Raw genomic sequence first — 60,948 nt, forward strand, 5'->3', positions numbered from 1 at the left:
TATGGGCAAGGGTTTTTTGTGCAAAAGCTCGAATTTTAGAACAAAAAGACTCAAATTTTATAACGAGAAGCTGCCGAAGATATAGTGATCTTGCTGGGTTTCATCCAATAACCTGAAAAATGTGGGGTATTCTAGCAATAACCTAAAAAAATCGAGTGATTCAGGTGTCAAATCCGAACGATTTTTTCGAGTTATTTTATTGATAAATAAGATAAAATATCAGATGGGAGTTTGGTAAAGCTTGTTTTAATAAAAAATATGAAATAAAATCAAGCTTTAGTAAATAAGCCCTTAAATTGTTACTCACTTATCATTTATTATTATGCTTGTCCTCCCTGTGTATACTTTCTACTCTGTATAATTGTATAGCGCTGCATATTCATGTAACGCTTTATAAATAAGTTTATATATATATATATATATATATATATATATATATATATATATATATATACATGCATACATAAGGGTTAAAGTGAGAACAAGGCTTTGGGATTTATTTACAGGTATTTTCAAACAGAAAGAAATTGAGTGAATAAATAATTGCCTAATTTCCAGGGGAAGTTTTAAGCTACAGTAATTTTGTACCTGAATTTAATTTTTAATTATTAGCCTTCTTATTCATTCAAGTCTGTACCTGAAAGTGCTCTCCAGTTCTTATGGTCACTAATTGAGTGCAGCTAAAAATTGGAGACTAATTTCAGTTTCCACTATCTATAATATGCTTAAAATGATTTTAAAGTGAACCATCTACTAAACAAATGCAAAGTGTCATTAGATCTTAGAGATATCATTAGAAGAGCACCTGGTAAGGCAAGAGGTCATAAATCCAGATTTTGGAAACCACGCCAAAAACAGCTAAAGTGAGAGCCTTTTAATATCACCAGAAAATGCTTGATTTTGAGATATATGAACATATCTGAGAATACAAAAGGCTATACAAACCTATAAAGCTTTCAGTAAGAATAAACCACAACCTGCCCTCACTGATGATCTCTCAGATTTATCTGCATGGGCCAAGTAAGGATCCTTCGTTCCATCTGAGGACACAGCTAAAGTGCTTCACAATTTTCTTTAGAAGTGTTGGGAAATGTGAAGATGATGATTTATAAGCCCTTTACTAATAGCCACTCTTTGAAGAACAACTATAAGTATGGTTATATTTCCAAACATCACTTTGGCCAACTGTTGCATTGTATCTGCCTGAACATATGTTTAGACCAGGAACAATTGATTGTAAGTACTGGTTATCTCATCATCCCCAGTGACAGCAAATACATCTGTCAAAGTAATAGGAACATACAGTATCTAAAGCAGTTGTATCTTCCAGAGGAAACACCTAGGATCATTCAACAACACACATAGTACTATATTTAAAGTAGTCATAAAAGCATTTGTGTCATTTCTCTTTGTAGCCATCATAATGCCATAAAATGGTAGTTTTACAGACTAAAGCCATTGGTAACCTCTCCTGGCCACCCCATTGCTTGATAGAAAAGTAAAGCCAATGACAAATATTTATGTTCCTATTTGATGTGCTTTTATCTCAGGAGTTTTTAGGTATTTATATTTTTTTTTATAATGTTTTGATATTTTGTTGATGTAGAGCACATACAAAAAAAAGATATTTCTATAGTGTTAGGTGGTCGATTAAATAATAAAAATCCAATCAATTCATTATATAAAAAAAGAAGTATTAAATAATAAAATTCCAATCAATTCATTAAAAAAAAAATGAAGTATTAAATAATAAAAAGCCAATCAATTCATTAAATAAAAAAATGAAGTATTAAATAATAAAAATCCAATCAATTCATTAAATAAAAAAATGAAGTATTAAATAATAAAAAGCCAATCAATTCATTAAGTAAAGAAATGAAGTATTAAATAATAAAAAGCCAATCAATTCATTAAATAAAAAATGAATTATTAAATAATAAAAGTTCAATCAATTCATTAAATAAAAAAAAGAAGTATTAAATAATAAAAATCCAATCAATTCATTAAATAAAAAAAGAAGTATTAAATAATAAAAAGCCAATCAATTCATTAAATAAAAAAAGAAGTATTAAATAATAAAAAGCCAATCAATTCATTAAATAAAAAATGAAGTATTAAATAATAAAAATCCAATCAATTCATTAAATAAAAAAAGAAGTATTAAATAATAAAAAGCCAATCAATTCATTAAATAAAAAAAGAAGTATTAAATAATAAAAAGCCAATCAATTCATTAAATAAAAAATGAAGTATTAAATAATAAAAAGCCAATCAATTCATTAAATAAAAAAATGAAGTATTAAATAATAAAAAGCCAATCAATTCATTAAATAAAAAAATGAAGTATTAAATAATAAAAAGCCAATCAATTCATTAATTAAAAACTTATTTGGTTGAACTGTTGTCTCAGGTAGGAGTGATGGTAGAATACTTTGTGATGAGACACTTTGTCACATAAAATGTAAATAATTCAATTTGAAAGAGTGAGATTATTAAAACAGCATGGTAAATCAGCATATTAACTGTGTCCTAACCAACAGCAACAGCAGAGCAAACAACACAAGTTATTAAAGTGAAGGTGGATGTGGAGGCCCATTTATCAGCATTCTCATTTTAGTGGTTTTAGAGGTTCTTGAAAACACAATTAAACACTCTTTCTCTAAAATCAAGAATGGCTTGTTATTTATTAAAAGACTATAAAAAGTTTGAAAAAAAAAACCACTGAACAATGTGCTAAAAAAACAAAATTTTGAAAACCTCTAAAAATTTGGACAATTATTAGTGAAAAAAAATCTGAAAACCTCTGAATGACTCAAATAAGGTCCAATAGGATCACACTTTATATATCTTGAATTTTTAGAAGGAAAATGAAGTTGGCGAAAAATTCTAAAGTTATTAAATCAGACCCGTGGAGGCCTATTTATCACCAGTCTCATTTTAGTGGTTGTAGAGGTTGCAGGGGTCGCAGTTGTATTGCATAATATATTCTGGAGAAGTTGCGTCTTTTTTTCTCAAGGTTTTTTCATATTTTTGAAGTGAAGTAGCCAGACCCAAAAAGTTGCAGTTTAATAAATTGCCCCCAGCATTAACGCATTTCAATATATATATATATATATATATATATATATATATATATATATATATATATATATATATATATATATATATATATATATATATATCTGTATTATCATTAAATAAAGCAGAACAACTGTGTAGAGTACGCTCTTGGGTAGAGGAGGGGCCACATGACATATCAATCACGTTGGAAAATAGCCAATTTGTGATGAACATAACTGCCCTATCTTGTTTTATGAAAAATGTGGCAAATGCATTCGATTGAAGAGACATTTTTTTCCACCTGTCAAATGCATTGACGTCAATGGGATTTTTAACCAAATGTTTCTCACAAAAAAAACTCCTGGAGAGATAATAATAGTAATGCTATTGGCGTGTTTTGGTGTATCTGCATTTTTTTCTGGCAAAACAAAATGCCACTGGTGTTTTTTCTTGCCTTTTTCCAGTATGGAAGAAAACAGTAGATGTATCTCAGGTCATTTTGCCTGGTCATGTGCTTTTAGAAAGAGCCAGCACTTTAGGATGGAACTGCTTTCTGGCAGGTTGTTGTTTCTCCTACTCAATGTAACTGAATGTGTCTCAGTGGGACATGGATTTTACTATTAAGTGTTGTTGTTAGATCTACCAGGCAGCTGTTATCTTGTGTTAGGGAGCTGCTATCTGGTTATCTTCCCATTGTTCTTTTGTTTGGCTGCTGGGGGGGAAAAGGGGAGGGGTGATATCACTCCAACTTGCAGTACAGCAGTAAAGAGTGATTGAAGTTTATCAGAGCACAAGTTACACTTGGGGCAGCTGGAAAACTGACAATATGTCTAGCCCCATGTCAGATTTCAATATTAAATATAAAAAAAATCTGTTTGCTCTTTTGAGAAACGGATTTCAGTGCAGAATTCTGCTGGAGCAGCACTATTAACTAATGTGTTTGAAAAAAACATGTTTTCCCATGATAGTATCCCTTTAAGTTATCAATCCAAATTACAGAAATATCAATTATCCTGAAGACCCCAGATTCCAAGCATTCTGGATAACAGGAATAAGTATTCCCTTCTATTGCAGACTTTATGGTCTCTAAATACCTTTAACTGGAGGAAATATTAGGGGTACTGGTAGTTGGAACAACTAAGTATTAGCCACACCTTTGTCCTTTCTCCTGCCCTCCGGCTCTTCGTAATATTTGGGAACCAGATGGTTTCAGGTTATATTTATGGCTCAAGTGCTAGAGGCCTGGATCAGACGCATGAAACTGTATTAGAACCAAGCTGGATGGTGGCCCCTTTTTTTTTTGCCTGTTATAGGGCACTAATAATACATCTCTGCAAAACATTTAATTCTTATAAAGTTCTTTAGTTTGAAAAATACTCCCAACTTTACTTCTGGCTATTTGATTCCAGTAACTCTCTATTTTTTTTCAACCCAAACCCACCCCCCTGGGGCCAGACAGTAGATCATGAAACATGTTGAAGTAAATGTGGAAGCTTATAAAGCATAAACACCAATTGCTCTACTAAATATATCCCTGGAGTTACATTATTTTTAAAGCGCAGACAAAAAGTCCATTTACCAGTCATAGCTATTTTTAGGATGACATTTGCTCTCGCTTCTTAATAAATTAATTTATCTTGGCAAAAGTGGGTAGAACTGCGCTCCCTGGCCAATAAGAAGGAAAGCAGAAAGGAGAATTTAGCAGTGTTTGAAATCCAACTCTGAGACAAGCCTCGAATAGTCCTCGCACTGGGCGCAGAACATGGGATATTACTCGCAATGTTTACAAATGACATCGGCGGCAAATCATTTACGAAGAGGAAGCGCTGCTGAGAAAATGAGTGAAAAAAGGACAGTTGTTGAGTTCTAAATTCATTCACTATTCAAGTGTTTGATTCATACAGTGAAACGTCTGATAGACTGAAGTGACCTTGAAAGCTGCAAATGCGACAGAGCTGATAGAGAACTAGTTTATCCTTTGCTGTTGCCATATGGAAATACTAGGAGACACGTGTATAGTTATACTTCCATTGCATGGCTTCCCTAGCTTGTATAGAAGTATTACTGAATCTACAATTCTAACTTTTCTTGTCTTCATAAACCAATTCATCTTCTCCCACTAGAGATAAAGGTTGTGTCACGGTTGGCTCCCTAAATTCAGAACCGATGCCAAGCACCCTGGTCTCTGCTCATGCTTCTGCCTGTAGCAGCCGCCTTTGGCCTCGGGAGGAGCCTCAGCTATTCAGATGCCGCCAGGTCTTATAACGAGGGCACAACTGTAAAGCAAAGTCTTTGGGCAGAAGGTCGCGGTACAAGGCGTTTAGACAGAATCGTAGTCAGAACTGGCCGGGTCAGGGCAGGCAGAGTACAAACGAAGTCAGGCAGGCAAGGGTCAAACCAGGAAGTCAATCAGAAGGGTTAAGCAGAATCAAAGCCGGATATCAGGCAAGGGTCAGGATACAGGGGTCAGAATCGTCAGGAACAGGAAGGGGTCACAACAGGTAATCAAAATCAGGATCAAGATCAGAATAGCAATAGCTAACAGCACCAGGAACAAATCCTATCACGGCCAATGATCACCAGCCCAATTGCGCCTTATTTAGCGTTTGAATTACGCACTGGCGTCATAACGCCAGCACGACTGCGCCTAGAAATTACACAGAGGCGCCCTAAAAAAACGTCGCCTGCTGCCTAACGACCGAGCGATGCAGTGGGCGTCCCCGCCGAGGGGGGGCAGGTGTCCCTGCCGTCCCCCCACTAGACCACCAGGTAAAGTTGTTACAGGTTGCCACCTGGCCAGTATTTGACCGGTCCAGCCGGTAAATCACCAACTAGGGCTGGGGCCGGAATTACACATTTACTGGCAATGTATTAGCTGGTAAATTTGTAATACCCTACAAATCCCTCCCTTCCCTGATCCTCTCGTTGCTAGATAACTTCTTATAAGGAAAGGCCAGCGTATGATTTGCCCCTTTATCCTGCTCACTCCACCACTTCCCCTGTTTACTCCACCTCTTTCCCCACCCCCAATTGAAGTCACTTGCGGTACTGATGTGTGGGTCAAGAAAACTCTGACCTGGACCCGCAAACACACGACCCGATGACATCACAAAAGGGGCAGGCTCCAGACTATAAATCAGGAATTCAGAAGTTGGCAGTCTAAGGTGGCGGACATGGAGAGCAGGCAGAAGAGCTCAACCCGAACCCGCCTGCGACCCACAAGAGGAGCAGCATGTTCGGCCCAAACCCGCCCGACCCGTAGGTAAACCCACAGGTATGGGACCGGCCCGCACATCACTAGCCCACAGCCCCCGACTCGCAACGCGGTATTGTTTCAGTTAAAGTTGGCATTCCTACTAGAGATTAATGATACTTTGGTAATAATGAAATAACTATTACTACTAATAATAATAATCATAATACTCCAACAATTGTCTCAATAAAAATGCACATGCAAGACTTACACATTGTAGATTATAACAAGCCTACATTACACGGCTCGTTCAAACCTTGCTCATTACATGAAAAAACCATACAAACGACCATTACAAATTCTAGCTTTTTAGAGAGAAAAAATGCTACAATTGACATAGCAACCAAATCTACTATTTTAGGATTCTGCTGAATCCCGAATCCTTTGTGAAAGATTCAGCTGAATACCGAACCGAATTTGAACCCAAATTTACATATGTAAATTAGAGGGCAGAGAATCACATGCGCAGAATGCTCATGTTTTGGTACCATACACAGGCCCGGATTTGTGGCGAGGCCACATAGGCTCGGGCCTAGGGCGGCACATTTTTGGGGACGGCATGCCGCCCAGCCGGCTGTGCTCCCCAATGCTTTGGCGCTCGCACGCTGGCGCTTTTGCGCCAGCGTGTGGTAGTGCGGGTGGCGATAGGACCGCGTGGAGCGCACGGCCTAGGGGTGCCCGTCCATACCGTTAAAACACTGGTGGTTAAGCAGTAACTGTTTCATTTAATGCCTTGTGCTTCCTTCCTTTTCTTATTCTCTTTTTTGAGTTTTCTTTTTGAATTTTTATTTACTAATTGCCCTATATACAGTCTACCATGTATATCACTAGACATGGCAATAAGCAATTTACATATACTTGTATTTAGGCTTTCATTTTATTCAATGAGATTTATACGAAAGAATGTGCTATTATTCTCTGCTTTTTTCAAAGAAAAAGAAAAATTATGTTACAAAAAAAAAATAAGAATTTTTTGAATTCCTTGTTAGTGTGATGAAATGTCACGTAATTTTTTTCGATTTGGCCAGGCAGTTGGATTCGGTCAAATCCAAATCATGCAGAAAAAGTCTGAATTCCAAACTGAACCTGGTTCTGGTTCATCCCTTATTACTATGAGAATATAAAGTATACCCAGGAACTTTGTCAAGAAAGACCTAAAATTAGGATTGAACCCAGGTCCCCACTGGACTCCCACCAAAGATTATGGGCAAACGATGGATACCAAGTTGTTAAGCATCTCCGGTAGTGATGGGCGAATTTATTTGCCAGGCCCGAATTTGTAGCAAATTTCCAAGCTTTGCCACTGGCGAATACATTTGCGAAATTGCAGTCAAAATTTTAATGTCGGCATCAAAATTGTTTTGACAATTAAAGGCGCCCATAGATTTTAATGCGTGTCAAGTTGTTGCTGGCGTCGGAGTTGTCACCAGCGTCAAAATTCGTATTTCGCCAAATTTTTGACGGTTCAAGAATGTTGCGGGAAATTCGCGAATTATCACTTATCTCCAGTGATTTTAATCACTTACATGTTTACAGGACTGTGCTCCCCTTCTTCAAAAAGTGCAGCAACCCAGGATACTGTTTGAGGAGCATCATCTGGTTCCAGTGTCCCAGGTATCCCTGCACCACACTCAGCTCACACAGTAACCCAGAAAGTCTTTGCCAATCTCAGTGCTGCACCTGCGCCCAACTTCAATAGGCATAATTCAATTACCATGCATGCTCAATAAAAGCATAGAATTGCAGCTATATTCAGGGTCGGACTGGGGGGCCCCTGCCCCCCGGACCCCCCTGCAGCGCCTGCGTGCGTGGCGCATCTGCGCATGCAAAAGCACAAAGTTTTCTTCCTCGACCTCCAACAAAGGGGGTCGCGGCATTAGAAGCTACATGTGGGTGCGGACATTTTAGTGAGTGGCGGAAATTAGCACAAATCTTGCCTAGAATGCATGAAAAAAAGATTTTTGTTTTTTCTATTGGAAAAAAAATAGGCTAGAAAAATGCCCATTGGCTCCGTTGCATTTGGTGCAACAACAAAAAATGGCCATTGGCTCCAATGCATTGGGCAACATTTTGCAAAATTTCCTGCAGTTTTGCAAATTGTTTGGAAGCTTTGCTCATCACTACAGATTAGTACTGGGTATTAACAATTAGGGGCAGATTTATCAAGGGTTGAATTTTGAAGTAATGGGAGTTCTTTTGAACTCCCATAATTTCGAAATTCGAATAAAAAAAGACTAATCGAAATGTATTATAAAAAAAATCGAAGTTTTTAACTTCGGGTGAATAGGCTGTATTCAAAAAGTTCTAATCGAAGTTTTAGCGCATTTGATCGAATTCGAAATAAAGTATTTGCCTACAAGCAATCACCCAGCACTTCGATTATAGCAGTTTACTTTTCAGGGGCAACTGATGTGTTCACCTTCAGATCTTTTAGACAAAATCCATAGTAAGTTGCAGCACTCCCATGTAGTAATAAAACCGCCTTTATTACAATTAGTGATTTTAGTAACTGCTTGGCCCTAGCACCTCCCCTCCTGGGTCGGGGGATATGCTGTAAAATTTGAAATCGCAATTGGGTAACTGAATGCCCCACATCAATAAAATGACACGCTACTGGATTTTATCTGACTTTTCTCTTTATGTCTGATTTATGTTCTCTATTCTTTCTTTGGCCTGTCCAGTGGTCTGTCCTATATACATTAGTCCACATGGACATTTTATCACATAGACTACTGTACATAAGTTGACGTGTTATAGCCTTTTATCCTAAACGTGGTCCCCTTGTGTATAATATCCCCTTTTATACAGCTGTTACAGTGCCTACAAGAAAGACATAGAAAAGTACCAACATTACAGTATGTAATGTATCCTGACGTAACGTCTTTCCTGCCCCAACATCAGCTCATACTAGTCTCTCCCTCAGGGATTGTGCCCTCTTGAATGATACTAGGGATGGATTTTGAAACACAGGTATCCCTGGACAGGCCACTTTTAAAATGTCCCAATGCCTATTGATAATTTTTCCAAGTTCCTTGGAATATTTTAGTTACTTACGAAGGCCAGTCTTTCACCTTTTTTTGGTTTATTCTTTTCTGTCTGGGACATTACTTCCCCTTTGTATTTCTCCAATGCCTTTCTAAGCCCTAGCAGTTTGTTTATTTTCCATTTCATCCAGCCTATTTGTCAAAACATCATCTTCAGATACTATCCTCTTGACAAGGAGAAAGCTTGGTGCCCTTATGCCCGGAGATCTGAATAAAGAATATGAACTAGACCCTCTGATATAGGTGTCGGCATCTTTTTAACTTTTTAATTGATTTTCATACTGTATGATATTTACTCTGCTTATCTTCTAGTGGCTGCCAAAGAATGCACAAGTGAAACTACAAAAGTTAAGTAAAGGTGGCCATACACGGGCCAATAAAAGCTGCAGACAGACCGAGTCGGCAGCTTATTGGCCCATGTATGAGGCCCCCCAATGGGCTTCCCCGATCGAGATCTGGCCGAAAGTCAGGCAGATCTCGATCTGATGGGACAAAAAATCCCGTTGGATCACGGCCGCATTTGTCACAAATCTGTAGTTATATACTTGGTCAGCAGGAGGTCCGAAATGTTGCTGTGCCGGATGTGAAATTGTAATAAAGGCGGTTTTATTACTACATGGGAGTGTTGCAATTTACTATGAATAAAGTATTTGCCCCAAAAAACTTAAATTTTTCAAAGTTCACCAAATGACTCCAGATAAGTTCTAGGAGGCCCCCATAGGCTAAAACAACAATTCAGCAAGTTTTAGATGCCGAATGGTTGAAGTTTTTAGGAGACAGTACGTGATACATTTCGATATTCGCATAGTCAAATTTTTTCAAAATTCGAATCGAATTTTGGCCTATTCGACGGTCGAAGTACACAAAAATAGCTTGAAATTTGAAGTTTTCTTCTTCGAATTTTCACTTCGACCCTTGATAAATCTGCCTCTTAGTATTGGCGTTAGTGTTCAGGGCTACTGCTGAGCTGTATTAAGCACTAACATTTAGGAATGCACTGATTCGGGCAAATCCTGAACGGAATCCATAGTGACACGGTTATCAGCTTTGATAAATATTACAGTTTGTTGAAAACTGTCAGGAAAGTTTTGAAAGTATGAAAAAAAACCAAAAACATGGAACTGCTTGAAATTCTGCTGAGTTCTATTGTCTGGTCTACCATAAATATGCCCAAAAGTGTTTAGCAGTTTGAGACTATACACAAATATCCAGACAGATTTAGCCAGACCAAATATCAGCTCTAGCAAATATAATAACGATTATTATGAATTGTTCCTCTACACAATGACTGGTATAATGAAGGAAGAAACACAAAGTTCAGCTCTGTTTGGATGCGGATTATTCTTTGAGTCGCCTGCTGAATGAATTTATTGCCTTAAGCTGATTTCATGCCTCAAAGTCCTTCATCCACATTCTGCGTTTCAGCTGCGAGTTGGCCTTTAAACCAAATCCGAGATTTATGATTCTGCTATTTTATACTTTATCAAGTCTTCATAAGACCTTTTGATTTTTTTTATCTGGATGAAGCGGCTGAATTACAATTGGGCTCATCTCTGTTTTGCACGAACTGGAACCCAATAAGGCATCGCTAAATGATTCCGAATAAACGTATTTTTCTGCAGCTTTTACTGATGAGAAAAAAAAATTGATGGAAGAAATAATCACTCCACAAACAACAACATCGTGGAAAAGTGAAATGATGAATGTGCAGTTTAATACTGTTAGAAATAATACCGAGCCAGGTGTAGATGAGACTCGTTTCTTTACTTTCTGCCATTGTAGAAAATCTGAATTTCCAAAATAATTTGTGAAATCCTTTGAAAGTCCTTTGAGGAGAAAGTGTTGGATCCATAAACAATGAATAATACAAATGGATCTTGCTCTTGATATTTGGGGGCAGATTTATCAAAGGTCGATGTGAAAATTAGAATTTAAAAAATTCGAATTTCGAGCTAATTTTTGTGTACTTCGACTAGGGAATAGCCCAAATTTGAAAAAAATTTGAAAAAAATTTGAAAGTTCAAATTAATATGTATGTTATAGAATGGCTTAATTCTAAGCAACTTTTCAATTAGTCTTTTTTTTCTTTTTTTTAGTATTTAAATGATTTGCCTTCTTCTTCTGACTCTTTTCAGCTTTCAAATGGGGGTCACTGACCCCACCTAAAAACAAATGCTCTGTAAGACTACAAATATTTTGCTATTGCTACTTTTTATTCCTCATCTTTCTATTCAGGCCTCTCCTATTCATATTCCAGTCTCTTATTCAAATCAATGCATGGTTGCTAGGGGAATTCAGATCCTAGCAACCAGGCAGCTGAATCGGCAAACTGGAGAGCTGCTGAATAAAAATAACCACAAAAAATAAAAAATGAAAACCAATTGCAAATTGTCTCAGAATATCACTTTCTTTATTATACTACAAGTTCATTTAAAGGTGAACAACCCCTTTATTATAAGCTGCATAGAATACAGAATTTCCCCTATATTCTCACTCTATGACAAATATGCTGCAGTCTGGATAATTAAAACTCTCCATTACACATATGCTACATTACATATGCTGACTTAGATGTATATTGATTTTCTAAGTGTTTTTTCCTGTTGCGCTGCACTTCTGAATTTGATTAATTGTTTAAATAGCAGCATTTGAAGCCCCTGCATTGTAATGCACAAAGAGAGAGAGATAGGTAGTGATGGGCGAATCTGTGGCGTTTCGCCGAATAATTCGCAAATTTCCTGCGAAATTCGCAAAACGGCGAAAAAATCGCAAAACGGTGCCGACGTCTCGTTTTTTTTTGACTTTCGAATTTTTGCACCGGTTTCTCATTAGAATTTTTGCGCCGGTTTCGCAAATGTATTTCGTGCCTGGCGAATAAATTCGCCCATCACTACAGATAGGGAATGTCTTTTCTGATGGAGATTAAGAAACATTTACACTCACAGCAGAAGGTTTGAATATTCCCATTTCTCAGTCGCACATATGCTTGGCCCCCAAACGTCTCCGCGTTCGTCTTGCGGAACATTAATGTCTGATAGCCCCTAATATAAACAGATGTCTGGCTAACACAATCCTCTCATATCTATGAAATATCTCGGGGTTGGACAAGGAACCGATCGATATCCCAAAATAATGTTAGAATTTAACAATCGAATGAATCCTTGGAACACCCCCCGCACCGCAATAGATTCAAATCAAAGTCTCCCCGAAATGTTGTTTTTTCTGATGTAACTCACATTTGTTCTCCCTTTCTTAATTCATCGCAGTCAATGATATTTTAATTTTCAGAGTAAAAATCAATATTTAATAAATCGCATGTTTGTTTGTTAAAAGCTTCTGTGAATATTAGGCTTTTAGTTTCTGGTTTTAACTTTGGCCGAATAGTCACTGTCACTTGGAAACACACAACAGAATGTGACAGATAACTAAAGGGATACTGTCATGGGAAAAAAAACTTTTTCAAAATGAATCAGTTAATAGTGCTGCTCCAGCAGAATTCTGCACTGAAATCCATTTCTCAAAAGAGCAAACAGATTTTTTTATATTCAATTTTGAAATCTGACATGGGGCTAGACATATTGTCAATTTCCCAGCTGCCCCAAGTCATGTGACTTGTGCTCTGATAAACTTCAATCACTCTTTACTGCTGTACTGCAAGTTGGAGTGATATTACCCCCTCCCTTTCCCCATCCCCATTAGCCAGACAAAAGAACAATGGGAAGGTAACCAGATAACAGCTCCCTAACACAAGATAACAGCTGCCTAACACAAGATAACAGCTGCCTAACACAAGATAACAGCTGCCTGGTAGATCTAAGAACAACACTCAATAGTAAAAACCCATGTCCCACTGAGACACATTCAGTTACAACGAGAAGGAAAAACAGCAGCCTGCCAGAAAGCATTTCTCTCCGAAAGTGCAGGCACAAGTCACATGACCAGGGGCAGCTGGGAAATTGACAAAATGTCTAGCCCCATGTCAGATTTCAAAATTGAATATAAAAAAATCTGTTTGCTCATTTGAGAAATGGATTTCAGTGCAGAATTCTGCTCCAGTAGCGCAATTAACTGATTCATTTTGGAAAAAAAATTTTTTCCCATGACAGTATCCCTTAAGGAAGAAATGATCTCTTTTTCACGGCCAACATCAGGGCAGATTCATCAAGGGTCGAAGAGAAAATTCAAAGTCAAAAATTCAAATTTCGAACTATTTCTTATGTACTTCAACTAGGGAATAGTACAAATTAGATTCAAGTTTGAAAAAAATTTGAAAATTCGAATATGGAAATGTATCATGTACTGTCTCTTTACAACTTAGACTTTAACCATTCGCCATCTAAAACCTGCCTAATTGCTGTTTTAGCCTATGGGGGACCTCCTAGAACCTTAGACTTTGAAAATTGGTGGACTTTGAAAATTCAAAGGTTTTTTTTTTAAAAAAAAATTTGATTCGAATTTGATCGAATACAATGTTACTTCGATTCGAACGATTCAATTCAAATGAATACAGCCTATTCACCTGCAAGTTTCGGTTGGTCTTTTTTATTTGAATTTCAAAGTTATGGGAGTTCAAAAAAACTCCCATTCAAAATTTGACCCTTGATAAATCTGCCCCTTGACAACATAAAAATTTGAAAATGTGATGGGTGGGGGCGGGAGATTTATTAATATTTAAATTTTTCTTGAAAAACACTTCAACACAAAGGCACTTTTTTTTTTTTTTTTTTTTTGATTTTCATGTACAGAAAACCTTGAACTGGGAACAACTAGATGGTATTAAATCACATGGGAAAAACTCACACTAAAAACTTATACTATGATTTCTTTATTATTTCGAAAACTGAAATTTTTAAATATTTTATATTTCATTTCAACTTTGCAAATAGATCTCAAATTAACTTCTTAAGAAGCTCATTAGCTTTTAGCTGCTTAATTTTACATCTAGACTTTTAAGATTTATTTAATTGATCCACATTCAGACTGGGGTGTCTGGGGCCCTCAGGACTGGGACCTTAAGGGCCCCCTCCCATGGTCAACACAGAGACCCCCTCAGGCATGATGGGTCCCCTGGCCACACACCCCCACGTGGAATGATGGTTATACTTCCATCCTCTGTCATTGTGATCAGGGGAGAGGAGGAGGGGAAGGGTTTCTAGATTCTGGGGGAGGCAGCCTTGGGACAGTGAGGCCCATGAGGTTCAGGGCCCACAGGAATTTTTACCTCTGGTTCAACTCTTAACCAATCTCAAAGATTCTCGATGCAATAACTGCAATTAAAAAGAAAAATAATAAAACCCTCATTGGGGAGACAACTGCCCTTTCTGGCGGGTCTAGCTGCCACTTGCCTCAGAGGAGAGCTCTACTGAACTGATCAGCCTCTAATTGGTACTTAGCAAAGCTTTCAAGGTCTCTACTGTCACCAGATCTTCTTTAGGCCTGTTTCCCATCCCCCTTATATATAGGTTATTTGGGACAGGGACCTCCCACTTTCTTAGGGAAACTCACTACAGGACCAACCTTGAGAGCTGCTGCCACCTTCTTATACCTAACCTTCTTACACACACGTGCTTTGCCAAATCTGGTCGCTGGCTGATCCGGTCATTGACTGTGGGAATTATGTGGTCCTCACCTGAGGTCAGTTGTATCAACCTAGAACCAACCTAGGAAAATCCTCTACAGCGGAGGTCCCCAAACCTTTTTTTACCTGTAAGCCCTATTCAGATGTTAAAACAGTTGGGGAGTAACGACAGCATAAAATATGTCCCTGGGGTGGGAAATAAGGGCTGTAATTGGCTATTTGGTAGCCCTATGTGGACTGGAAGCCTACTGGAGTCTCTGTCTCTGTTATACAACCAAAACTTGCCTCCAAACCAGGAATTCAAAAAAATAGCACCTGCTTGAAGGCCACTCGGAGCAACATCTAAGAGGTTGGGGAGCAGCAAGTTGCTCACGAGGCACTGGTTGGAGACCACTGCTCCATAGGGATAACCTTAAGAGCTGCTGCCACCTGCTGGACAAATTAAGCAATATATTACCTATTTACATTTCTCTTCTGTAGATGTTCCCCATACATGGGCCAATAAGCTTGACAACATCCAACACCAAAAAAGAGACAAATAAATGGTGTATTTTAGTGGTTATTACCCCATTATTGTACTTGTGTATTATATAAGTCACAATGTAACGATGGTTGTAGGATTCTGACACATTATTCCCTGTTTCCAAAATGTCTATTAGAATCTCCCATTGGTGTGAATGAGTCAGAAATGTTTTATTCCTGGAAATAATAATGAGGCCTCTATACAAGTGGCAACTTGAGCAGGATTCCCTTCTTATAACCAAAATAGCAAGCATATTTCTCACCGTTTACTTTGGATAAACAAGGAGTGTGCTCGAACTTGTACATTTTCTTAGCGCCGCTTCCAAATAGGATTTGGCCAAAAGAAATTAAATAAATGTTAAAAACAGATTTATTTTTGTGCGGCACTTGCAGCCCGGACTGAACAGCAGATGAAGGGTGAATTCAGCATAATAAAAAGCTACTTGGGCTCCATCCAAAGTCTACTTTCTGTCTGATTACTTGCCAAACGGCATAATATTTGGGCATAAATCTATTTCTAACTGCAACAGCACGAGCAGATTTTCTGTGTACGGAAAGGTTTTTTTTTTTTTCACACAATAATTATCATTAATTTCAAATGTCTAATTGCTGGGGGACCAATGACTTCTCAATTAACTTAGAGGAAAACTTCCAGTTCCAATTAATCACATAACACTGTAATCTTTTAATCATTTTATGCAAATGATAGAAAAAAATTCCCCATTGGAAGCAGCAGTTCTGTCCTGCTTTATGGCAGCTGAGATTCTAGCTATCTGTATGACAGAACATTCTGTCCCAGTGGCTGCACAGATCCTATCTGATCCCCATTGTAAGCAGCAGTCCTGTCCTGCTTTATGGCAGCTGAGATTCTAGCTATCTGTATAACAGAACATTCTGTCCCAGTGGCTGCACAGATCCTATCTGATCCCCATTGTAAGCAGCAGTTCTGTCCTGCTTTATGGCAGCTGAGATTCTAGCTATCTGTATGACAGAACATTCTGTCCCAGTGGCTGCACAGATCCTATCTGATCCCCATTGTAAGCAACAGTCCTGACCTGCTTTATGGCAGCTGAGATTCTCTCTATATTTATTTAATATGATACCTATGGATTGGATGGTATGGTACCTATATACTGGAGGAAAGCTGATGACATTTAAAAAGTGATTAAGATCTCAGCCTGGCAATTATAGGCCAAATGAGATTCAATGTTGATAAATGTAAAGTCCTGCACCTGGGATGTAACAATATCCACTTATACCCTTAATGGGACTGCACTAGGCAAATCCAAATGGAGACGGAGCTTGGAGTCCTTGTAGATAATAAACTTGGCTGTAGCAAGTAGGATCGGGAACAGAGGGTGGTTGTTAATGGTACATTCTCTGCTAGGAGTAAGGTTCTTAGTGGGGTCCCTCAGGGTTCTCTATTAGGTTCACTTTTTTTTAACTTGTAAGTTAGGTCCTTCCAACTGACACAAGGGCACCCATTCAGAAGAAAAGAGGTTTTGTTTAAATATTCAAAGCAAACTAAAATAAAGGCATAAATTGAAGCTTGCAAACAGCCTTGCTAGTTGTTTTCCAATCCCAACAGTGAAAGAGAAAGTAGAACGTGGCTTTTTAGAGAAGACATGGAGAGGAACCAAACAGAAGACCCAGAGAGCTTAGACTGAGATGTTTGAGATTTCTTTCTAATAAATGAGACTTTTACGAGAGAGAAATGTGTGATTTCAGCCTGTAGTATTGTTCTGAGTATAGGCATTGCCTTATATACATATTGGTCAGTAACTGGAAGTTACGGGGCCCCATAACCTCATCAAAATGACCCTTTTTAAAGTATATGTGTATTGCTATAGTTGCATGGTCTGCTCCCTATTACTGCATACCAACAGGGTTGTAGCCATCAATCAAAAGTGAAAAGTCGAGTTGTGCATGGCAGATTATTCTAAAAGACTGTTGGTTAGGCAGTAGAGCTTTAGGTAGGCAGCAGGAAGGTTTGTCGGTGGGGTGGAAATCTTCGAAGATTTTTTTGCTGGGGCGTCTGGTGCTGGCAAGTTAAGACACTGCTCATAGCTCATGGCTAATATCCTGTAGTTCAACCATGTTTTTAGTCATTTGACTTCTATGATGTTCGGTTCATTGGAATGGTTCCATGTGCGGTCAAGAAAAACTCAACCGGCACACGAACCCTAACCGGCAAAACTTTAACCTGCATCCAAACCTAACCTACAAAATGCTGGACCTGCACCCAACTAGTATCCACGTCATTTTGCTCTGTGTGCTACTTCTGTGCGCGCCTCTCGTTCCAAGAAAGGAAATATTCAAGAGCTGTGGAGGAGTTTACTTCCACACTTTGACAAACACCCATCCCTAACTCTTAAAGTGATACTGACACTAAAAAAAAATACTTTTTAAAAAATGAATGTACATTAAAAGTTGCCTATAGGTCAAGCTGATGTTTTTTGCTGAGAGGTCTGTTTTTTGTAAATAAGTTTTAGTTGATGTTCCTCAACCTGACTGTTTTGTCAACCTGACTGTCTCTTCTCTTTCTAATGCTAACGGACTCCTGCTGCACAAATATGGCAGCCCCCTCATAGACGAGCATGGGGAGTCAGATGGGAAATGTAAAAGCATTGGACAAATACTTTATGGCAAAATTAGAAGTAGTAAACCAAGCCAATACTATGATAGATGTAAACATGTTTTAATGTCTGGTGTCAGTATCTCTTTAAGTCTTGGCCAAATTTCAACCTCAACATACCCAAAAAAGTGATCAACCCATGGGTTACTGAGGGTTTTGGGTCAACCTGCACATCACTAGTACCAACCTTCCAACACATCATGAATGGTTGAAGTCCTGAGCAAAATAGTTCTTTGACCCACGTCTTGTTACACAAAACAACTAATTCTATGTTGGCTTCCAAAGAGCAAACCAGTAAATGATTGTTATCAGAGCCAGTTCTGCCATTAATATCTAGATAGATTGAAGTATGACGCTGCTGAGCTCCAGTAGATGAGACCCCAAAATCTTTACTAAGGGGCTATTCATTCTAGAAATGTAACTCCCGGAGTATGATACTTATGACTTGATGGCCCATTTAGGAAATATAGTTCTTAACAAGTCAGAAGCCAAAATAATGCAGAAAAGAAACTAATTAAACACGTCCAAATTGTTCTTCCGAATCATTCAATATTTGTGTCTCTGTAATTATGCCGAGAGAGTCGCTTGTTCATGGGAACATGGAAGAGATGGAAGAATTACATATTCATATGGAGCAGCCAAAAGTCACTGTGGGATGCTTAACGCATATTAATAATAATCATGGAATAATATAGACTCCCCCCTCTTGGAACGTTCTGCAGTTCATTAACATTATGCATAATAACATTTTCCCCTAATTACTGAATAACTTAAAGATTTACATGGAACGGAGCATTTTAATGAGCAGCTCAAGATGCAGAAGAACCGCAGGCGTAATTAAGCAGCAATGTAAATGAATATAAGGGAGGTGATTATCACATTCACGCTGAAGTGTTGATCCTTTAACAGCGACAATGCAAAGTAAATAATAATAATACAGTAATGATATAGCGGTTTGTTCAAGATGTGGCTAAGTATCTAACATTGGTTAATTATTACTAGTGCAGTTACTTGTAAGGACACATCAAATATGGGCTTTTGCTTAAAAATTGGGTAACAGCATTGGGGCATCAATAATAGTAAATCAGCCCCATAATGTAGAAACACTATTTATGAACTCATCCACAAGCTGGAGTTGTGCTCATGTCCAAACATGTTCCTGCACTTTCACTTAATCTCTAATATGTCCATACTAATGAATGGGGTCCATCTCTGCCTATTGAAGCTTAGGAACCCTGAAGGTACCACCACCACCAGGGACCTGGATAAGATTTAGCCTCTCCCTTCCAAAATATGACATTTAGGATCTTCACCAGCATAAGGGCTACCAGGAATTCTTGGATTTTAAATTGTGGCCCCATCTCAAAGACCCCAAAAAGCTTCAAAATTTTCATTGTTTACAGAAGAGACTGAAGCCCTTGAATAGCTTTCAATGCATTCACTAATCACCCACATCTCTTCCGGCCTAGAAATAATCACTGACAAATAGTCCTTAAAGACTAACAATTTAAGGGACTGGTCACTGGGTACAGCAACTCCCTCCAAATCACCTTTCTTCAAAGTTCTTAAAAAGTAAACATATGAGAGAAAATGACAACAGAAGAGTGGACACTCCTGCACCATTTCCACCTTAAAATCTTCACTTCACCAGTAACCAGTGAAAGATTTAGCCATCTCATATAAATATATATATATATATATATATATATATATATATATATATATATATATATATATACCCAAAATACTGTATAAACCAGCCCCTAGATACTTTTGGTTTACTCAGAAGCATAGGCTCTACATGGTTCCAAGTCTAAATTTATTGTGCTTTTCAAAAATAATTTGCCCTTTCTCCAAGCAAAAAATCTATATCTGAGCTGAAGTTCATAATCTGGGTAACTAGGACCAAGAGCTGTCTGTTTAAATGGTAGAAGGTAGATGAGTTGAGTTCAAAGCCCAAGGGTCAGGACAATCATCAGGCAGAGGCAGAGTCCATTACAAAGGCCAGTGGTCAGACAATGGACAGGCAGGGACAGTGTAGAAACAGAAGCAGGGCCTCGGAAGGAAGGAGTAGAGGAACATCGGGTGATATCAGCAGGCTGGATCAAAGCAGGAGAGCTTAATGGCCAAGTAATAAGTAGTGGCATGAGGCAGGCTTATGTAGGCCCTAAATAAGTAAATACCAGAAACTTCTTTAAATCAGAAGCTAGTCACATTAGCAAGATGAAAAAGCCTCCAATTATTCAACGGGCAAATGCAATGATCAAGGCCACGGTTCAAATATCTGAAACCTCCCTAGCCCTTTAGAAACTTGAAACCCCTTCCTCATCTGTTTTCCATTAATTCTAAATGCCGCTTCTAACTTTTCATTTTTTTTCTTTTGACCCTCAACAAACCTCACTGCCCCCAATACAACCCCACCTCTTTAGGGCTCAGGACCCTTTTTGATGCTTTGTTGTGTTTTGCTCTTTTTTCCTCCTTTATACCTTCCTCTTTCTTATACTAACATTCATCCACCTCCTTTCCTTAGTTTTGCTAATTCTGACCTAAACTTTCTACTGGCAATTAAAATCTAATCAATACTTTGATAATCTGCATTTATGCTACCTAAATATGCTCCTGATATGCTCCTGCATGTGCATGCACCAGCACTCATCTTTTGCCCCACTCTCTTGAATACTTCAATTCTTGCAAGTAGACACCCAATAGGATCAATTCAAGCTGAGTGAACCTCTTCCTCCACCCTTGGCTGCAAAGGTCAAGAAGTTAGAAGCCCAATATGCAGTTCTGGCACAATCAGCCCAAACTAATAGATGCCATCTTAAAGGGGCTCCCTGAGGTATGGTTCTCTGGTGGGATCAGGTGCCCCGGTCTAACACTAGAACTGCAGAAATTATAAACAACAGTAATTTAAAGAAATTTACAAGAATTCTTCCCCAGTCTATTAACAACCAATCAACAATTCTTTTTCATGGCTTGATGCCATTAGAATGTTTACAGCAAATTCCATATTGGTTGCTAAGGGTAACTAGAAATATTTCTATGCTTTACATCAGCAAGAAAGTTATTTTGTGAATTTAATTCTCCAGGATATACTTTGTTTTTGTTCCGTTCCAAAAAGTGATATCCTCAACCCAATTAAAAGATTCCTACAGTCAGAAATTAAAGATCCAGTGCATTAGTAGGGGAATGCTCTGCGTGTGTTCCGGCTGATTTATAAGAGGTGGTTTAATTGCAGCGCCGTTCTTTTAACTTGCATAATTTTACAGTTAGGGCGATAAATCTGAAAAGTTAAAATGGATTCAAGATAAGTTCCACTTGGCACTTGCATGCTGCAACCCAAAATTAGAGTCAATTATGGTGAATGGGGAAAGTCTGGGTTTATTTATGGATTTATTTCATTTCAATTCGTTGCACTCGCATTCAATGCTGTTATCAAAATGTATTACACTGTGTAAAAATCAATTCATTGTGTTTAGAGATTTGTGAGCTTTCCGCGGTTGGATCCAATAATTTTGTGATGTTTCAAACCAATTTTAGCTGAATTTAAAAAACTTACACTTACCGAATACTAAGTTTTCACTGTCTATAAAAATTGTCTCCTAATGACTTTTAAATGGATTTATTAGTAACCCCCCATAACAAATTGTAGAACAGCTACAGATGGAGCGAGTTAATTCTACTGGTAAACATAACCACACCCTTCCACAATGAAATGGGCGCTGTGAGTACCATATATCTACCATGCCAAAAAACGGGAGTGCTTGTTTGCCATCTTAAACTTTTCTGTGTCTTTTATTGTTGGTTTAATGGTTGCCAATTTAAAATTTACCAGTTAGTATAATATTCTGCAAACTTGCAGTTAATAAGAAGAAACTGGGCATGGTTCTTTCAAGCTATTAAGCTCTAAATTCCATAATTGGAGTCAATAAGAATCAATTTCCTCCCTTTAGGCATATTAAAGTAGTTTGTATGATGGTGGCACATATTCTTAAAGGAAACAAACTCAGCATCTCTCATTTTTGCTCGAGGCTCTACCTTGATGTTGCTTTTTTTTTTATTACGCCTATTAGTAGAGATCCTCAACAACCACGCATTCAGTCCATAGTCTTTTACTTAAGGACGTGCGATAAATATCTGGAAACATCAAATTAAAATCTGAGCCCAAGAAAAGAAGATTCTTCTAGAGTGTGAGAAAGAGTAAGAGTGAGATAGAGCAAGTCTCTAGTTCCCTTGAAGAGTCATTTCATCTTCTTCTTTGAGAACAGGTAAAGACCTGTGGGATCTAGACTGGACTTGACCAGAGAGAGTTTGAAGACTGTCAGAAGACCCTATAGACAGAAAGCAAGAAAGGAAGAGCGGAAGGAGTTAATAGGAAGGTAGAGCAGACAAAAAGCAAAATTGTTTCCAACATACAATAGTCAACGTAGCACTCATCATTTGGACCCTCTAAATAAATTAAGAGTGGCAAAGAGAGTCAATTTGTACAAGGGAAAAAATTATACAAACAGCTTCAGGGATTGTTGTAAAACAGTCATTGATTAGAGCTTAATCATTCTTTTGATGTTTAGAGGAAAAGGGTATGTAGAATCTCTGGGTGCCCCCCATCCCCATGATTTTAGTCACTTACTTCAGAAGTTCTTTTTAGTATTGCTCCTGCATACACTTCTGGTCATCTAGTATCCTCTGCATTCTCCCCAAATAATTTCTTTATCCCCATGCCTAGAGCAGAGCACTGAAAGAGTATGATAGAGCAGCACTAAGAAGAAAAGTACATCTGACCAATGTTTTTTTTGGATGGAGATGGACAATTGGGTGTGGAGAAATCATATAATGGGGGGTACCTAACAACTAAACACCTCTAGGTAATTCTACCTTACCTTGTCCTTTAACATGTTTTCTTTATGTAATTGAATTATTGGGGATTTGTAGAAGTTGCCTTCAAAAGACCTGAACAGGTCATGTTCCAGTGGATTAAAAGATAGGGTTGAGGGTGCACTATGATCAAGGAGGAAGCAATTGGCTGTCACATACTTAAGTGATGAAACATGGAGCAGAATGCTGGTAAGGAAGGAGCAGAAGAACCACAAGAGGCAGGCAAGGAGAGGTATTGGCCTACTGGATTAAAAATTCCTTGGCAATTTCATCTAAGATAAAACAGTCCCATATCTTTCCTCATTAGGTCAACTAACATCTTCAACTCCATATTTATTTGTGTGTTTATTCTTTAACTATGGTTCTGTAGCCTTCTCCTACCTTCATAGCTTGGCGTGTGTCCAGTTGGATGTTCTGACACTGCCCTGGTCATGTCTTTTTATTGTGGTTGGGATGTAGACACAAAGTGGGCCTCATTTATTGCACTACCACTGCCCATATGTGTCCCATTGTAATTACCCATAACAACCAATCAGAGAGTTTGATCCATATTTTTTTCTTGCATCATAAATGACTTTCCCACAGCCATATGAGAACCCACAAAAAGACATTAACAATCGTTTATAATTGATCTAGCTCTGCTGAGGCCCATGTGTATGTGGAGCTGTTTTTTCTACATATTTTTATTTTTAACTTTTCATTTATATTCTCTACTCTAAGGATAAAAATGGCTGCTCTGTACCAACAGAACCAACTACACCTACAAAGCTATGGCTGCATTTAGGAAAACAACATGGCATACATGTCTTTTAAACACTATTGTTACAGGCATGTTTATGTTGGTCATAGATATCCAGCTCGTTTTCTTGTTACACCACAGGTTAAACTGCCTGGAGTATTCTATCTGTTTTTGACATTTACAAATGAATCCCATTTTCGTCTCTGTTGTGCATGTTTCAGACTAAACCAGAGGCACATTCTGATTTGCAAAATCCACAATTTTGATGATTTTGCAAATCTTAATCTAGAAAAGGGCCGAACGGGCGTATGAAGTCCATCAGGTGTTACCTCCAGGAATTTCCGTCAGCTCGTTCAGTGGTGGAACTGTCTCCAGTTTGTCTGCATAGTCCTTGCCCGCCTGCCGCTGAGCATATCGTGCCTCGATCTCCTTCTTGGTTCTGGGGATACGGCACTTGAATATACAGCACAAGGTGATGACTTTGTGGAAAACAGAAAGAGAGCAAAATATGATTACATTTATTTGTTTAGAGTATCTATCTATCTATTTATCTATCTATCATCTATATATCATATTTGGACAGACCTTTACAGAATCACCCTGGCATATCTGGAGGGGACTTCTTACCCTCAGAGTAGGCATCACCAGATCTCTACCCAACGTTTGGATGAAGCTCCAGAGTTCCTTTACAAGTCATGGATTGGCACAGAATGGAGGCAGGCATTTAATGGGAGTGCCCAGACAAAATAAACTTCATCTGCTGTTTATTGGATAATAATTGGCATCTACATAATTTCAGTAACACATTATGGATTTTGGACTCAAGCTCTAGAGCTGTAATGACTGCACATGCTTGCAACTAGTGATCATTCTAAAAGAATATAGATTGTGTTCAGCTGAGCTTTGCACCATTTGAAGGCCATAGGGCAGGTGGAAAGTACAGGGCACCCTCTATCTGGTTCATCTGAGAAAAGGTAGGGGACAAGAGTGGGACAGTGTGTGTGACTTCCCTTTATGAATACAGGGTTGCCTTATGAAAAGGAGGTGTATTATTTACTGGGGAGGGAAGCAGGCATTTGTAATGCATTTTACCTGCAGCAAATTTTCAAGATATGGGGCAAAACACTTTTTACTAGGCGCCCTGCCTAGCACTTAATAAATGACCCCTATTTTGGCCCAATAATTTATCCCTATTTAAGCTTAAGAATTGTTGGAGATAATTTAACGGGTTCATCTAACGGGTGTTTTTTATGGGACCTACAATAAGTATAGAAAGCAAAAGTGCTCAGTACATTAAGGCTCATTTACAAACACAAGCAACAGTTTCTAAACTTCAGTGCTATTCACGAATAAACTTGTGCACCAACGTGACACCTTCCCAGTGCACCAATCAGAAGTCCAGTTAACTCAAATGTTTAAAGCAGAAAAGTTGTAAGGAGCCCTTTTTAAAACCCTTTAACATCTCATACATTTGAATTAAAAATAACAAGTTATGAATTTATTTAACATCCAATGCAGCCTTGATTGTGTTTTATAGTCATATGAGATCAGGACAATTAGTTAATGATGAATGTGCCTCAAGCATTTTCTTTTCATCCACAATCAGACAAATTATTCTAATGGATCTGGATAAATAACAGTGCCATAGACTCAATTCATTTCAAATTAATATCAAACAAATAATTTACCAGCAAGTTGAAGGAACATCTTTCCAACCAAACACTGAAGTCTACGGTCCGCTGGTAATAACACATAATACTTTCTTATTGCCCTTGGCCTCATTAATATAACTCACTGGCACATCAGCCATAAACATGGATAAGTACTGAAAATAGTCCCTAAACCCAACTGGATTATCTTGGAGAGCTGGTTTATAAGGAATGTATTCAAATAGCACAATGCATTGCTTGATGAATGAGAATCGGGAGAGATGTTTGTACTGGATGGAACGTTGCTCCTCTCTCTTCAGCTTCATGTGATTCTTGGCCTCATATAAGGGGCACAGATCTGCTGGAGCTCAAAAGTCTTTCAGGATTATATTTGGGAAAAATAAAAAAGAATGCAGTACAGATCAACTAATCATCCATTTCATTCTCAGATTGATTTGATTGCTAGGAGAACCACTAAGCACCTATAACAAAGGAATAAAATCCTTGAAGGAGCACTGGAAACAATGGCTGGTGGTAGAAAGCCCATGAAGACCACTTTGACCAAACTAAAGGACAGATGAGAAGTGTACAGAAAGGACAAACTCTGAAGAAAACCCCTGGAGCCAGTAAGGAGCTCAGTGCCACACAAGCTGTGGATCACCAACAGGAGAACCTCAGCTGGAGAAGAGGTAAAGGAACTCTTTGTTGACCAGTTTTTTTGGTCTGGCCATGCCTGAAGATTGTTGAAAATGATTCTGGATTTCTGTAGCCAAAATGATGTTTACATCCATCTCTAATAAAATAATGTTTCTATTTTAGTGGTTTTTGAGATATTGGACTTTTTAGTATTCGATGAAAGTCAAAGAGTCAGCTCTAAGATTAACCAACTATGCCAAAAGAGAGTGGTTGATCTCATAAACCACTAACAATAGAACAGTTGTGTTGATTGAAAAATGACCACTATGGATGGGGGGGAGGCAAATCAATGTTATCAAAATGTTAACATTTTATTATAAATCCTCATGATCGCAATGGTATTTCCACCACATTCATCATATTTTGGCTAGTATCAATATATTGCTGACTCCTCTCACTTTTACAAATGGGAAAATGTGATCCTCCCCAAGGAAAGATGTTACCAGGTCTAAGCTGGATGAAGACGTAATGTAACAGTAGTTGATTTGAACTGCAAACAAATTGAACAATTCCATCAAGGATGATGTTTTACAAATAGATGAAGTTGGGAAAAATGTTATCAAATTTTTTAAAATGTGATGCATTCTCACTATCATGTTGAGGTGCTCCTACACCTGTTGTGGTTGTCCCTGTTGCCCTTGGATGTTGATCATGGTAATATTTACACTTTGAGTCCTATATGGCGGTGCCACCATTAGCTACGTCTTCAACACAGGTGGACCTTGTAATGCTCTTAATGTCTAGAGGTTTATTTTGGTCATTCCCACTTGGAGTTTGTGAACCAGGTAATGCAACAGGAGTTTAAACCACAATTAACATACATGATAAGATACTTGCATTTAGAAAGTATATTTATTGCATATGGTGGGGACCTGATGTCGGACAAAGACACAAGTTCTCTTTCTAATTTGACTGATCATATCTCCCAATCAGATAAGAGATTATTGTGGAGTATGAAAACCCTTGTAGATTATGATAAGGAATCTGACTCACCAATGCGATGTCATCAGAAAAAGTTGTCATTTTTTGGAGGGGGACTTGGAACTCACCTATTTATCTTCATAAGGTTTGGTACAAGGCCCAGAGGGAGCAGAAAGAATTGACTGACACAATAATAAACTTGCTGCTTATAGTGGAGTCATCCGGATTAATTAATGAATTCAACATTAAATATAATGTTTTTAAAATGATAGATGGCTATCCTTCTTTTGATTCCATATCTGTGAATTATATGCAGTTTTAAGCCACCAATGTACACTTTTTTAATTGTAGGAAAAAGAAATGGTCCATTGCCCCTACTATGGGGGGTTCCTTGGTACTGTACTCGTGCTCTATGTGAACTAAGAGATCACTGCTGGCCAAGAGAAGAAATGGATGTTCTAGTCTATAAAAAGAAAGTGGAGCTCCACTTCAATCTCTTTGGACTTCATTCTGGGGAGCCAGAGGCCATGGATGGAATGGACCAATGGAAATAACTCGATAAACCCTGGCCCTCATGGGCCCATCTATATATCTGTCATCTATATATCATGGCCCAGGCCAGCTCCCCAGATTGGCTTCCAGAATTAAGTTAAGGAGAAGGAAGGCAATACGTAGTTTGGGACAACACGCAGCACATTCACACAAGGGGGTGGGTCTCTAGAGTATGGCTTTTGTTGGTTGCAAGTAGGGCCCTTGGTGTCACAGCCCTGAAGGGCCCCAACAGTGGCGTAACTACTGGGGGAGCAGGCAGTGCAATTGCACCAGGGTCCGCTCCCCCTTGGCACCCGCTGTGGCCCTCCCAGAATTTTTCTCCTCCACTGACTGGTTTTTTTTACAATTTGTTTTGCCGTTTTTTGCCGTGTGGCTGGCTGGCGCTCCCTCCCCCTTCAGATCAACTTCTCACCATCACCCCCCTAGCCATGGAAGTGGCGAGGAAAAGGAAGCCCCGCCCCTGACTGCCACATTCTGCGGAAGCCTGGAAGAGGACACAGCAAACATTGCGTTGATTTGAGGAGTTGCTTTGAAGAGCAACGAGTTTTAACTCACAGGGGAAAATCAAGCAGATTATTCAGAGCCAATGTAGCACCTACCAGTCAACCAGACACAGCGAGCATTTTACAAGGAGTGAATGATGATGGGTGAGTAAGTCATCCTCCTTATAATAAAAAAATAAAATTTTATGAAATATTCTGGCTCTTGCTGTGCCCCGGGACAAATGCATTATGGAAGTTGGTAAAAGGGACCCTGGGAATGAGGGCTTCTCTTACCTGCATTCTCATTTCATACTCGCCACCTAGTGGCAGATCACAGAACCCACTCATAAATATTAACGTTTACATCGTTTGTGTTGGTTTAAAAATATGAATGCATAAAGAGAACGCTAAGTCATAAAAGCAAAGAAAAAAGGAAACTTACTGACTCCCAACACAAAAATGGCGAAAACGCCAATAACTTGCCAAAGTCGAAGGCCCCAGAAGACGACAGTCTCTGATGTTACTGGATCCGGCTTCTGCTTCGGCGGGTCTGTAGGTGCCTGAAAGTAATGAAGTGAGGGGAGGTGTTCATTTTTGTAGCTTTGAGAAAAAAATCAATTAACAGCGGAAAGTTGGTTAGAATTACATTTTAATTTTGCAGCATCTTTATATTGATTTATAACCTCTTTATCTACTGATGTGCATTAAAAATGTGCGAAACGCGTTGGAGTCATCACTAATTTCTGATGCTTGATGGTTCTGATACTAACCTGCTCTACAAATTAGGTGACGCTGGATAAATTGTCCCTTATCATTGCAACCCCCACCCACCCCATCTGTTTTTTTTTACACTTTGCACACTGCCTTCAACTTTGTAAATTGATCTACATTTCACACTGCAAAAAAAGTTAAATTCTAGAAAATGAAGTTAGTGAGCAGGGAAGAGTCATCTGATATTTCTTTGGTCTGTTCTAAACAGAGTAACATCCCAAAACGTTCCTCTTCTCACTGACTTCATTTTCTACCGTCCAGCAAGTGGCACATTCATTATATCAGTAGTGTAAAACTGCTAACATCTTGAAAAAGATTTAAAGAAACACTGTCAATTGTAAAAGTGCTTTGGAGTAAAAGTTTACATTTCCTTTAGGCAATAATAGTACAGGTATAGGATCCCTTATCCGGAAACCCGATATCCAGAAAGCTCCGAATTACAGAATGGCTCCCATAGACTCCATTTTATCCAAATAATCCAAATTTTTAAAAATTATTTCCCTTTTCTGTGTAATAATAAAACAGTATCTTGTACTTGATCCCAACTAAGATATAATTAATCCTTATTGGAAGCAAAACCAGCCTATTGGGTTTATTTAATTTTTAAATGAATTTCTAGTAGAAAACCCCAGGTCCCGAGCATTCTGGATAACAGGTCCCATACCTGTACAAATTGCGGCATTTCTCATGGCACACAGCGAGCAGCCTATTAAACAACACAAGGGAGGACTACTCTGTATAATGAGTTGGGTCACTGATTGTTCAGATTCGGAGTTCAATTCTCTTTTTATGACGGTTTTATTTTTGGAAATTTATGAAAAGATTTAACGATCTGTATGTGGAATTTCATTTCACTCAACCTGCTCCCCAACGGATGTTTTACTTCTAAACCATCAAAACAAAGGGGAAAAAATGAATTCCCTCCCTGTCTCTGACTTTATCTAAAAATAAACATCTATTTCATTCATTCTGTAAAAGAACATGTTTTGAATCAACTGGGGACAATCACCTGCAACATTTTTCCTCCTTCCCTACCAATTATTGTATTATATTTCTGCATTTTATTGTCTATATTGGAAATGTTGCTGTGTTTGCTGTTCCAATAAAATTTTCCAGGGGACCTTTAAATGCTCAGGGGCTTCTGAATCCAGATTCCATATTTTTTGGATTCCAGCATCAATAGGTTGCTCCATCATTTGGTCAAGGCCCATCCTGAGCTCATAACAAGGTTACAGATATATAGAAACATTGGGGTAACAGTCACCCTGCTATAGTTCCAGGGGTACCCAGGGTACAAATAAACACTCACCCCAAATCTCCCCCTAACTGGCCTTCAGACTGGGCCCCCTTAGCTCATAACAAGGTTACAGATATATAGAAACATTGGGGTGACAGTCACCCTGCTATAGTTCCAGGGGTACCCAGGGCACAAATAAACACTCACCCCAAATCTCCCCCTAACTGGCCTTCAGACTGGGCCCCCTTAGCTCATAACAAGGTTACAGATATATAGAAACATTGGGGTGTCACCCTGCTATAGTTCCAGGGGTACTCAGGGCACAAATAAACACTCACCCCAAATCTCCCCCTAACTGACCTTCAGACTGGGCCCCCTTAACTCATAACAAGGTTACAGATACTGTATATAGAAACATTGGGGTAACAGTCACCCTGCTATAGTTCCAGGGGTACCCAGGGTACAAATAAGCACTCACCCCAAATCTCCCCCTAACTGGCCTTCATGCTGGGCCCCCTTAGCTCATAACAAGGTTACAGATATATAGAAACATTGGGGTGTCACCCTGCTATAGTTCCAGGGGTACCCAGGGTACAAATAAACACTCACCCCAAATCTCCCCCTAACTGACCTTCAGACTGGGCCCCCTTAGCTCATAACAAGGTTACAGATATATAGAAACATTAGGGTAACAGTCACCCTGCTATAGTTCCAGGGGTACCCAGGGTACAAATAAGCACTCACCCCAAATCTCCCCCTAACTGACCTTCAGACTGGGCCCCTTAGCTCATAACAAGGTTACAGATATATAGAAACATTGGGGTAACAGTCACCCTGCTATAGTTCCAGGGGTACCCAGGGCACAAATAGGCACTCACCTCAAAACTCAAAATTTTGAGCCTTTAATCACAAAAGGGGGGTACAGGGGAACATAGTATACAGAATCACAGTGCTTATAAGATACTGTTATTGTATAGAAACTGTTACACTCATAATGATTAGTAGACAATTTTTTTAAAGCTATTAAAGATAAATTCTGGAGAACTTTCAGGTATGGGTCGTGTAAGAATTGGCTTGTAAGTCAAAGACAAAAGAAAATAACAGGCAAAATACGATTTTAATTAAACCAGATCTAATGTAAATGAATCAGATATCAGACAATAAAAATGTAGTTAAAGTTGCGCAGCGACAAGCACTTCTCTTCCCTGGTACAATTACAATTGTGTATTTTCTATGGCCAGAATCCTTGTGTGTCACTGCCACCTAGTGGTGCGAGAGAACAAGAACATTCTGTTGCTAAACAAGAGAAACAAGACCACACTGTTTACTGAATCTGTTATTTTTTTAGCCTAAAAGATTGACAATTTGCCATTATTCATATCTAAAACATATGTGTATTTTTCAGCTATTGGCAGGATCATCTATGGGAATATTTCTCCATTTTCCCACAGTATTGGGTAATTCACAGCACCGGCATCTCACAGCACCGGGTATCTCATAGTACTGGGCATCTCACAGCACCGGGTATCTCATAGTACTGGGCATCTCACAGCACCGGGTATCTCATAGTACTGGGCATCTCACAGCACCGGGTAGCTCATAGTACTGGGCATCTCACAGCACCGGGTATCTCATAGTACTGGGCATCTCACAGCAGCAGATTTTTCATGCTGAGCATCTGGGGGCATTTCCCTAATGTTGCCCTTACAACAGCAGGATCTCACACAGCAAGAAACTCCCTTGAAGAAACCAACGTTGCTCTTTTAAGAGGCAGCATCTCATTTACTCGTCCGACAGAAGAAACTGCCACCCGGCAATTAAAAAAACAACATAAAAAACAGGCACTTGGCGAATTTCTGTCCCAGTAACATATTGTATAGGAGCATATGGTTTTCTGAGGCTTCTTACCCCCAGTTATCAGCATACAGTAGAGCAGGGATTGGTGTCGGACACAATCTAAATACAATAGAGTATAAGAGTAGAAGCATTGGAGTTACGACAAACTTGCCTGTTTAATGCACAACAAGAAGATACATGTTCCAACAACAGCAATGTCCAGAGGGGACTTCACTCTGCAGGAACCCTTCAACCTCAATGTGATAACCAACCAGGCTCTACTCACTTTATTCCTCTTGTTCATGGATCCCCTCCCCCTTTTTGTGTGCATTTTACCCCAACTCTTCACACTCCTACTGAGTGGTCCACTGGGGGTCACATGACTTGCAGGAACCTATTTGACCCTCCATAATAGCAGATCCAAGACATCCAATGGAGCCATCCTAACCCTGCCCACTGAAGGATCATACCTTCTTATTAAACCTGAAGGTCTAGTCCAAATGTTGCTGTGATATCATTCCCACCTCTTACACTATATTCTAGTGTTTGTCTGCCAATAAAATTGCCTTCATAAAGAGGAAGCATATTATAAGAGAGGTCTCACACTGAACTGTACTGAGTAATGTAGAGGACAGAGCCAAAGTGTAATATCTGCAAAGACAATAAAATTTAGAATTCTGAAAAGGGGTTGAAAGGAGGAGAGCAAATGGGAGAGGGTAGAAGACCAGGTTGCTGTCCTACATTTAAGGTAGGGTGGCAGTAAGGCATCTCAAAGTTTGGCTTGGATGAGGGAACACTCCCAGCTTCTATCTAAATATAATTCAATGAATGTTTTAAGGGCCAACTATAACCATGCCCAATAACACTGGTGGCAAGAGGAAAGAGCCATACTCATGAAACCAGACCATGGTTCAAGATACTCTTAATCCATCATTGGCATCTCCTGGTACTAATCTGATATTCTCAATAGAAGTTAACAATAAGGCAAGCCAGCCCATGGTTTCCAGGTGGCCCAGTGGCATAGACTATGGGGATAAATCAGGGGTGGGGCAGGGATGGATTTGGGGCAGGGCACTGCTTAGGGCCTTCATCCTTCCCTGGATACCCTACAGCCATACTTTGTTTCTTGACCGAGATCTAGATCATCAATCCCTAACCAGTAGCTTGCAAGTAACATGTTGCTCACCAACCCCTTGGATGTTGCTCTCAAAGCCTCAAAGTAGGTGCTTATTTTTGAATCCCTTGATTGGAGGCAGGTTTTGCTACTGCCAAGCAGAGTCTCCTTTAGATTATCCACATAGAGGCTACCAAATAGCCAATCACATCCCTTATTTGGCACCCCAGGAACATTTTTTATGCTTGTGTTGCTCCCCAACTCTTTTTACAATTGAATGTGTCTCACTGGTATAAAAAGGTTGGGGAATGGGGACCACTGATCTAAATAGACCCTCTCAATCAGAGCAACACACATAAGACAGAGCAGGGTCCATTATCTTTTTCCTAAAAGGTTTGTTGACAGCACTGCTGCCTGGAGGGTCTTTGTCTAATTCACCTATGAAACTGGCTGAGAACAAATTAAACTTGAACTTTTAAACCAAACAAATAAATGGAATCTACACCCTTAAATTCAACTTGTATGCAATGTAATATACATGGAATTATGATTATTACCGCAGAATCCCTCTAACCACCTCTAGGGATTCCCTGCCCTCGGAGCCAGTTGGGGAATACTGAGCAGCAGCTCACGGCATAGTCAGCTCTTTGTGCTTCTCAGCCAAGGGAACATATTTCAGAAGTTCGTCATGTTTGGAAGCGCGGCCTCTGGTCGGCCAGAGACACATAAGTACTGTTGTGCGGAGGCTTGCGGTTCGACCTGGCAGTGGACGCTTTTACTAGTTGCATATTTCTGGGATTGACATTTTGGAGGAAAAAGAAAAATATTTTAATTAATGTGATTTTAAAGAGACTCTTGATCTCTTAAAGGGGAAGCTCACGGTAGAATTGCCTTGAATTTTCATGAAAGAGAAACTAAAGCTTAACAAAGAATGAAGACTGGAGATGCCCCAGTAGCTCCCAATCTTATTTTCTGCTGATTCACTACACCTGTTCTGAGTTACTGTCACTTACCTGAGCTTCGGGACGGGACCAACTCATAGTATATTGTATATATAAAAGGCCCAATACAAGGCTAATTAGTAATAAATTAATATTCTCATGACATGGCATCCAGTGCATTTTGCTTAGGAATTGAATAATCAGCCCGGTAGCCTCAGCTTCTATGAAAATCAAAATCCATGTTGATGATTTGCAACAACCCCTAAGCTTAGCTTCTCAACAGCAGCCCAGAGCTCACTGAGCATTTGCAGTGCCACTGACATTCTGTCAAGTATTAGGTGGGGGGCGCTGTGGAGGCTGATGAGGGAAGGACGAGTCCTTGAGGCAGGGGCTGTCTGTGCCAAAGGGAACACGGCAAGGAAAGGCAGGAATGGGGCGACGAGGGCGATGAGTCAGACTGGAACAGGTGCAGAGTGGAGCAGGACGGAGAGATCGAAGATCAGGAATGGACTTGACAGGATGAAGAGGGCGATGAACAGGTGAAGAGGGAATAGGACGAAGGTCAGGACAGGAACTGACTGGATAGGATGGTGAGGGCATAGATCGGGGGGCAGACTGAAAGGATGAGACAGGATGGTGAGGGTGTAGATCTGGAGGACAGGATAGCAGGAGTACAGTATAGCGGGAGGACAGGATAGCGAGAGGAGACTGGAGCAGAAGGAGACTAGAGCAGATGGGGACTGGAGAGCAGGATGGGTTAGGTACAAGGCAGAACAGGAAGCAGAAATCAGGAACAGACAAGGCAGGGGTAATGACAAGGTCAAGGCTGGGAAAGTACAATTTGAGGTAAAGCCAGGCAAGGCAGGGAAGGACAAGGCAGAATCAAGGGAAAAAGGGCTAGAGTGGGAACAACCTAGCTAGGGGCACTGCCACAGTACTAGGATGGCCGTATAATGCTCCGGCAAGGAGTGTTCGGAGGGCTGGCCTTAAATAAGGCAGAGTCAGCCCTGATTGGCTGACTGCAGCCAATCTGGCTGTTGCTTTGATGGGGCTGCAGAGACCAGGTAACCTATAGTGAGCAACCCTGTAGGCTGCTCACCTGGCCAAATGGTTAAGGCATTGAGTTAGAAACCCAAAGGTCCATGGCTCAAATCCCAGCAGAACCTGACACATTCCTAACAAAATCCAAGATGGGGAGATCCTGTGGCAACTGTCAAGGCCTGAATCATTGCTGTTGTAGAGATGCTGAGTCTTTAGGCTGGTGCAGTAAGTTCAGTCTATAGAATATGGCATTTCTAGCCATATTTGTTTTTAGGGTTTAGTTATTTTTTTTAAAGTGGTGTGAAAGGCAAATTTTAATGGTCTTTCTTACTTCAAAGGTGAAAAATGGAATGGCAAATACTTGTTCTTGACACTATACAACCCCTTTAAAAGGAATGGAAGTGATCATTTTGAAATAATGTTGGTGCTCGGTGGCCATGGAAAGGCTCCTTTAGACATTGACTCACTAAGTCACTCCATTATCATGGCTTTTATCATTAAAATTAAGGCTGTGACTTTTTGTGCCATGGTGTATGGTGATGCCAGAAGAAAGCTTGCTCCATCCATGTAAGATGGTTGGGTGGAGATCAAATAAGCAAGAAGCATAATATGTTGTTTCTGGAGAAAGAGATAGTGGAGACGCTCTTGTTTGATTTTAGGCTTTTCCCCACCAAAGAATTTGGTCATGTTGCTCTTGCAGTTCTTATTTGGCCTCCTCTATACAGGGGCCAGGAGACAGGATCACACATGCACAGTTTTCTTTAGAGGGGTCCAAGTATCCTGCCTGCCACACCAGTCTCATTTTTTGGGTTATTTAATCACAAACTCCTTTTGCATAATTTGCCCTTTGGTCCATTCTCCATATCCTTAAAGTTGGACACCATTGGAATCCCTTTTCCCTTGTTCTTAGGAATTCCAGCTCTTCCAGGGGGCCCATAAGCTAATAATAATTACAGTGTTCTGGTGTGTGTATGTTCCTCTGTTCAGCTCGAGCTACATAATCAAGTTACTTGGTGCTGTGGCTCTCTTCCTGATGGCTCAATAAATTACATTTTCTCTATAGTTCGTAGGATTTAATTAATCTGGGGCTGGTGCTGTTCCAAGAGAAAGTGTGAGAATCTGGCTCTGTAATCAGAAAAGGGACAGGCAGAGCATTTCTGGGTTGTGTCAATAGGGGTAATTACCATAGGATAAAGATCCCTAACCAGTGGCTCGCGAGCAACATGTTGCTCACCAACCCCTTGGTTGTTCTCTGAAAGCAGGAGCTTATTTTTAAATTCCAGGCTTGGAGGCAAGTTTTGGTTGCATAAAACCCCAGTGTACTGCCAAACAGAGTCTCCTGAAGGCTTCCAGTCCACATAGAGCTCAAAACGCCCAATTACAGCCCTTATTTTGCAACACCCATAAATATTTTTCATGCTTTTGTTGCTCCCCAACTCTTTTTACATCTGAATATTGTCCATGGATTAAAAAGGTTGGGGACCCCCAGCCCTAGGTTCTATACTTTGGATTTTGCAGAACAGCACATGTGGGTAAAAGCAGTACTTCTGGGAATGCCAAGTTAAGATGGCAGCAGGAAGTCAATGTCACCCAAACTGTGGTTTTTAGTTGTTCATTTAACAGCCAGTGGTGCGTAAAAGTTGTAGTTTAATCAAGACCTACGAAGTCCATTTAGCCCAGGGCCCCAGCAAAACTAATTATGATCCTGTGAGACTTGTACTGTCTGCCCCACAAGTTGGTACTTGACCTGTTAGATGATGTTCCAGGGCCCTTACAAAACTAATGATGATCCTGTGAGACTCGTACTGTCTGGTACTTGACCTGTTAAGCCAGTGTTAACTATGGATAAATAGATTTGCTCCTTTTTAACCTCAATATAATATCATGGCCTGCCACTATAGCAAATGTGTATCACACATTCATTTATTGCCTTCAACCATTGCTCCTACTGTACCTGTAGGTGGGGAATTCCTGTGCCCTGGACAGGACTTTATAACTGCAAATATATTATAAATATAGTGGTTATCCCACTAATGGACCTACCATGGTGCTGTTAATTCAATGATCATAGCTAGTTCTAGGTTAAATGGGATACTGATATGAACAGACTTAATCTATGATTATTTAATGAGTGATGTATTGGATGTTCCTCCATAACTAGAGGGCAGTAACAGTATTCAATAACACCAATAGGAACACCAAAAGTTTTTATGGGCTACATAAATCTAGAGGCTTGTAGGAATGAACCAGGTCCCTTGAACACAGGGGGCCCAGATGCCCATGTCCCAGACCTTTAGCTTGAGGGAGAACATCAAACAATCCTTGTGTACAGGAGCCTGACACAAACTGGACCAAAGTCAATGCTGTTCATTATTTTATTAAAAGGGTCTAAACTTCCTTTAACATGGTGTAAATCAAGCCTGACACATTTTGCGCCTACATGGGGCACTTACAGGTCACAGGCTTCATAAATCTAGGCCAGGATGTGACTTAGGTTAACATCAATCATTGCAATGGACAAACATTTATTTTTGCTAGCTTTCAAGATATTAGCACAAATTGTTTTTGGTTGTTATTGAATCACTCCCTCCCTCAACCAGATGTGCTCAAGGTACCTGTCCGCCCTGGTTTATCCTAGTTCCAATCCAATGGTCACTTAAATGGGGGCCATAGAAGTGTTAAGGACAGGACTGGCACCTTGCACAGGGTTGGCCCAGGCACAGGGTACAAAGCACAGCCAGACCAGAGGAAGAAGTGCCACTTCATTGAGCACTAAGGGCTACACTCTTGCACTTTTGCACTGTTTTGGATATGCATGGACCAGAAGACCAGAAGACTAATTCATGAGTTCTGAGTTGGCAGCCAATGTCTCTCTGCCTGTTGGCAACATTTATCTCACAAAGAAGCAGTTCATAATGAAGTAATAATGCTTAGCAAGGAAAAGTAAACACCTTGACAAACAATTATATGATAAATGAGTATATTTAGTGACATTGGAAGATTCAGCATTAATTAGAAGAGCATCTAAGCTTAAATTAAATGATATATAAATAGACAAGTCTGGGGTTGGGAGTATACCATCAATAGAAGGAATGTGTTCAGTTAAAGTTAGACACATGAGATGGATGTGCCTCAAACAAGAGTGTATAGTATCCAAGGTGCCATAGGGATGGGTTATGAAAATAAGACTTAATATGGCCAAGGAGGGGGCAGATTTTCTGAAAACGATGACTGTTTCAGTTCCCATGTTCCCAGCTAATTAATGTTCCAAAACCAAATGGACGTAATATTTGCGTTTCATGCTCAATTTGTTTTCGTTTGAATTCCAAGTCAATCTGGCGTATTTTTTGACTGCAACTTGACCTTTACGTCTAGAAACTGAAATACAGTAAGTGGCCACATGGGCATGGCATCACATATTGTTTGTATTATTATTTGGCTGCCTCCAAAGAGTTGCGCTTGGAAAGCTGCTCTTACATTATTTTCGTTGGCTTCCATGAGTTGCTTGAAGAAAGTATGGCTTTGTTCCTCCAGCGTTCTACACTGATCCAATACCTGGAGCGCTATGAGAACATGGGGATTGGTCTTTTAATGGGAAATAAATGAGTCCTGTCTATTATGAGATGTAGCAGAATGTATTGCTGGTCATTTATATGAACATATAGAATTGCATTTTGGTTTCATTCCAAAGCAAATCTGAACCTTCACATGACATAGACAATTGAACAATTCTTGGATTCTTGATTTGTCTAGGAATTCAGAATGCAACGTATAATTTGATTTGCTTATTATTATTGAATAGCACTCAAGTGGTTAATCACAAAATAGAGGCACCAATTCTTATAAGGAGATGAAACTTGCAGAAGCTTGAAGTCACCATTAGGGAAATTCCCTTTAAAGGTCTGGATCCCTCCTGTAATAATCAATCTGGAATTTAACCATATAGCCAGAGTCCCTTTTCAGCTGAGTCTTTATACCTTAGGCAAGGTATCACCTGGGTTAGCTACATTGTGTCTACCATTCTTGGTGGAGCCAAGTGATGCTCTTGCTAAGGAACCCTGACTATTGCATCCCTGAGCTATAACTTTCACTAACTAAACTTCATTTACAGAGTCCCTGCTTCCTGAATTTCGCTACGGCAAAATCTTATTACTAGAGCCTGATGCTCCAGACTCTCCAGCAGCATTCACCTTTGGTAACAGGTGGAGCACTGTGCTCATTCCCATTACAGTAACTATGAAAAGTAAATAGTCACACTATCCCTGGGCCAGTAAATGGCACTTTCCTCATCATAGGCATTGATACCAGAAACCTGACCCCCTTAGCTCATAACAAGGTTACAGAAATATAGAAACATTGGGGTAACCGTCACCCTGCTATAGTTCCAGGGGTACCCAGGGTACAAATAATCACTCACCCCAAATCTCCCCTAACTGGCCTTCAGACTGGGCCCCCTTAGCTCATAACAAGGTTATACATATATAGAAACATTGGGGTAACAGTCACCCTGCTATAGTTCCAGGGGTACCCAGGGTACAAATAATCACTCACCCCAAATCTCCCCCTAACTGGCCTTCAGACTGGGCCCCCTTAGCTCATAACAAGGTTACAGATATATAGAAACATTGGGGTAACAGTCACCCTGCTATAGTTCCAGGGGTACCCAGGGTACAAATAAGCACTCACCCCAAATCTCCTCCTAACTGACCTTCAGGCTGGGCCCCCTTAGCTCATAACAAGGTTACAGATATATAGAAACATTGGGGTAACAGTCACCCTGCTATAGTTCCAGGGGTACCCAGGGCACAAATAAGCACTCACCCCAAATCTCCCCCTAACTGACCTTCAGACTGGGCCCCCTTAGCTCATAACAAGGTTACAGATATATAGAAACATTGGGGTAACAGTCACCCTGCTATAGTTCCAGGGGTACCCAGGGCACAAATAAGCACTCACCCCAAATCTCCCCCTAACTGACCTTCAGACTGGGCCCCCTTAGCTCATAACAAGGTTACAGATATATAGAAACATTGGGGTAAAAGTCACCCTGTTATAGTTCTAGGGGTACCCAGGGTACAAATAAGCTCTCACCCCAAATCTCCCCCTAACTGACCTTCAGGCTGGGCCCCCTTAGCTCATAACAAGGTTACAGATATATATAAACATTGGGGTAACAGTCACCCTGCTATAGTTCCAGGGGTACCCAGGGCACAAATAACCACAAATAAATAACCCCAAAATCACACTTACTGGGTTTTACACTACGACACACTATTCACTTCTTTTGTCATCCAACTTACTGGAAAACAAGTGCTACACTGTGATCATATAAATGGTAACTGGCAGTGTTTTTTTGCACTTCTCACATGACACCATTTTCGTAAATAAGCCCCACATTCCCTAAACTAAAAACAAACTTAATTTTATTTGCAGTTCCTGTTATCTGAAATCCACTTAAAGTCTAAGTTTTCCATTTCTAGATAAACACAGATTCATTGCGTTTTCCCGAGTCTGTTTCTTATCATTCCGGTAAACTGAAAAAAAAAATCTCTCTTCTCCTTTTATTGCAGTTTGATGAGGTTAAAGCAGAATTACATGGCTTTCAGTTCCAATTCCTTAGGATATATTGCATGATTTCATAATTTAGCCAATTCCAGGGACTCGTGTGCACATTAGCCACAATACCAAGAAATGACAGTATAGAATGTGCTGTTATGGGAACACAATACTGTATTATGTCATTATATTTCCTGTCGCCAATACTGAATATTCAGATAAGGATTTATGGTTTGGGTGTATGACCTCCTTTTGGGAGCTGGTTTGTAATTTTGTTGAAAAGAAAAAAATTTTTAGTATGAAAAATTAATTTTATAATTATGTACATGTAAATAATTTCCAATGAAAAGTATATTGTAAATTATAGCTGTTTGGGGGTTCCCAAAATCTTCCCCTAACCTAAGAGAAAAGGGTTTGTTTAGAATCGTTAATTTCAAGAACGAGCAAATGTAGGCCTCCCGGGACTCTAGGGAATCCACAGGGCCACAGATATAAAAGTAAAAACATCTTTTATTTGGAAAAAAAAAAACTCCAGGCCCTACGCGTTTCATGCTCGGCAAGCACTTAGGGGCTGATTCACTAAGGGTCGAATATCGAGGGTTAATTAACCCTCGATATTCGACTAGGAATTAAAATCCTTCGACTTCGAATATCGAAGTCGAAGGATTTAGCGCAGATAATTCGATCGAACGATCGAAGGATAATTCGTTCGATCGAACGATAAAATCCTTCGAATCGAACGATTCGAAGGATTTTAATTCAACGATCGAAGGAATATCCTTCGATCAAAAAAAGTTAGCCAAGCCTATGGGGACCTTCCCCATAGGCTAACATTGACTTCGGTAGTTTTTAGATGGCGAACTAGGGGGTCGAAGTTTTTTTTAAAGAGACAGTACTTCGACTATCGAATGGTCGAATAGTCGAACGATTTTTACTACGAATCCTTCGATTCGAAGTCGTAATCGTAGTCGAAGGTCGAAGTAGCCCATTCGATGGTCGAAGTAGCCCCAAAAAACTTCAAAATTCAAAGTTTTTTACCTTCGAATCCTTCACTCGAAGTTAGTGAATTGGCCCCTAAATTAGTAATGGGCTCATGAGCCTGGAGAGGTCTATATTTACATTTTTAACTTTTATATCTGTGGCCTTGTGGATTTCCTAGAGTGCCGGGAGGTCTACATTTGCTTGTTCATGAAATTAATGGTTTACCGCTCCCTAAACTGAGGGTTTGAGTTCGGATAACCTGGACCACTGATTCTGGGTGAGTTATCTACAGTGGCTATTTGCGGGGCCTGTCTGTTGTTTTGAGAATTTTGTTCACCATCCTCACAAATACATGTAAGTCAATGGGCACCAGGCAGGCCCGGATTTGTGGAAAGGCCACCAAGGACTGGGCCTAGGGCGGCAGGATTTTAGGGGGCAGCATGCTGCCCAACCACACCCACATTGGTTTAGAAACACTGGGAATGTGCAGGAGATAAAATTAGTTTCTTTAATTTAGGGATGCACCAAAACCACTATTTTGGATTCGGCCGAACCCCAGAATCCTTTGAAAAAGATTTGGCCAAATACCGAACCGAATCCAAATCCTAATTTTCATATGCAAATTAGGAGTGGGAAGGAGAAAAAAATGTAATTCCTTTTTTTGTGACAAAAAGTCACTTGATTTCCCTCCTTGCCCCTAATTTGCATATGCAAATTAGGATTCAAATTCAGTTGTGATGTCCTATTCCTAGGGATGCAATGGTTCCAGCACCTGGGTCTCTGTGATTGGTACATGAATCAGAGTAACGTAAAGGGCATGTAAAGTCTAAAATAGAATAAGGCTAGGAATGCTGTATGTTGTATACTAAACATAAACATGAACTTACTGCACCACAAGCCTGATCAAACAAATTATTTATTCTTTCAAAGTTGGCCAAAGGGGGCCACCATCTTGTTACTTTGTTAAACATCTTTGCAAGACTAAGACCTTGCACATGCTCAGTGTGGTCTGGGCTGCTTAGGGATCGTCATAAACAAAGCTGCTTGAGTTCTGCATGGCTGGGAAGTAAGGCGGGGGCTCCCCCTGCTGTACATAAGTATGATTGTTTCCCTGCTCAGCAGTTAGGGGCCATCTGACAATTCCTATCCACAGCAGTAAATGAAGGGAGAATTTCACTGCATACAGTCAGGTTTCTTATAAAAACAGTACACATTTTTTATTTAAAGTATATTGAAGATAGGTTTCTTTTTCATTAAAGAAAGTAAAAATGGGATTTTATTTTTTTGCCTTTACATGCCCTTTAAAGTATATGTTCATCTACATTCAACAGAATACTCACCACAGACTTTGGCAAAACGTGTCAGGCGGAAGTGACGTCACAAAAAGCTACAGGGAACGCCCAAGGAGAGGGAGAGACAAAAAGAACTTTGCCGGCTAAAACCCATCCTTGGACTTTTATTGGCGACCTGCTTAAAGACTTTTGACTGTGTGTGACTGACTTCAAAACAAATGTGAGTTTAAAATGTCATAAAACATTTTATGATTAAACAGAAATACCCTATGGGATTTCTATGTTCCCTTTCTTGAGCCTAAAGGTATATTGAGAAGAGAATCCACACCTGGGAAATGTTACATGCGGTATCCCCATTGTTGGTCATGTAAGTGGCCACTTCTGCCAAATTGGTGAAGGAGACGGCGAATAACCAGTGGTGGAACATTCAAGGGGAGAGGAAGTCTTATTTGAAGAAATAAAAAAAAACAAAATTATAGGAACATATTGCACTGTATATTGTTTTTGATTTCCCTGTTGCCCTGGGCGCTGATCCATTTGTTGTTGGTGACTATTCGTGCACATCTGGGAGACTGTGGAAGGATCGTCAGGAGAACATCAAAGGACAAACAAACTTTTCTTTAACAATTTTTCCTTACTGACTTTGTATATGTCTCCAGAAGCAATGTCAGCACAAGAGCTAGTCATACTGGGTATCATCATGTAGAAGAAATGGTATAAATGTCCCAAATCATTGGACTCTGGAGCAATGGCAACACATCCTTGGAGTAATAAATGTAATTTCACCACCTCACAGTCTGACATGAAAACCTGGTCTTGGGATGTGCCAGAAGAAACCTACCTACTTGAATGCATAAATGCCATTGGTAAAGCTTAATGGGGGGGGGAACAATGGTCTGTGCATGAGTTTGCTGAGTTGGGAATGGAAGAATTAGACTTTCCTGCATAATACCCTGACCCCAAGTCAACAGAACAACTGTGGAATGAACTGGAACATAGACTATAAACCAGGATAAATTCCCCAAATTATTACCCAATCCCATTAATGTTCTTGTGGCTGAATTGAAGCAAATCCCACCAACAATGGTCCAACATCTAGTGGAACCTTCCCTATAGAGTATGAGGATGTTAAAGCAGCAAAGGGAGGAGCAACTTCATATTAACCCCATTGGTTTTGGAAAGAAATTGTGCACAGGCAGGTGTTCAGATACTTTTGGGCGTGTAGCACATACCCAATAGGAAGGGAGCCTCCTAGGGTAAAAAAAAACCCAACTAAATAGAAAGAGGAGAATGAATTTAGAAATGAAGGTCTCCACCTACAATTTTTACCAAATAACAGAATTGCATATAATTATTATAATTGTATATAAATCTCCTAAGCAGGACTGAGTCTGTGAGCAGTTGGCCAACGAATAGAGAAAACTAGAAACCAGACTGGTCTATGATTGAGCAGGTAACAGGGCAACTGTATGGATTTTCTTGTTAATTAATTGTTGTTGGTCTGGTGAGAAGATAATAAGAATCAGCCCTCGTGTGGGGGGAAGGAACGATCATTATTGACTGCCCATTAACCGTAGCAGTCTCCTTTTAAACCTCATTCAAAAATCAAATTCTGATTGGCCTAGTTTCCTGGGATTGGCGGCCCACCTTGCTCCTTCTTAAAGGGGATGTTAACCTTGACATTAACTGTAGAGAGTAATATTCTGAGATGGTTTGCAACTGGCCTTTATTTTTTATTACATGTGGTTTTTGTTTTGTTTATGTAACTGTTTGTTCAGCTGCTCTTCAGCTTGGAATTTCAGCAGCTATCTGGTTGTTAGGGTGCAAATTCCCCTAGCAACCAGTATTGGTTTGAATGAAAAACTGGAATATGAATAGGAGAGGACCTGAATAGAAAAAAAAATAACATTAAAATCAAAGCCTCACAGAACTACAGTATATAGACTTTCTGGGTCAGTGATCCCCACATATTAAAGCTGGAAAGAATATGAGGAAGAAGGCAAATAAAGGTATGGGATCCGTTATCCGGAAACCCATTATCCAGAATGTTCCAAATTACAGAAAGGCTGTCTCCCAGAGACTCCAATATAATTAAATAATCCAATTTTCTAAAGATGATTTCCTTTTAGGGTAAGGCCTCAGGAGGAGATTCTGGGAGATTTTGTCGCCTGGCGACTAAACGCCTCGTCTTTTGCGCGACTATCTCCCCGAACTGCCTCTGCGTTTTTCCCCATAGGCTACAGCGCAAAGTCGCTTATTCTGTAATAATAAAACACTTGTACTTGATCCCAACTAAGATATAATTAATCCTTATTGGAGGCAAAACCAGCCCGTTGGGTTTATTTAATGTTTACATGATTTTCTAATAGACCTAAAGTAGGAAAACCCAAATGACAGAAAGATCTGTTATCCAGAAAACCCAAAGTCCTGAGCATTCTGAATAACAGGTCCCATTACTGTAATTCAAAAACCATAAAAATAATGAAAACCAATTGAAAATCTGGTAATAACTGGCCATTCTAGAACATACTAAAAGTATCTTGGAGGTGAACTACCCCTTTAATTATCTAGGGGAAGGGATGGGCCACCCAGGTTTCATTAGGAAGTTATACATAGATATTTTCTGTATATAGTATATACGATATACATATACAACATGTTTTTGGGTGGTGGTGCACAGCTTTCCTTATGTGTTGGAGGCCTTGGGTGAATATTTGCTAGAGCAGGGGTCCCCACCATTTTTTACCTGTGAGCTACATTCAGTTAAAAGCAACACAAGCATAAAAAAATGTTCCTGGGTGGTGCAAATAAGTGGTGTGGCTATTTGGTAGCCTCTATGTGGACTGACAGCTACAAGAGGCTCTGTTGCCTTCAAGCCTGGAATTGAAAAATGAGCATCCGCTTAGAGGCCACTGGGGCAACATCCAAGGGGTTGGGAAAAAACATGTTGTTCATGAGCCACTGGTTGGGGATCACTGCACTAGAGGGGCGGCTCAACTGTAAGTGTAGATTTCAGATACATGGAAGTTCATAAAGAGTAATGAAAGACATGATTACGGGTCATTATTCCTTCCACTTGTTTCCCGGCTCAACAGATGAAACGAGCATAATTAATAGATCTAAATTAAAAACTTCCCAAAGGTAAAAAGTCACATTTGGAAAGTGAGAGGCAAAGAGAGAATGTCCTGAGAATGACGCATGGCAAACCTTTCCTTCTCTGCACATTATCTACATGCTGAAAACATTGCTTTTGTGCAGAGAAATGGAAGGACATAAAAGACATAAAAGATAAAATACACGAGAGTAGTGATGGGCGAATAAATTCACCAGGCACGAATCTGCGGTGAATTCCCGTGTTTCGCCGCTGGCAACTAAATTTGCCTGCGGCAATTTCCGATTTTCACGATTTTTCTGTGAAAATGTTCGAAATGCTCGATTTTTTCATGAAAATGTTTGAATTGCTCGATTTTGCGTGAAAATATCTGAATTTTAAAAAATTATCGTGAAAACGTCAAAATTTCACAAATTTTTCGTGAACTTTCCACTTTCGCGATTTTTCGCAAATTTTTTTGCCGTTTCGAGAATTTTGCAGGAAATGCGAACATTTTTTGGCGACTCGAAACAGGAGAGATTTGCCCTACACAAGAGTTAAATCATCAACGTAGGAGTCCTGCCTAGAGCAAGACCTGTGTGAACTCCTAACTGGAGACGTGCAAGAAGGGATATTTAATAGCCTTAGGTCTTGTGGACTAGTAACTTCACTTTAGTTCTGCCTTGATCCTGATCAACGTGGATAAAGTTTTGTTGCCTGATTCTAAACTTGTCTTGTGCCTCATCTGCACTAATTACTGGAACTCCTCCCTTATGACCATAATTCGAATTTCACCCATAGTGCCACGGCTAGTGTAGGCTGTGAATCAGGCTAATCTTAAAGGGATACTGTCATGGGAAAAAAAATTTTTTTCAAAATGAATCAGTTAATAGTGCTGCTCCAGCAGAATTCTGCACTGAAATCCATTTCTCAAAAGAGCAAACAGATTTTTTTATATTCAATTTTGAAATCTCACATGGGGCTAGACATTTTGTCAATTTCCCAGCTGCCCCATGTCATGTGACTTGTGCCTGCACTTCAGGAGAGTAATGCTTTCTGGCAGGCTGCTGTTGTTCCTTCTCAATGTAACTGAATGTGTCTCAGTGGGACATGGGTTTTTACTATTGAGTGTTGTTCTTAGATCTACCAGGCAGCTGTTATCTTGTGTTAGGGAGCTGTTATCTGGTTACCTTCCCATTGTTCTTTTATTTGGCTGATGGGGGGGAAAAGGGAGGGGGTGGTAATCACTCCAACTTGCAGTATAGCAGTAAAGAGTGATTGAAGTTTATCAGAGCACAAGTCACATGACATGGGGCAGCTGGGAAATTGACAAAATGTCTAGCCCCATGTCAGATTTCAAAATTGAATATAAAAAAATCTGTTTGCTCTTTTGAGAAATGGATTTCAGTGCAGAATTCTGCTGGAGCAGCACTATTAACTGTTTCATTTTAAAAAAAAAAAAATTTCCCATGACAGTATCCCTTTAAGAAACCTAGAGACACTAAGGGGCAGATTTATCAAGGGTAGAATTTCGATGTTTTTTTGAACTCCCATAACTTCGAAATTCAAATAAAAATCAAAAAATGGATTTAAAAAATCGAAATTTTTAACTTCGGGTGTATAGGCTGTTTGAATCGAAGTAAGACCGTATTAGATCGAATTCGAATCAGAGTATTTGCCCCAAAAAACTTTGATCTAACAAAGTCCACCAAATGACTACAAATAGGAGGTCCCCCATAGGCTAAAACAGCAATTTGGCAGGTTTTAGATGGCGAATGGTCAAAGTTGAAGTTTTAAAGAAACATGATAGATTTTGATATTCAAATTTTCACTTTGACACTTACCGGTAATAAATCTGCTCCTTAAAGAGGCACATTTATTAAAGGTCAAATTTGGGATTCATGTGATTTTTTTTAAAACTCTATTAAATTCAAATATACTCGAAATTCGACTGGAGGGGTTATTTATAAAAAAAATCGAATATGTAAAACTTGTACTAATTTTCCCAATCTGAAAACTGGAAAAATTCGACTAACTTGATTCAAGAAAAAACCTTGAATGTCAGGAAGGCTACTAGCGTGTCCAGATTGGTCCCTGGACCTTTCCCATTGACTTATACTTATATTGACTCGGCTGGTTTTAGGTGGAGAATAGTGATGGGCGAATTTGTCCCTTTTCGCCGAAAAATTAGCGAATTTCCCGCATAATTTGCGAAACAGCGAATTTTGATGCCTGCCTCAGTTTGGACACCTGCATTAAAGTCAATGGGCATCCAAATAATGTTGACGCGCAACGGTTTTGACGTCCGCTACTTTTCCGACATGCGTCCAAAATGTTTTGACGCCTGTGAATTTTCTCGGCAGTTTCTCTAATTTATTCGCTGGTGTCGAAACACCACTAGTGATGGGCAAATAAATTCGCCAGGCATGAATTTGCGGCAAAGAATCCATACATTGTGCAGAGGCAATTAGAGTTCCTGCAAGAAATAACATGGAGGAGGAAGAATCCATAATTGACCTTCAGATGGGGAAATATTGTTCCATTACACACGAGAGGGCAACAAAAATACCAAGAATCACCAAATAAACCCCCAAACACACCAGTTCCAGCTTCAGTCAAATGATTCCAATAAAGTTTCCCATGAATTGTCAAGAATGACTTCTTGGAATAATCATATATAGTATAACTATATCAGAAGTCACCACAGCTTCTTCCACTTCTTCATTTACAAAAATGGTGGAGCAACAGAACTGAATTAAGGTTCCCATCACTAGAATACCAACCTGGCTCTGCCTTAAAACCAAGACGATACTTCATCTCATCTCCCAGAATTCCTTCTGCTTAACCAAACTTTGTCCCTAACTTACTTGCCCAATAACTAGTCCCTAGTGGTTATAATCTGGAACTCGGCCGCATGATATAAACGCTGACATATTCTTCTCCAGCCAATCGCTGAATAGCAGGACATGCGCTCGCATTCTGTTGCCCAGTGTTACAGAAATGACCATGTCCTGACCTTATGCTGTTAAATCTAAAATTAAGATGATTATGCTCCATTTTCAAGAAATATCAGTAATTGGATTAGAGTCTCATAAAGGTCGTTTGCACTGGGGACTCAGATCCCTTAAGTGCAGTTATGTCTGTGCTAATTGTGACATCACTTACAGTAGAATCAGAAAAAGGCAATAAAAACTTTCATATCCCCAAACCATTCTGCATCAGCTTCATACTGTGTTAATGAAAACATCCAGTCGACTCCCTGGCACTTCTATTGCAGCTAATATTCCCCTTATTACATAGTTCCTCCACCAGAAGGATCCAGTGTATTGATTGGTTGGTATGTGATTTGGAGGCATGGGATTTGTCTGTGGCAAAGTGACAGTTTGTCAGGATTAGTTCATGGGAATCACTGTGACATTCAGCAGACTCTGAATCCAACGCAGAAAGGAGAGGCCGTGTGGCGACAAATCAAGTAAAAATCTGTATAAAGTCAAGATTCACTTGCCTCTTGCTTAAACCCAAAGCAAACTTTGGAAAACCTTAGTGATCCCCATAGAATCACTTCTACAACTATCGCTTACCAAATATAATAAAAGAGAAATTCATTACATGTAACATGCAGCCTTGTGCCTTTATATGGTCACAGAACAACCCCTCAGTGACTTCTAATATCCTTATCATTTACAGTAGGGGGTACATTATCCCTTATAATACATGAGTGATACTCAGAGTTCCCTGTATAACTCAGCCTGCAGCCTTGTGCCTTTATATGGTCACAGAACAACCCCTCAGTGACTTCTAATATCCTTATCATTTACAGTAGGGGGTACATTATCCCTTATAATACATGAGTGATACTCAGAGTTCCCTGTATAACTCAGCCTGCAGCCTTGTGCCTTTATATGGTCACAGAACAACCCCTCAGTGACTTCTAATATCCTTATCATTTACAGTATGGGGTAGATTATCCCTTATAATACATGAGTGATACTCAGAGTTTCCTGTATAACTCAGCCTGCAGCCTTGTGCCTTTATATGGTCACAGAACAACCCCTCAGTGACTTCTAATATCCTTATCATTTACAGTAGGGGGTACATTATCCCTTATAATACATGAGTGATACTCAGAGTTTCCTGTATAACTCAGCCTGCAGCCTTGTGCCTTTATATGGTCACAGAACAACCCCTCAGTGACTTCTAATATCCTTATAATTTACAGTAGGGGGTACATTATCCCTTATAATACATGAGTGATACTCAGAGTTCCCTGTATAACTCAGCCTGCAGCCTTGTGCCTTTATATGGTCACAGAACAACCCCTCAGTGACTTCTAATATCCTTATAATTTACAGTAGGGGGTACATTATCCCTTATAATACATGAGTGATACCCAGAGTTCCCTGTATAACTCAGCCTGCAGCCTTGTGTCTTTATATGGTCACAGAACAACCCCTCAGTGACTTCTAATATCCTTATCATTTACAGTAGGGGGTACATTATCCCTTATAATACGTGAGTGATACTCAGAGTTCCCTGTATAACTCAGCCTGCAGCCTTGTGCCTTTATATGGTCACAGAACAACCCCTCAGTGACTTCTAATATCCTTATCATTTACAGTAGGGGGTACATTATCCCTTATAATACATGAGTGATACTAAGAGAATCAAAAAACACAATTTCCCTTTTTTTCAGCTTTAGTGGAAAAGAATGACTTAAACCTTAAGTAAAGATACACAGCAATTCTTGAATTAAATAAAATTAGCTGCAGGGTGACTGTTATACCCCAATCACTTACCTTATTATATAATAAAGGGGAAGTAGAACCAATAGTAGCATAGGAAGCTCTACACTTAAGAAGTCAGAAATGTGTTCTCCGAGGCGGCAGGACAGTAGTTATCTGATTTCTCAGCCACACAAGGTGCCACTTACCTCTACCAGCTGACAGTTAGCAGATCTGATGGGCACAGAGAGAACAAACAGGAAAGTCCTTAGGTATAATAATAATAAGAGCTGGTCCCACGCCATCTTCTCTCTCCTGTACCACTGCCTTCCTCTCTCCTCTTCCTCTCTCTTCCTCCTCCTCCTCTCTCAGGCACCTAAACAGGACCGGCAAGGCCAGGTGATTAATAGCCTGCGAGCCGCTGACTCTTCATCCAGAGGATTCCAGCACCAAGTACTGAGTCTCCTCTCCCGCAGCTTCTCCCTGACTCACAGCCCACAGCTTCCCATGGGGATCATTAATTAATGACACTGGTGTCATTTACACTCTGGGAGGGGGGGGAGGGGAGAGTTAATCCAAGGCACATTATCCTTATCATATGTGTGCGACACACTCACACAATCATACTAAACTATGATGTCCTGTATTTATTTTCTTAGTTATTATTATTATTATTATTATTATTAACATGTATTTTTAGAGTGTCAAAATATTGCACAGAGCTGCAAAATAAATGTGTTTATACAAAGAAATCATATGAATTACATACATAGAACATACAGAGTTACATACATAATGACCAGTATCTTTACACAAGGTGAGGAAGGCCCTGTGCAAAAGAGCTTACAATCTAAAGGGGAAGGGAATGAGACACAATGGATGGGAGTGGTCAAGATCAGAAATAAACAGGTGAGAGATGTAACATATGGAATTGCATTTTGTAGTTAAACCCAGTGGGGCTCATTTATCAAACTTCCCGCAGGACAGATATCTCACAGTGAATATATTTGCCCTGTGTTATAAAGCTGAATAAGAGCAATTTTTTGCAATGTGAATATCTATAAGAGCTTTTTAAACCTGTCAAAATCACAAATTGCGAAATATTTATGTGCACATTCTGCGTTTGAATTACGCCACAACTTTGGTGGCAGAGAAAATATTCGCAAAACACTTCCGCAAATTATGAATTTAAGTTACTGTCAACGCTATTTTTGTGCCCAACAACCTCGCACAGTGGGCGCACTCACGCAAACCCCCGTCTCATTTGTGAGCCATTTGCGAAAATTTATTCACAACGCAAATTCGCAAAAAACGGAAAGAAGGGCAGAGCAGTGCAAAATATTAGCGTTCAGGAAAAAGCATGGGCAATACAACCATTTGCAAATAAATATGTGCTGCGCGAATGTTATAAATGACCCCCAGTAGGCCAGTAGGCTTCTCTAAATAGGGGTTAAGAGATGAGGTTTAAGAGATCTTTTGAAAGCAGAAAGGTTGGGAGAAAGTGGAACAGACTGTGGGAGAGAGTTCCAGAGGAGGGGTGCAGCCCTTGCAAAGTCTTAAATGCGAGTATATGAGGAGGTAATGAGAGAAGAGCTGAGGAGCAGGTCAGTAGAGGAGAGTAGTAAGCGGTTGGTGAGTATATAAAGATGAGATCAGAGATGTAGGGTGGGGCAGAGTTATGAAGTGCTTTGAATATCAGGGACATTAGTTGGAATTTTATTCTGAAAGATAGTGGAAGCCAGTGCAGGGATTGGCAGAGTGACTGGCAGAAAGACTGCAGAGGAGGAGCGGTTGCTGAGGTGGATAAGCCTGGTGGCAGTGTTCATTATGGACTGGAGAGGTGACAGTCTCTGGTGGGGAAGGTCAATTAAAATAGAGTTAGTCTAGACGTGATATGACGAGAGAAAAAATAAGAATTTTGGCGGCATCTTGGTTGATAATGATGGTATTTTGGATATGTTCCTTAGGTGGAAGTGACATGATTTAATAAGTGACTGGATATGAGGAGTGAAGGACAGGGCAGAATCTAGGATAACCCCAAGGCACCAGGTCTGGGGAGATGGGGTGATAGAGTTGTTACTGGTGTTAGTTGGAGGAAAGAGAACCATTTCCGTTATAGAGAGGTTTAATTTAAAGGGGTGGTTCACCTTTAAGGTAACCTTTAGTATGATATAGAATGGCCAATTCTTAGCAGATTTTCAACTGGTCTTCATTATTTATTTTTTTATAGTTTTATTGTTATTTGCCTTTTTCTTCTGACTCTTCGCAGCTTTCAAATGGGCGTCGCTGACCCCATCTAAAAAGCAATTATGGCTACAAATGTATTGTTATTGCTACTTTTTAATGACACATCTTTTTATCCAGGCCTCCCCTATTCATATTCCAGTCTCTTATTCAAATCAGTGCATGGTTGTTAGGGGAATTTGAACCCTAGCAACCAGATTACTGAAACTGGAGATCTGCTGAATAAAAAGCGTAATAACTCGAAAATCCTTAAATAATAAGAAATGAAAACCAATTGCAAATTGTCTTGGAATATCCCTCTCTACATTATACTAAAAGTTAATTTCAAAGGGGAACAACCCTCTTAAGATAGCGTTGTGACATAAAAGTAGAGATAGTGGACAGGCAGGAGAAGACCTGCGTTAGGAGATCTGGGTTGAGATCTGGGGACATAGATCTGAGTGTCATCAGCATGGAGGTGGTAGTGGAAACCATATGAGTTGAGTTTGCTGAGGGAGGAAGTATAGAGGGAGAATAATAAGGGGCCCTGGAGAGAGCCTTGAGGAACCCCAACAGAAGGAGGAAGGATGCTGGGTTTTCATTTGGAGGGGTTGAACTTGATGGACTTTGTATTTTTTCAACCCAATTTAACTATGTAACTGTGTAACTATGTAACTAACTATGTAAGGGGAGAAGATGCTACTCCATTGTAGGAGACACTGAAGGAACGATTAGTGAGGTAATAAGAGAACCAGGGCAGGGCCGTGTCACTAAGGCCAAGTGAATGGAGGGACTGGAGGACAGAGTATATCTGTAACTACAGTGTCAAATGCAGCCGAGAGATCAAGCAGTATTAGTAGTGAGGAATGGTTGTTGCCTTTTGCTGTTAGAAGGTAATTAGTTAGTTGGGTTAGGGCAGTTTCAGTGGAGTGTTAAATCAGATTGTAGGGGTTCCAGCAGTTATCTGACAAGAATGGCATTAGTTGGTTATAAACCAGGCACTCAAGTAGTTTAGAGATGAAAGATAAAAGAGAGATAGGTCAGAGGTTATCTTGACATTTTATATTTCTTTTATAAAACCTTTCAACAGTTAAAATGTATTATTTAAATATATTTTAACTATAGCAGGGTGACTGTTACCCCCATGTTTCTATATGTCTGTAACCTTGTTATGAGCTAAGGGGGCCCAGTCTGAAGGTCAGTTAGGGGTGAGATTTGGGGTGAGTGTTTATTTGTACCCTGGGTACCCCTGGAACTATAGCAGGGTGACACCCCAATGTTTCTATATATCTGTAACCTTGTTATGAGCTAAGGGGCCCAGTCTGAAGGCCAGTTAGGGGGAGATTTGGGGTGAGATCTTATTTGTACCCTGGGTACCCCTAGAACTATAGCAGGGTGACACCCCAATGTTTCTATAAATCTGTAACCTTGTTATGAGCTAAGGGGGCCCAGTCTGAAGGCCAGTTAGGGGGAGATTTGGGGTGAGTGGTTATTTGTGCCCTGGGGACCCCTGGAACTATAGCAGGGTGACACCCCAATGTTTCTATATATCTGAAGGGGGCCCAGTCTGAAGGTCAGTTAGGGGGAGATTTGGGGTGAGTGTTTATTTGTACCCTGGGTACCCCTGGAACTATAGCAGGGTGACACCCAAATGTTTCTATATATCTGTAATCTTGTTATGAGCTAAGGGGGCCCAGTCTGAAGGCCAGTTAGGGGGAGATTTGGGGTGAGTGCTTATTTGTACCCTGGTTACCCCTGGAACTATAGCAGGGTGACTGTTACCCCAATGTTTCTATATATCTGTAACCTTGTTATGAGCTAAGGGGGCCCAGTCTGAAGGCCAGTTAGGGGGAGATTTGGGGTGAGTGGTTATTTGTACCCTGGGTACCCCTGGAACTATAGTAGGGTGACTGTTACCCCAATGTTTCTCCATATATAGATATATCTGTAACCAGCCTGGAAACTCACTTTATGGACAGAAGGACTTGAGGCATTTCAATGTTCTAAGAATAAACTCTTGGAAGATAATGATATTTGGAGGTAGGGTCAGGTCCAATAACAAGACATATCTATAATAAGTCTGCAGCACAATAATGAATATGACTTATCTCAGACTCACAGATTTGTAATATCATTTTCTCATTTTTCATGGGCGAGTTGTTTGGGCGGCTGAGAGCAGAGCGAGGGATTGGATTGTTTCCCTTTGATAGACGTCTCTCCCTCTCATCTATAAGACGATGCCCCTGTCACCCCAGTAAATTGCTTTTCCGTGCGATTAGGTTTAGCCTCGCAGATCCCATCAGTTGATGTTAATAAATGCTAATAGCAATTAATACTCAAAGGAATGAGCAATAACTCTCCCTGTGAAGTCACTTTATCTCCAGCAAGTGCCGATTTCTGATGTGGGCACAGCCGTGTTATTGCGTAAATGCCACAGACGTGTCCGTTAAATTGCGACGTGCATGGGAGTTATCCTGGGTTAATGAAGCCGGTGCCAATATGGGAAAACACATCCGTGTAATGGTGTTCCTTTGGACACGTCGGCGCAATTGTGGCAACTTCTCACGTAGCCGCAGTGATACTGGAGATCTGTGAGAAAGCAGTGCATTATGGGTAAAAAAAACGAGTGCAGAAATTGTGCTAAATTGAGTGCAGTGAGTTTGTAACTGACCCTTATAATCTCCCTAATCTTCCTAGAGGATAGAATGGATTCAGAGAGGCAAACAGCAGTTACTGAATGAAGTGTGAGAAAGTTAGGGTGCTATAGTGGAAGTTTCACGGTACAGAGCCCCATCCATACACTTGCCCTGTGTCCCCCATAACTGCATTGTGCATGTCATCAGGCGCTAGCTATAGATCATAGATTTGCATCTGCAACAGGAACCTTAAAGATGGTTATAAGGCATAATATTGGCATAATCTTGTACCCAGCGTCAGACTGGGGGTTCAGGGCCCAGCAAGGCTTCCGATTCAGGGGCCTCCGACCCCTAATCCCCAGTCTCACCTCCCCACTTCCCGCGTAACTTGTTCTCCTCTTTTGGCAGGATCGAGGCCAGGGAGCAGCTCTGCATCAACATTGCCCACTGGGGCCCACCAGTTTTTTCCCGGGGTCCCGCCGGCCCAGTCCGACCCTGTTTGCAACCATTTGTGCTCCTGCACTTGTGGAATCAGTAAACAACCTCTTTTAGGTCTTGTTATATTGTGAGTCACCAGCAGGTGTCAGTATAAGCAAATACAGGGAATATACAGAGAGAGCAATGGAATATACTAATACAAAACTGTCATTCATGCGCGGTGTATACACAACCTGTACTGTAGGGGTCTTACATTTACTAGTACTAGAGCACTAAGGGGCACTGAGAGCATGGGGGTATCTACCATATGGACAGCCATGGGCCTGTGTCTAGGACATCAGTTTATCAGAGTGGCCTCTGAGTACCTACTATGTTTGGTAAATACAAACAAAAAAGCATTTACCCACACAGCTATGGATACTTTAGGCTTAATCTGATGGCAGAGCTGTGGGGGTGGTACCTTCTTAGTGAGCAATTGGCACATATACAGGACAGATGGCCATCTACGAATGCAGCGTTGGACTGGGGGGGGCGGGGGCCACCAGGCCTGCTGTCTTAGGGGCCCCCATATGTCCCCCAATGGCAAAGCACCCTCAATCCTCCCCTGTGCGTTTACTTATTGCTTCATGCAGCATTGACCGCAGCCAGGGAGGGAGGTCGGGAGAACAGGGAGCAGGTCTGGGCTGACAAGACCCACAAGAGCCTGGGCCCACCAGTTTCTTTCCCAATACCCCGCCGGCCCAGTCTGACCCTGTACACATGTGCCAACCATGGAAGATGGGAGTGAGTTGAAGCAGTGTCGGACTGGGACACCAGGGGCCCACCCAAAAACCTTTGATTAGGGGCCCACCAATTAATCTTAGACCAGGGGCCCACTCTCAGTACTATTAAACTTCCTCTCAACACTCAACCTCTATTTTCCTAGTCTCTTTCTTTTACATACTATAATCTATTATTCCATCTATTTAGCCTCTTTGTTCTCATAGAATTTGGGAATGGCCATGAAACAGCCAACTGTCTAGCAACATAAGGGCCCACTGACACCTTGGCCCACCGGGACTTTTCCTGGTATCCTGGTGGGCCAGTCCGACACTGAGTTGAAGTCTGGTACCTTAGTTAATTCTGGATCTAAATACATCTGTGCCCAAAAGTGCACCTCTAAGCACTTATCTAACTACCACTGGCACCCGGTGGAAAGCTGCACCCTGCTCCTCACATTTGATAGAACATCTACCAGGGGGGCAAGACAAGACCCCATTGTAATTTGCACCTCCTGACACTCCCTAGCGCACAAGTTAGGAGAAGCCCCCCACCCCGAGCCTTACCTGCTCCCCCCATTTGTAAGCAGTGATCACTGAACGACAATTCTCAGCCCTGCCCGGTAATCAAATGCTGGGAGATGTAGCAGTTCAGTAAGAGCTGGAGGGCCCCAGGCTTGATATACCAGTTCCAGTACCTACATAAATAGTTTTATTCTCCAATGGATTCCTGAGGAGTTTGGGCAACAGCCTCCCATCCTTGGGGCCACATTCTGGTCTCTGGGATAAATACAGCCCAAGTGCCAGTCACTAAATGCCACCAGAACCCACTGCAGCTCATACACTGCTCAACACACTGGGGATTTCAGTTTTTCATCTAATATTTGCCTCCAGGCCAGAAATACACACAGAACCTAATGATGGCAAGTACTCAATATCCTTATTAAACATTCCTTCTGCATCTCTAACCCTAATGTCTCGCCTGGATCCAACCTGAAACTTAGTGTCTCATGATACGGCTCCTTTACATACGTGTAGATGGAAAAGTGCAGAAAATCAAATCTCCTTCACCAGTGATTGTGCCCTCTGCCCACAGATACTATTGTTTGTACTCACAGCATGAAATAGATGTGTCTTTACACCTGTACCGGATATCTGGCACTTTTATTGCTAATGCTACTATATAAAGGCACAAGGCTGCAGGCTGAGTTATACAGGGAACTCTGAGTATCACTCATGTATTATAAGGGATAATGTACCCCCTACTGTAAATGATAAGGATATTAGAAGTCACTGAGGGGTTGTTCTGTGACCATATAAAGACACAAGGCTGCAGGCTGAGTTATACAGGGAACTCTGAGTATCACTCATGTATTATAAGGGATAATGTACCCCCTACTGTAAATGATAAGGATATTAGAAGTCACTGAGGGGTTGTTCTGTGACCATATAAAGGCACAAGGCTGCAGGCTGAGTTATACAGGGAACTCTGAGTATCACTCATGTATTATAAGGGATAATGTACCCCCTACTGTAAATGATAAGGATATTAGAAGTCACTGAGGGGTTGTTCTGTGACCATATAAAGGCACAAGGCTGCAGGCTGAGTTATACAGGGAACTCTGAGTATCACTCATGTATTATAAGGGATAATGTACCCCCTACTGTAAATGATAAGGATATTAGAAGTCACTGAGGGGTTGTTCTGTGACCATATAAAGACACAAGGCTGCAGGCTGAGTTATACAGGGAACTCTGAGTATCACTCATGTATTATAAGGGATAATGTACCCCCTACTGTAAATGATAAGGATATTAGAAGTCACTGAGAGGTTGTTCTGTGACCATATAAAGGCACAAGGCTGCAGGCTGAGTTATACAGGGAACTCTGAGTATCACTCATGTATTATAAGGGATAATGTACCCCCTACTGTAAATGATAAGGATATTAGAAGTCACTGAGGGGTTGTTCTGTGACCATATAAAGGCACAAGGCTGCAGGCTGAGTTATACAGGGAACTCTGAGTATCACTCATGTATTATAAGGGATAATGTACCCCCTACTGTAAATGATAAGGATATTAGAAGTCACTGAGGGGTAGTTCTGTGACCATATAAAGGCACAAGGCTGCAGGCTGAGTTATACAGGGAACTCTGAGTATCACTCATGTATTATAAGGGATAATGTACCCCCTACTGTAAATGATAAGGATATTAGAAGTCACTGAGGGGTTGTTCTGTGACCATATAAAGGCACAAGGTTGCAGGCTGAGTTATACAGGGAACTCTGAGTATCACTCATGTATTATAAGGGATAATGTACCCCCTACTGTAAATGATAAGGATATTAGAAGTCACTGAGGGGTAGTTCTGTGACCATATAAAGGTACAAGGCTGCAGGCTGAGTTATACAGGGAACTCTGAGTATCACTCATGTATTATAAGGGATAATGTACCCCCTACTGTAAATGATAAGGATATTAGAAGTCACTGAGGGGTTGTTCTGTGACCATATAAAGGCACAAGGCTGCAGGCTGAGTTATACAGGGAACTCTGAGTATCACTCATGTATTATAAGGGATAATGTACCGCCTACTGTAAATGATAAGGATATTAGAAGTCACTGAGGGGTTGTTCTGTGACCATATAAAGGCACAAGGCTGCAGGCTGAGTGTTTTTATATATAAAAGCTTTTATCTTTTTTTTATTGGGGATACATTCCTTTTTACAACCACAACTTTTCATGTGACATCACTAAACCCTGTTTATAATTATACTGTATATCCTGGTGAAAACCATCCACTGGGTAAAATACACCAATGGAAACTTTGCAGAAAAAAAAGGTGACTTTCCCACAGAGGTGGTATCTAATAAACTCAATGCTTCAAACAACATAAAGATAAGAAAGAAAAGTAATGGTCTGCAAATATTTACATTGCAGGTAATGGTGAAGGGAAAAGGACACAGAGATGGAGGAATGAAGGGACGAGGAAAGTTTTACCTTAGGATAATGGAACACGGGACATTTAGTTGCTTGTAATAAATCTTCACCATTGTGGGTGACAAGAAATCCCTGTTTCCCTCATGTTTCCTTACCGCTGGCTAAATTGTATCTGTCTGGTCTTTTATGTTCTCTGCTTCTGTCTCGCCTCAAACCAAAATCTGTTACACTGTTTAAAGGGTATGTTCAACTTTAAATGAACGGTTAGAATGATGTAGAGAGGGATATTCTGAGACAATTTGCAGTTGGTCTTAATTTTTTATTATTTGTGGTTTTTGAGTTATTTAGCTTTTTATTCAGCAGCTCTCCAGTTTGCATTTTCAGCATTGTGGTTGCTAGGGTCCAAATTCCCCTAGCAACTATCCACCGATTTGAATAAGAGACTGGAATATGAATAGGAGAGGCCTGAATAGAAAGAGGAGTAATAAAAAGTAGCAATAACAATACATTTGTAGCCTTACAGAGCATTTGTTTTTTTACAGAATCCCGTGACCCCCATTTGAAAGCTGGAAAGAGTCAGAAGAAGGCAAATAATTTAAAAAAAAACTTTAAAAAAATAAATAATGAAGACCAATTGAAAAGTTGCTTAGAACTGGCCATTCTATAACATACATAGGAGCTTATTTATTAGGCTGTGTAAAAACTGGAGTGAAGCATTACCGGCGACATTGCCCATAGCAACCAATCAGCAATTAGATTTCAACAGTTAGATCTGATTGGTTGCTATGAGCAACATCACCGGTAATGTTTCACTCCACCTTTATAGTGTATTTTTCCTGGTCATGTGCTTTCAGAAAGAGCCAGCACTTTAGGATGGAACTGCTTTCTGGCAGGCTGTTGTTTCTCCTACTCAATGTAACTGAATGTGTCTCAGTGGGACCTGGATTTTACTATTGAGTGCTGTTCTTAGATCTACCAGGCAGCTGTTATCTTGTGTTAGGGAGCTGTTATCTGGTTACCTTCCCATTGTTCTGTTGTTAGGCTGCTGGGAGAGGGGGGGGGGGAGGGTGTGATATCACTCCACATTGCAGTACAGCAGTAAAGAGTGATTAAAGTTTATCAGAGCACAAGTCACATGTCTGGGGGCAGCTAGGAAACTGACAATATGTCTAGCTCCATGTCAGATTTCAAAATTAAATATAAAAAAATCTGTTTGCTCTTTTTAAAAACAGATTTCATTGCAGAATTCTGCTGGAGCAGCGCTATTAACTGATGTGCTTTGAAAAAAAAAACCTCACCCTAAAGTTCTGTGTAACTGTAAGTGGTAGTTAAATCTGTATCTGTTTGTGCATTTCTGGTTCTGCC

The 60,948-nt window shown here is 40.2% G+C and overlaps 1 protein-coding gene across 2 annotated transcripts; it reads right to left on the reverse strand.

The window, feature by feature from the left end:
* Nucleotides 1–21,453: 21,453 nt before the first annotated feature.
* tmie.L (transmembrane inner ear L homeolog) lies at nucleotides 21,454–55,980 on the reverse strand. Of its 2 annotated transcripts, XM_041565746.1 has the most exons (5): nucleotides 55,815–55,980; nucleotides 50,797–50,963; nucleotides 28,449–28,566; nucleotides 24,036–24,185; nucleotides 21,454–22,423 (listed from the first exon to the last, which is right to left on the reverse strand). In XM_041565746.1, exons 2-5 carry the CDS (start codon nucleotides 50,890–50,892, stop codon nucleotides 22,317–22,319), a joined length of 471 nt encoding a protein of 156 aa, XP_041421680.1. In that variant the 5' UTR covers nucleotides 50,893–50,963; nucleotides 55,815–55,980; the 3' UTR covers nucleotides 21,454–22,316. The 2 variants fall into 2 exon arrangements, with proteins under 2 accessions (XP_041421680.1, XP_018122520.1); XM_018267031.2 differs by lacking the exon at nucleotides 55,815–55,980 and having other exon boundaries at nucleotides 50,797–51,092.
* Nucleotides 55,981–60,948: the final 4,968 nt, after the last annotated feature.

This window comes from Xenopus laevis, chromosome 6L, assembly GCF_017654675.1.
Source record: "Xenopus laevis strain J_2021 chromosome 6L, Xenopus_laevis_v10.1, whole genome shotgun sequence".
Taxonomy (NCBI): Eukaryota; Metazoa; Chordata; class Amphibia; order Anura; family Pipidae; genus Xenopus; species Xenopus laevis.

Bases quoted from the DNA above. Each gene is read 5' to 3' on its own strand.
- tmie.L (XM_041565746.1), bottom strand. From the start codon at position 50,892: ATGGCGTGGGACCAGCTCTTATTATTATTATACCTAAGGACTTTCCTG. The intron at 24,186-28,448 runs GTAAGTTTCCTT...TTTTCCACAAAG, and splicing joins CATTTTTGTGTTGGGAGTCA to TCATCACCTTGTGCTGTATA. The intron at 22,424-24,035 runs GTAACACCTGAT...TTCTGTCTATAG, and splicing joins GCTGACGGAAATTCCTGGAG to GGTCTTCTGACAGTCTTCAA.